Source organism: Arachis ipaensis, chromosome B8, assembly GCF_059453495.1.
Source record: "Arachis ipaensis isolate K30076 ecotype BB chromosome B8, ASM5945349v1, whole genome shotgun sequence".
Classification (NCBI taxonomy): Eukaryota; Viridiplantae; Streptophyta; class Magnoliopsida; order Fabales; family Fabaceae; genus Arachis; species Arachis ipaensis.
Window position 1 is genome coordinate 27468953 of NC_142443.1, and position 72089 is coordinate 27541041.

The 72089-nt window shown below is 35.7% G+C and overlaps 3 protein-coding genes across 3 annotated transcripts; all 3 read right to left on the minus strand.

Moving 5' to 3' along the window:
• Positions 1–7676: 7676 nt before the first annotated feature.
• LOC107613234 (putative pentatricopeptide repeat-containing protein At3g15200) lies at positions 7677–12054 on the minus strand. Its single transcript, XM_088497335.1, has 3 exons — positions 11737–12054; positions 9569–10167; positions 7677–9379 (listed from the first exon to the last, which is right to left on the minus strand). The coding sequence occupies exons 2-3, from the start codon at positions 10057–10059 to the stop codon at positions 8398–8400; spliced, it is 1473 nt and encodes a 490-aa protein (XP_088353461.1). The 5' UTR covers positions 10060–10167; positions 11737–12054; the 3' UTR covers positions 7677–8397.
• Positions 12055–41733: 29679 nt separating this feature from the next.
• Positions 41734–43658, minus strand: LOC148547519 (uncharacterized). Its single transcript, XM_088495478.1, has 3 exons — positions 43296–43658; positions 42852–42999; positions 41734–42542 (listed from the first exon to the last, which is right to left on the minus strand). Exons 1-3 carry the CDS (start codon positions 43656–43658, stop codon positions 41734–41736), a joined length of 1320 nt encoding a protein of 439 aa, XP_088351604.1.
• A 6146-nt stretch (positions 43659–49804) lies between these two features.
• LOC107614408 (MO25-like protein At2g03410) lies at positions 49805–59688 on the minus strand. Its single transcript, XM_088495479.1, has 6 exons — positions 59628–59688; positions 59055–59107; positions 52097–52224; positions 51546–51639; positions 51366–51449; positions 49805–49822 (listed from the first exon to the last, which is right to left on the minus strand). Exons 1-6 carry the CDS (start codon positions 59686–59688, stop codon positions 49805–49807), a joined length of 438 nt encoding a protein of 145 aa, XP_088351605.1.
• Between the last annotated feature and the right edge of the window lie 12401 nt (positions 59689–72089).

Genomic DNA, 72089 nt, shown 5'->3' on the forward strand with positions numbered 1-72089 from the left:
TCTTCCACTTGGTCTATACATATATATTTTCTTGAGATAATCACATCTTATAAATTTTATGCGCACATCTAAATGTTATTTTCCTGATTACTTTAATAATTTGGTTTGTCTCATATATTAGTTATGAAATTACCGTAGCTTTATCACATTAGTGTCTCAACGAAACCACGATGATCGCCATACTAAAAGACTCAACCACATAGATCAAATTTGGATTAGAAAATTCAGAAATTACATGCAAAAATGATTTCTTGCATGCCTATTTTCAACTTGTCTAATTTAAATAAAAATTCTATTTTATTCGGTGACAGACTCAGATGAAACTACAATGGCAATGCCCAGGCTCATAGCGACGGTGACTAAGTGATGAGTTTGTAGAAGAAGAAGAGAATAACTTAACAGACTCACAAAGAGAGAGAGAGGGGGGGCTAATGAGGGTTATATTTATCTGTTTCTTATGTTTATTTATATTTTTGTTTGTGAATGCTTGGTTATTTTACTTTCTTAAACGTTTCAAAAAAAAATTTTACCCGTAAAAACGATAACGCTCTAACAAGGCAACATGCTCATATATTAAATAGTAGATAAAGTTAAGAAAAGCAAGTTGGTGACACTCGACTTCTTATATGATCATGACATACCATAAGTTGGGTCATTACAAATCACATATCCTAAAATCAAATCAGAAAAGGGACTCGGCAGGAGAAAGGTGGCGACGGGCTCAACAGCGATGGTAACGGGATAAGTAGCGACGACGATATGAGCTATGAAGGAAGATGGGAGCTGTGAAGAGGGTAGGTGGCGATGGGCTCAGCAACGACGATGACAAGAGCTTTGAGGTTTTTTGTGAAGAAGCCGAGAAAAAGAAGACTCTGGGTGAGGATGACTGGGTTTCTCTTGCATGGCTATAGAGTATGAACTGAAGCTGTGAATCACTGAATCTGTGATGTGAGGCAAATTCTAATACCTAAAAAGTGTTTATATGTATATATTTGGAGTGGGTACACCCTAAACCTGACCATGCCCTGTTTTGAGCAAAATCTGTCCCGACTCGGGTCAAGTTATTACCCTCCCCAACTGGTATGGACGGGTCGGGTACCCACATATTCAGGTACTCCTGCCAAGTTTAACCACGCATTGATGCTCCATTTATTAAGTGTTTATCGCTAGCCAATGGATTGCTACACACACAAGATGAGATTCTAACTCTTAATAATTGTTTAAGCAGACAGGTGAGATGATCACTTAACAAATTCAAATTGACTAAGACAAATACTAATTTTTTTAATATTTTAATATTAAAAATCCTTAAAATTTGATTTCAATTATAATTTTATAAAATATTTATAATAATAATTACTATATATATTTTATTTAATTTTTTTTAAAAAAATTATATAATTTTATGTATTATCCCGTATAGTGTACGGAAACATACACTAGTAAAATTCAATAATTTAGTCATTTAAATATTTTGACATTATACAAATTTATATAAAAATATCTCGTCATTTAAAATAATTTAAGATAATTAATATATTACTTAAATATTTGTTAATACGTTTATAAAGACTATTTAATTAAATTACCTAACTTTATAGAATACTACAAATATTTGTTCTTCAAATATAGATTTAAGTCATTTAAAATATATCTATTTATAAATAGTAACGGATATAACTGCCATTTTAAAAATGATACAAAAATATAATTATTATTTAATTTTTTATCACTCGAATTATTGCAGTTATCTTTTTATTTTATACATAACTTCCACCCGTATTATCACAGTTATCTTTTTATTTTACACATAACTTTCACCTATGTTGTCCTTTTCTTTATCCCATCAAATATAAGTAATTTTCTCTTTTTATCTTTCTTCCACTTAATCTTATTAGTTTTACGTGTACAAAAAATAGTTTTAACAATTTCCTGTAATTAACATGTAATTTACTTATTGTGTCAACATTTACATTTTTTTTCTATCGTCTTCTATTTTTTGGTCATGTAAATTCTAATTTATTATTTTTTTCATATATTTTATGTTTTTTCTAATCATTAATTTTTTATAAAAAAAATTTTATTTAATTTATTTATTTATTTATTTTGGAGTGTTGAGTATAAATAAGATTATGGATACAAAAATCTTCTCAACATTAAAATAAAACTAATTTGAAGAGAAAGTAAAACTTTACGTCTGTTATTTAAGGTCGATTACAAGATTAAAACTTCAGAATATATTTAGTTTGAACCGTTGCAACTATCTGATCAACAAGCAGTTTGAGAAAATATATTTGAATTTGAATAGCTAACCTTAAGTATTGGGTATGTTATTTATTGAATTTTTTTCTTTTAAAGAATATGTGTGTATTTAAGTATTATGTTTTAGTTTTGTGGTAGATACAACAGCAATCTCACACCAGAATATCATGCTTCATTTTGTATCTATATTAATTCATCTAAATTTATTTGTGAAATACCTTACAAAAATTATATTTAAGTAATTTTTTATTTTATAACTATTTTATATTTTTTGATCTAAATTTTGTATTTTTATTTTTATTCTAAATTTATTTTTGTATTTTATTTTAGTTCTATTAATAAAAAAATATTAAGATTAGTTTCAATTTTTAACTTTTAAGATAAATAAAAAGATGTAACATTTTCATAAATTAGATAATTAAAAAATTATTTATTATAGAGGAAGTTAATTTACTTCTTAACTACAGAAGACAGAAGTACATATAATTTACTTTTGAATATAACCAAAATAAATATAAATTTATTTAATTTTTTAAAATTTATATTAATTATTAAAATTATGATGTAATACATGTATTCCTATAAAAAATAAAAATGATTGGATAACTATTTTTTTGTGTCTGAAAAAAATATGACTCAATATTTATAAGTCTAATTTAAACCACCATAGATAAGTAAAATAAGTATATAAAATTTAACTATTTTGTTATATGGTGTAAAAAAAATATAATATAATAAATCATACTGTTTTCATACATAACGACATAAAGTTTAATATTATCCTTTTTTAGGCCTTCTATTTTTATTGGCTTTTATGCTTATCTTTGTGCTTTATTTTATGAGCAATGTTATATGACCAGCAAAAATTATCATTTTTGGCACATAACCAAGAATAATTTGTACCTATATTTACAGGAATTTTTCACACAGGAACATTATAGTTTGCGCCTATATTTGTGTCACCCAGAATATATATTTTTTACTTCTATTAGGGGTGTTTATATGTCGGATGAAACCGAGTTTGTCCTGACTCAGACCCGCCTCAAAATATATACTAGATTTATTTTTTAGACCCTAACCCGATCCTAAACCTGATGAAATCTAAACATTTTCGAGCCACAACTATACCAAGTCCAAATCGAGTGAAAACCGGGTCTTTAAAGCTTTAACAATAATTTATAAAGAAACTTATTTATGATGCACTTATTTATAAAGAAGAAACTTTGTTACCGAAAAGTTGATATCTATATTTGAATTTGAATTTGTCCATAAATTATAATTTGATGCTTCTTTGATCTATTTTCTAATTCAACAAGTGTGATTAAAAATAAAACAATAAACTTATAATTAATATAACATAATATTAAAATTAATTTAAAACATATATATTTTTTTATTTCTCTTATGGTGCACATGAATCAGGTGAAGATAGGTTTCACCTTGACCTGGACCTGACCTGAAATAATAACTGGGTCTATTTTTGAGACCCTTATCCAATCATAGATCCAGTAAAATTATACCAAATTAGCCCCTAAAATATTTAAAATCAGACTAGATCTTCGAATCGAACCGGGCCATATGCACCCCTAACTTCTATCCTGTCCCGGATACGCAGCACCTAATTTGTGATTTTAATGGGTTTTTTTTTTTTTTTTTTTTTGTTTCTATACCGGACATGTGCACACATATTTAAAATGGAAAAGGTAAATTATTTATATATTACACATTTTGATAAATATTATATTTATTTAATTTAAATAAAAAAATTCCAATCCCATGATCAAAACTGAAAATTTAAATTTTAAAACACTAACATTTTCTTTGTAGATTAAACAAATAATAATAATCACAAATTTTTAATTCTCGAGTTAATATCCCATTTGCTTCCTGCAAGTTATCGAGCTTCATTTCCAGCATCCCTTTGTTGTTGTGCGCATCGACATACTCCATAATAATGGGTCAAGAATTTTCGCAAGAAGTTAATAGTGAACATATATCATATAACCCGTATAAGCAGGACGAAGTAAAACAGGAAGAAGTTGACGGGGAGTATATGGATGAGGACGGCATCTTGTGCCGACTCGTGAATGTGACAAATAGTGTCAAAGCCAACTCCAGGAGTTGCAAAAGGTGTTCGTTAAAATCGGCTAATGAAAAAAAAAGTTAAGGGACTGTAAATACTAAAATCGTGTGAAGCTTCGGTTGATATGGTAGTCACTGATTTATACTTGCTAATTTTGACTTGTAAATGATATAAATTTTTTAAGAGTATCATTTCCTCTTACTCATCTTATTTTATTAAAATAATTATTCTTTTATCTCTTTATTCTTATGTTATTTCAAGGCTTAATAAATTAAACCTAAATATGATTTATAAAAAAATTGTCACCATTATATAAGTTTTTAAAACTGAATTGCACACTGATTTAAAGTGAACCATCAAGCATATAAATATATTTTGTCTATTTTTTTAAGTAACTGATTATATATTGAAAATTGCTCAACATATTTGTCCTAAGGTGCACCCTTATTTTCTCAAAATTATCACTCTTATACCGTTGGGATCAACTTCTTGGATCTTAGTTTTAGTTTTAAAAAGCGGTATTATATCACATCTCTAGAATAATGAACTATTTTAATATAGTTAATCTTTCTTTTTTATTAGATAATACGAACAAAGTTCAATACATGTAATTATATAAAGGGACAAAGTATAACATCAATCATAAAACAAAGTCACACAATTATTGCACCAGAATATTACTCCGATTTTTGAGAACCAATATACACCTTCTTCTACTACTTCAATGCCTAGAACATTTCCTAATCACTTCCAATTTTAAGCAACCAACATAGTAAAAATCATTCTGTGCCAGTTAACTTCAAGTTCATAAAGCAATTATGAGTAAATTTATTTTCCAAGACCATTTTACTTGAATACTCTAGAGTTTTATATTTAAAATACAATTATCTGTTGTTGGTTCAATAATCACTACTCTTGCTTTCATCTTGCACTTGTAAAGATGCATTGATGCAAAACTTCTTTCCTGTAAACAAAAGAACAAACAAAGATGAAGTCCAATGCAGTGAACTAATATTTAGCTCATTCACCGGATAAATGGATTCAAAATAAGAGAGCACTAATGGATAAATAAATTTTGTTATATAATTTAGATTGTGAGACTCTTCTTAATACACCGGTGAATCACTTCTTTTGCTCCAATACTTCAAAACTAAAAATTCCTAAAAATCACAGCATGTCACAAATTAAACACAAAAAGGAAATAATGATGAAATAAATCAGAGGTACAAGTTCAGAAATGCAAACAAGAAACATAGTGCTACTCGATACTTTCCTACAATTAGAGAATATATGAACTGCAACCTAGCTGCTTCATGCATTTCATCATAATAGACACAAGTTTATAACAAGTAACACCAACTTACACCATCTTAAAGGTAAAATATTAACATCATTCTCGTTTTACTAACATTTAAATTTTGACAAATTTTACAAGCAACTTAGGACTCTTGCTACAATTCACACCTTGTTTTCAAGATTTATTTCAAATCAGTATTACCAAACACTTTCGAAACTTTAAACGCCAGTTAAAATGTTGCATGATAAATTTCATGTTCCGGATATAAGGGTGGATGTTTCACTGGCCAAGTGAAAACCGTGAAATGCATTCTTCATAAATTCTTACCATCTTATGTCATTGTCAGCTAAAGAGACAATTTTGAACAATTCATCAATCTTTACTGGTCAGAAACATTTGTTCATGAATACTCAAAAGTTATTGCAAAAATCCATTGAAATATTCCACTTTGGCTACAGTTGACTGGACAAGCATTGTCTATTTACATAGATCTTTACATAGATCATTACATAATAGAGATACTGAGTTAGGTACAAGTTATACCTGCATCGAGTCTCAAATTTATCGTGAAATCTTACCAGAACAAGAGCATCCAAATTCACATAATTTTCATAGAAAAGACAATAAAATAAAATAAAATAAAAATAAAACCTTCCAGGAGTAGTTCGTAGGGGCAGAGGTGCGGGAGAAGGACCGAGATCGGAGTTAGTAGTGAGGAAGAAGAACAAAGCGGCAATGTGTAAAAAGGGAAGGGAGAAGGAGGAAGCGTAAAAGGAAATTGTCTCATATGGAGAAAGGGTGAAGAATGAATGATGAACCTTGGCAGAGGCAACTGATTCATCTCTTTGAAATTTTGATTAAAAGAGGAGAATGTGTAAAAAGTAAAAAACAGAGGCAAATTTTAATTATTGATTTTTTCAAAAACAAAAAAAACGGGGTTCTACTTATAAATATTTTTATGGTGGTTAAAATGATACTCCCACATAAAAGTGGGGAGTAAGGAATCCGTGGCCAGATTTTCATTCTTCTTCTCTTGAGGGGGTGTGGGTTCAACGCTGCAAAAAAAACTATCATCACCAATCAAAACCAGTAAAATAAATAAATAAACACAACAAAACAGTGGCGGTAAAGAACACAGAAAAAAGCTTTACTTGAAATCAAAGAGAGCTAGCAGTTAAAATCTCATCTTTACCCATACGCTGTCAGATACAAAGAAACAGAGAGAGATGGCGACTGCTATAGCTATAGCACATTTTTGTCCAAAAACAGGCTTAACTCTTTCTTGTCACAAAAGAAATCCTTTCCTCTCTCATCACCTTCATTTTTCTTCTGCTTCCCTCTCCCATGCTGTGTTCTCCAGAGGTAAGTACTGTATGTAGTGTAAACTCATAAAGCTTACAACTATTTGCTGATTAACCATCACCAATAGTTGACTCTGTTTCTCAACTTTCTCTGAATCAAAATCACTCATTTGTTATTTCAGGCTATTTGTCAACTAGATGTTTAGAAGGCCAAAAATTCACCCCATTATTTGTAAGGCCAAAAGATATGCTCCAAACAACCACAAAGAGAAAGGTACAAACTATTTCTATTCCAACAAATCAAATCCAAAGTTTTATTCGAAACTTTATCAGTGATTTTCTAATAAAAGGAATAAACTTCAATATTATTGTTGGGCAGAGATTGAGTAGAAAGAGGGGAGGTGAACCTGACAAGAAGACACACAGGAGAAGGATGGGGTCCAAGAAGAAGCTGCTTTTCAAGATCATCAGGTTTGTCTCAACAGCTGGGACTAGATTCTTCTATGCCAAGAAAAAGAGCAGGAAGATTGACCTCAAGAAATATGATCTAAAGCTAAAGCACCATGTCCTATTCACAGAAGCCAGTTGATATGTAACATGGCACTTTCGTCTTTGATATTTCCCTGCTTTGGTTTTCATGCAAGAATTGTATGACTAAGCTGTAAATATACAAATTTCCATTTTTTATCACATGTGTGTAGTTCTGGTGATACTGAAGCTGCAAAACTGAGCTGAGAAATTGTAGAAATCATTCCCAATTACCAGATCTCTTCAATCAGACTAAATTGTAAATAATTTTAATTCAAGGCCTCAAAAACTAAATGCCTTCACTGTCAAAACATTTACTTACTAAAAACACAAAGAATCAAGAAAAACAAACAGAGGCCAAAGTCAACCAACATAATACACGCATCAATTTTATAAGAAACTTCCATTTCAAACTCTATCACTCTTCAAATCCTCCATTCCTTTCTTCAGCGGTACATTTTCTCATTTTCCAAGCACTGTTTGATTGAGACTAAGTTGAGATAGTTCCTCCTATTGCTTCCACCGGCTGAATTCTCTTTTTTAAACATTAGTAGAAAATCTGCCGAGGTGCTTAATTGGATGAGAAAATGTAAGCTTATCCAACTAACACAGCTATCATAAACAGATAAGGGAGCAAAATAACCCCAGCCTTCTAATTTCTGGACCCTCTAATTAACATAAAATCTCGAATCATAAAATTTGGTGTCGGGTTATCTCCTTTCCTTGCTTCTTGACAGTCTAAAGAGTTTGGCAAGATATCTCAATGTTCGAAAATTCAACCAAATCAACATCCTATGCGTCTAAGTGTATTAGCACTCAATGGCCTTCAAAGATATATTACTGTTGGCAATTTTCGACTTAGAGAACCCGAACCAATGGCAATGAAGTTATTGGAAGAATTGGATCACTAGATAACTCCAATACCATCATCCTTTTTGTTTTTCTGTTCTTTCTTTTGACTGAATGTTCATGGAACTCAATAGTTTCTCAGTTCTTGGCTCAGGCTCCATTCCCTTAGACACCATCTCCCTAAAATAGCGCAAGGCATCCTTCGTCCTCCCACTTTTGAGGTGCCCATGAATCAGGATTGTATAAGATCGCCTATCTAGTCCCCATCCATTCCTTTCCATCTCTTCCCATGTTCTTCTCACCCCATCCTGGTCATCCCATTCCATGTACAACCTCAAAACCAAGTTGTAAACATCATCATTCATGCTACACCCATTTCTCTCCATCCTCTCCAAAATCACAGGAACTTCCTTCGGCTCCTTCAAGGAACCCAGCAAGTAGCTATAAGTAACAGCATTAGGCAAACAATTCCCCTCCCTCCTTTCCATATCACTCACTAGCTCATATACCTTCTGCATTCGCCGAATCTTACACATGTGTTTGATCAAGGAGTTGTAAGTAGCCACATTAGGTTCAACACCCCTTTCGCTCATGCACTTGAAAACTTCCAATGCCTCAGGAACCCTCTTTTTGAAACAAAGAGCATCAACAATACAGTTGCATATCACAACATCGGGCTTGCAACCTTTATCCCACATGCCATGGAACAACCTCAGTGCAGTGCCAAGCTTCCCCTTCTTGGTCATTGCCTTGATAAATGTTGCATAAGTGAAAAGATCTGGCTTGCACTTAGATGCCAATATGTCTTTCCACAACCTCTTTGCCTCATGTGTGTTCCCTAAGATGCACCAACCATGGAGGATCACGTTCCAGGACTTTATATCAGGTGGAAGCTCATTCACCTTGCTGCGAAACAAAGTTTCTGCATCTTCTACATGCTTGTACCTGCACAACCACATCAAGAGGGTCCTAAATGCTTTAGAATCAATCTCCAATCCAAACTCTTTCCTCCTATAGAATATTCCAACAGCTTCCTCCACCTTATGTGCACCCACATACCTGTAATCGGAGAACACCCAAAATTAACCATTCACATATTTACATGACACCTAGTTAATTGACTTAATGCTCATAAAATGTACCAAAGTGATATTAAAGAATTCAGAAAAGCTAATAGGAATCATTGAGATCACATATCACATAAGAAAATCAAACATCGAAAGCTCTATAATAGAACATTTAATCTACCTACGAATCAATGTGGAAAAAACCAACTCATTCATGACACCCTGTCTATGGGACATTTCATCGAGCACCTGGTAGAGCTCCTCAAACCGCTTCATCTTCCCGAGAATATCCACAATCTCATTGAAAACGACGGAACTTGGCACATACCCATTTCGCTCGGGACTCGCTTTACAAGCCCAATTAAAGAACACGAGGGCGGGCCTCCAATCAGAATGATGCCGTTTAAGCACTTCGAAGACGAGTTTGTCGCTAAGCTGGAACCCACATAGGTCGAGTGCTCGCTCCACTTCGATGGCGGGCTTGTCCCTCCGGAACTTGAGGAGATTCTGAAGATAAACGATTGGCGGTGGTGGTGATGGTGGTTTCCAGTGGGGTGGGTCCGAAAGGGAATGCAGGAAGCATGTGGTTGGAGTTCGAAGGAGAGTGGCTGTGGCAGGGTAGAATAGGATTTTGAGTTCCCACCGGCAGAGTTGCCAGAACATGTACGGCATCAGCGGAATTGAATTGATGGTGAGGTCTATTATGCGAAAGGAGCTTCTAAGCCCAAATATCTGGCAGGTATTTGGAGGAGGTGTATATTGTGTAATGTTTTTATATTTCTGAAAATTTGAAACAAAAAAAAAAATATTTCAATATAAAATTTTCAGTATAAAAAATTTCAAGCATAGTTATTATAATCGACCAATAATTGACCCGATCATATGACCAAGTCACTGGGTCACTAGTTCACCTGGTCATAATTAAATAAAAATATAAAATTATAAAAATAAACTTAAAATGAAAAGTTAAAATGCACATCTTCACAAACATGTTAATAACAATCAAGTATCAATTCTTAGACATAATTAATGATGCAAAAAGAGATAATAAACTAGTCACCAGTACAAAATACTTTCTCAATTTAAATGAACAAAAGAGAGCAATAGATAACACAATCGCTAAGTTAATGATTAACAAATTCATTAAAAACGAAATTCAAATCTATTCTTACAGCAACAAATTCACCTCCTTGATAATTTCCAACAACAAATTCAACTATGATAATTTTCAGCAACAAAAAAATTTAGCTAAGTGATTATTTCAGCAAGATAGCAACAAATTCAAGGTTTAGTGATGATAATCAACAGCAAATTCAACTTAGTGATGATTTTCAGCAACAAAAAATATTTATACCAAGTGATTATTCACAAGACAGCAACAAATTCAAGGTTCAATCAGTAACAAAAATTCAACTCAGTGATGATTTTCAGCAACAAAAAAATTTAATTAAGGGATTACATATATAGTGAAAAGAAAAAAAAATTAATACTCCATCTTGAAAATGGCCTAACTAAAAATAGAGAGTACAAAAACACCTCGTTCAAAGATAAGACTTCAGAAACCATTTAGGCTATAATGATATATACTACAAAGTGAAATTACGCCAACAGACATGTTCAAAATGATCCAGCATTTATATAAATTTATTACAAATAAATCTATAAGGAATCTAAAGAAAGATAACAAATTTGTACAAGAAGATCCTTACTAAACTGAATGTCCGAGAATTAACAAGTAAATGATCCCAAAACTACACCCAAGATGAACTATCAACACCTAATGCAGCATAAAATCACAATCCAGTTCAAAACAGATCCAATTACAAGAAATACACACTTCAAACTGGTAACCAACAATTCTACACCAAAAATCCAAACGAATAGTTTGAACTTAATAGGATCGGATCAGATCTAATGATCTCAAATCAAACTACAGACAAAACAAATACAAAGTTTTGACTCAAAACCAGAATTTATAATCGGGAAAATACTATCAAAGAAAATATATGGAAGCAACAAACAGCATTTGATTTGATTTCCATTTTAGCATTCAGCAACAAACATTACAAAACAGCAACAAGTAATCCCTAATCACACTAAACCCGAAATCAATAGAGCTAACAGAGCATAATCCCTAATTACAAAACAGCAACAGCAACAAGTAATCCCTAATCCATTTTTGGCAGCAGCAAGAAAATTTCAACAAAAATTTCAGAAATTAAAAAAGAGCAGCAGAAAAAATCAATTATTTGATTTCTATTAATCCATTCACAATTTCACATTCAAAAATCAGCAAACAGAGCATAAAAGGAAGAGAAGAACCGAAGAAGTGAAAGCAGTGCCACTAACCTTCGACGGAGACACGGACGGCGACTGGCGAAATGGCGGCGAGCTGCTCCGAGCCTCGAACAGAGAAGCCAGGGAGGACGGGGACAGGGGGAAGGAGGACGCCGAGCTACAAGAGAGGGCCTGGGCTACAAGAGAGGACGCGGATGCGCCGACAGCACGGACGACGGCGGCACTGCGGCAGAACCATTTCAGAGAGAACCTAGGGTTTTGGTTGGGTGATTTTGAACTTTGCTTCAGAGTTCAGGGGATAGTGGTTCACGAATAGGGGGGTGTGTTGGGGGAAGGGGGGTGACCGGGTGAGTGAGGGGAGGGCTGAACGAGTGAACGTTGTTTTTTTTCTTTAAAAAAAAAAAAAAAATCAAATCGTCGCTGTTTAACAAGAATCGGCCCGTTACCGGTCCGATCCAACCGGACAATTTTTGGCCAATTCAACGGTTTTAGAGATTTTTGAATGAATAGCTGTTAGCAACGGGCCGAATCGTTTTCCTCGTTGGTTTCTAGTTCGACCGGTCAGTCCGATTCGATTTTTAAAACATTGCTTGTTTTCAATTTTACCCAAATGCCCAACCTTCAAGAGGAACAACATCGTTTTTCGAAGAAATAAAAATTAAGCATTATCCAATTCGGATTATAACCGATCGGATTATCAATTTTGATGATCCAAATAGGTTGAACCGATTTTTAAAAAATTCGGTATTTAAGTGATTCGAAAGATAATTTGGTCTAGTCAAATAATAAGATGATTGGATTATTTTGAATTCGTCGAATCAAATTGAGTATGATAAATTTAATTAGTTTATATGGACAATCAAATTTTAATGATTTTTTTTATAGAAAAAAAAGATTTAATACTTCATTTTGTATGGGGAGGGTTCACAATACTTATAACTAAATGCTAGCATGAGGATAAGGCTTAATTAGGGTGTGTTTGGGGTTCACGTTGAAGAGAGAAGCCCGTTTGAGTGTTTTGAACGTCCCATTTTTATGTTTGGAAATTTGTTGGAACTCTGACCCAGAAGCGCTTTTACCTTTGAACGTACGTTCACATGAAGCTAAAATTTCTAGTTTCTGCGTTCACGTTGAGAAAGTTGATTACCGTTGAAGGAATTAAGTGAAAAATTTATTCCTTTTCTACCAACCCTACCTTCCATTCTCTTCTATAAAAAGGATGTAAATAACCATAACTTTCACAGTAATTCTTTGTTCATTTGTTGTGTATGTTCTTTGTTTTGAATTTTTTTTTTTATCAAAATTTTCAGATCTGTTTCAATCACTGCCAAGGTAAAAAATTTAATTTTTTTTATTATTTTTAGTACTCTCTTTCATATTTTGATTTTTATATTTTGATTGTATTTTTTTATTTATACGATAAATATTTTTTATATTATTTTTTTAGTATTTTGATGTTATTTTTTTAGTGTTCTATTATATTTTTATTGTACTTTTTTATTCATATAACAACTATTGTTGATATAAATTCTCCTGAAATGAGATCTACAACGTGATTATCCTCTTTCTATTATTATATAAATCGTTCTAGGCTGTGTAGGATTAAATAAAACGTAAACTATTTCATACTTTTATTTGTAATATTTTAATTTAAAATATATCTATTTAAATATTAACTTAAAAAATAAAAATATAATTTTTATAATTTCAATTATTAATTTTATTAAGAAGATTAAATTAAATTAAAAAAAATACTAACAAATTATAATAAAAAGAGTACTAAATTTTAATATATAAATTTAAGTTTTTTTCTTTAAAAAAATGTCAAAAGGTGTTAAAAAATATAATTTTAAATAATATGAATTCATATTGTTTTGAATAACATAAATTTAAGTTTTTATGAAATTTATAGTATTCATTGTTCATATAATTTTTTTTAATCATTTTTATTGATACATATTTTTTATAAAATTTTGTTTGTCATTTTATAAAAACTTAAATTTATGTTATTCAAAACCACATAAATTTATATTAGGGCAAATCATAATAATAAGTCCAGAGGAGCAAAATTTTACACGAATCAGCCAAACCGAAAACTGTTTCATGAATCCACCAATGCACGTTTATATGTAGTTCGAATCAGCTAAATTCAAACTTCATTTCTACATCATTCGAATCAGCTGGAATCGAATTATACACAAACACAAGCACACACTAATTCAAATCTACCTAATTCGAATTACACACAGTAATTCGAATCAGGGTGATTCGAACTACACCCACGCACGCATTTTTAAGTAATTCGAATTTGACTGATTCGAATTATTCATGGTATAATTCGAATTATACTGTTAAAAAATTAATAATTTATTAAAAAAATTAATAATTTAAAAATTAAAAAATATATATTTTATCCATACATTAAAAAAAAGCTAACAAAATATTTAATTACGAGACTTCTTTAAAATATTAATGAGCTATCAATTCGAATTCCATACAATACTCTTTTGAATTATGTAGAAATGGAGTTCGAATTTAGCTGGTTCGAACTACATATAAATGTGCATTGGTGGATTCATAAAGCAGATTTTAATTTGGCGGATTTGTGTAAAAATTTTCTCACTTTAGCTTATTTGAATTTTTTGCCCTTTATATTATGCAAAATTATATTTTTTAACACCTTTTGACATTTTTTTTAAGAAAACTTAAATTTATGTATTAAAATTTAGTACTCTTTTTATTATAATTTGTTAGTATTTTTTTTATTTAGTTTGGTTTTTTTAATAGAATTAATAATTAAAATTTATATGAAGTCAAATAAAAAATGACAAAAAAATTTCTATAAAAAATATGCATTAATAGAAATGATTTAAAAAATTATATAAACAACGAATACTAAAAAATTCATAAAAACTTAAATTTATGTTACTTAAAACAACATAAATTTATATTATGCAAAATTAATATTTTTTAACATCTTTTACATTTTTTTTAAAGAAAAAACTTAAATTTATGTATTAAAATTTAGTATTCTTTTATTATAATTTGTTAGTATTTTTTAATTTAATTTAATCTTCTCAATAAAATCAATAATTGAAATTATAAAAAGTATATTTTTATTTTTAAGTTAAAATTTAAATAGATATAATTTAAATTAAAATATTATAAATAAAATACCCTATTATACAACTATCACTCTATAGTAAGAGTGTTAATTAAGCTATTAAGAAGCCTAATTTCTAACGTCTTATGCTAAATTACATACACCCTAGATCATTAAACACACCATCGCACAATGTCTTCATTCAAAATTATTCTAAATTGCATACTAAGCATATACTATATGATCCAACACACATGTTAAACTTACCAGCCTAGAACGATTTACGTTCTCCTTTTAACTCTAAAGACCTGGCACGATTTACCCTTTGTTTTCCTTACCAGATCATGTATTAATCGTTCCAAACTAAAATGGTTTACATTTTATTTAATCCTACACAGCCTAGGACGATTTATATAATAATAGGAAGAGGGTAATCATGTTGCAGATCTTATTTCAAGGGAATTCAGTAAATTTGAGTTCTATAAAATTTATTTAAGTAAAAAACCCTTATATAAATTCTTTTTTCTATTCTTTATTGTACTATATTTATGTTGTGTATAAAATTTTTTGTTTTTTTATTTTATTTTATTCATATGAATTTTATATACTTCTTATTGTAATTTTTTTTGTTCATATGATACATGTTGTTGGTTGTAGTTATTATATACTATGTTTGATATGAAATTTTATTATTTTTTTTATTTTTATTGTATTTTTTACTGTATTTTATTTTAGTTTTTATTATATACTAATTATAAGTAACAAAAGAGTCATAAATAATAAAAATGTATATTCCAAAATGATATAAAGTAAAGAGTAATAACATACTAAAAAGATTATAGAACATTTTCTTTTTGTTTGACATTATAGAATGTATAATACGTACTCTCTTTTATAATTTTATTTTTTATTGTATTTTTTTTCAAAGATAGATATTATTTTATTATTGTAAAATAATAATGTTTATTTATATGATAAATATTTTTATTATAAAATGAATTACTAAGATCTATTCAAATATCTAAAGTAAAATGCCAATGAGTAATAGCTCGAATGGCATAGTCTCCCCGTACTCAATTAAGAGGTTGCGGGTTTGAGTCTCATATCTTTGGTAAAATATATATATATATAAAGTAAAATGATAGGATAATATAAAAAATTATTTAAATTGATGTCTTTTTTAGTAATTTTTCTTCTAAAAGTGATTTTGAGTAGCATAATCCAAACAATATTTATTTTATTAATTCTATGCAAACTCTCGTTTACAAACTATAATCCAAACACACACTTAGTAGTCAGACCGAGCTTAGAAATATAGAGATAATATTAAAAAAGATTGTCTCATTGTCTTTTTTACTTTCCTTTCACTTTGAAAAAATATAAAACTAATATACAAAAGTTGCGTTCTAAACTATAGTATCTTATATCTGTCTTCAATTTTAAACAATTTTTTTTCTCTATGTATATGTTTCTCATAACTAAAAATAAAAACAAGTACAAAATACCAAATTGATAAATAGACCATCATTGAGTAACTTATAGAAATTTTTTTATCCTATATATCATTGTTCAATGTATGGTATATTATAATTATGTTATATAAATATAAAACTTAATTATTTATATACAAATATACAATATATATTAAAAAAATAATGAATATTAAAAATATAAAAAATAATATATAAAAGTATATAATAACTAAATTTTAGTGTATATATATTATTTTTAGTATACTTATTTGATTGATAAAAGATAAAATTGTATGTGTAGGACAAAGTAAAAGACATTTATAATAAGTCAACGAACTATAACTCAAATGACATAGTCTTTTCATACTCATCTAAAAGTCACAAATTCGAATCAGGACAGAAAATACTTCAAGAGGTAATTTATTTTTACAACTTTTTTGATTAGGCAAAAGTAATTTATATGTCTCCTAACTTCTTTTCTATTTTCAAAAATTTTTTTTGTAATAAATGATTTATATTTGCCATCAATCATTTGAAAATTTAAATTGTCTATCCTCATTATAAACGGTGTTAGTTATATCTACAGAAAAGTCCTATTTAGCATATAAATTTGCTAAAATAACATGGATGACACCTTTTATGTTTTCAAATCTTCTCTTTAATGTAAGAAACCATGTTTGCCAGGCATTTGCGAAAAGGATAAATGTTTGTAAAGTATTGAAGACTAGGCTTCAATGTGTTATTCGTCTGGATCTGGGCCAATACTAAGCATCTTTCTCTTTTTCGTTAAAAAATATTTTGTTATGAACCCATGATACTATCACATTTTTGACAAAGACCAATGCTACGGTGATGAAAAAATTATTCTTCTGAAGCGATGTGGAGGAATCATCTGACTTACGCGTGTGGCATTGTTCTCCATATGGAGACATTGGCTGTTCGGAGGCAAATGATGCGCAGTTAATATCGTAGAAAGAGATTATGATGATTATGATGTTGAACTTTTTTGTGCATAACTAGTATAAGATTTTTGGTATATTGTGTAGTGGACTTTTTGTTCGTTTATTACACTGTTAGTGTCACAGAGTTAAAATTTTGGTTAGTTGGAGAAAATAAAAAGGTTTTTGGTGAACATAATTGTTAATTATTGAAAGAAGTATATATATATATATATGGTAGTAATTGTTAATTTAGTAAGAAAAATTATAAATAAAATTTAGAATGTTGTTTCACATTCAATAATAACTACAATTTTAATAAGTTAAAGGTTCAATAGAGGTAATTTTATATGTAATTATTTTTAGTTTTTTATTTAAAACATAATATATTTTTTTATTATTTTGGTGTAGAGTTTAAGGTTATTAATTAAGATTTTTTATTTAAGATTAATTTATATAATTTAGACTTTGTAGCTTAGTATTTTAGGTTTAGGATTAGGATTATTGTATATGATTTAGGATTTGGAAATTAGAATTTAGAATTTAAAATTTATAAATTATGGTATTTATGGAGTTTAGAGTTTATTAGATTATGATCTAGTATTTATGGTGTTAGGGTTTAGGTTTTAATTTAAGAAGTTGAGGATTTTAGATTTAAAGTTAAGAGTTTAATAAATGTTATTGAATGTTTAGGATTTAGGATTTAAGATTCAAAGAAATTAGTGTTGAGAGAGTTTAGAATTTATATTTTAGGATTGAAGTTTGAAGATGAGAGAGGGAGTTTATTGTTTAAGTTCAAAATTTAAAAATTGATAAGATTTAAAATTTTAAATAATTAAAAATGTATGACCTTAATTTAAAAAAGAATTGTTTCAATTAAAATATAAATAGGTGTTCATTAAACCAACTAAAAATGATTATAAAGTATCTAAAGAAAATATAAAAATATATTTAATTTATTACATTAATTGGTTTCATTAATATATAATTGGATAAAGTTTGCATTAATTAAATTAAACGAATTTATAGTCAGTATTGTGCAGTTGATGTTGTTAAAAATGGTGGGAGTGAAATATTTTTAATTGTGACTATAGTCTCCGTTGGGTATAAATTATTTTTATAATTTAGTTTAATTATTATTTTTTCATGTCTTCCATAAATTATTTTTTATAATATTAATGTACAATTTGTAAATACTAGAAATCGATTAATGATTTTATTAAATATCAAGGTTACGAAAATAATAAAAAATAATAGAAATAAAATACAATAAAAAAATATAAAATAAATTAAACCTTTTAAACCCTACGAATTTCGATAATCATCGTGTTTGTGGTGCAGAGGCGGACTAGACAGAATTTGATTATGAAGTTGTTATTAAAAAATAGGTGTAAATGGTTGCAAAACTTTCCCATTCGTTCACTACAGGTTTAAAGTAAGACCTGTCTAGAGATTCCAAATTTGCCTACGAAAACTGCCATCATGGGAAGTAGCTGATGTCCTCAAAGAAGTCTGTTCTCTTAATCCATGTCGAAGAGGCACCCGACCTCCCTATACGAAGTATAAGAACGACCGAAAAAGTACATCAAAGTGGAGAAGAGTGGCTGGCTAAGAGAGCCTATCCCAAGACACGTGTTCGTGGTATTCTGGACGGAGAAAGCAATTTTTTGTGCAAAGCAGTTGCGCCGGTATTGTGTCAGACGTCATGTGAGTTAATTATGTTTACTTAATCTTCAATTCTAATATATGATTTACTTCTATCTAATTTATTTATACTTGTAGTTATCAATTCTCTCATTCTTAAATTAATTATATTTTTATTTAACAATAGTTATAAACTCACTTATTTTTTTGTCTTCATAATTACATTACATTACATGTAGTAGTGTTATTTTTCAATAAATACTTGTAGTATATAATAGTGTAATGGATATAAACTAATTAAGAAATTATTAAAATTTAAAAATAATAGTTATTTTATTATAAAAACAAAATAAAAATATGTATGATAGCGTAAAAATAACAACATACTTATTATTCTTGGACCATATTATTTCAGAGTTGGTTGATATTCTTAAAATATTATTGAAAAATATATTTTAAATTTTAATTTTAAATTTTTTATTAATTTTATTTTTTATTTTTCTAGCCATTAGTATAAATCATATACTGAAATATAAATACACGTTGAAAATAAATTAAACCACACATATATTTATACACAAATACATTAGTGGCTGATTTCTAATTTCAATGTAAAAAAATTATTTATTTATAAGAATATGCTCCCAATATATGAAGAAATATTTGCTTAGACAAAAAATAAATAAATAAAGAGGGATGCAGCATTAAGAGAAAATAAGAAATATCTACAGACTTATTACTGTGGGTGACGAGGACACAGTTGGACAACTGAAGCACGCAATAGTTATTATTATTATTATTATTATTATTATTATTATTATTATTATTATTATTATTATTATACTGGGACTAAGCCCAAAGAGGAATAAGACAGCATCCCAATTCATTTATGTTGAATAAATAACCCAACTGCAAAAAATTTTATTGGGCTTGAAATAAAAATAACCCAATCATTTAATCACAATAATTAACACAACATAATACTTATCTTATTAATCTATTTTACCTGTTATAGTCTGCTGTTTCTGCTTCTGGTCAAAGTTACATGTCTACCAACTAATTTCTCCACATTGCTTCAGCATATAAGAAAAATTGTTTCTTTCATCACCGTAGCACTGCCCTTTGACAAAAGAAAGGAATAGACATATGAGTATGATTCATGAATGTCATGACCCAAAAATGTAGAAAAAATGGTCTTTATGTATTGGGTTTTGGGTGGACTAACTACATGTCCTTCAACTACGAATAACACATCATTAATATTATCTTACCAAAATATTTCTAATTTTGTCTGATTTTAAAATTTTCTAATTCCCACCCATTGATATAATAATAAATGTATACATATTTTAATGATAAAAAATATTATTTGTACACTAAAATCAGTCACTAAAATCAGTCACTAATGTATTTGTATATAAATACATGTGTGATTTAATTTATTTTCAATATATATTTATATTCTACCATATATTTTATACTCTTTAATGATTGTGTCACTAATTTTCGAAAAATATTCTTGCTTTTGGTTGAGTAATAAATTATGTATAATGTAAATTATTTTATTAAAATAATAACGTGGTCCATGTAATTAATAAAACTAACTCTAATTATAGTACTTTAAATATGATAGTTATTAGTTATTACTCAATAGGAAAATAGAATTTAGTTATTAAAGGAATTGGAACGTATAGATTAATCCTGGACTATAATTGCTGTTTAGATCTAAAACAGTGTCTTTATATTCTTCAATGTGCTATAAATTTAGTTTCAGTTTTGAATTTGGATAATGTAGATTTTAATTTTAAGATTAAACATAGTACTTTTTTTTTATTGTATAAACTTTTTTACTATTATAATTTTGGTTCTTTAGTAGATGATTTATAATGTTTCAATCTTAATGTAACTTTACTTAATCCCTATTTAATCTTAAGCATGGTACTAATAGTAAATGTGATGCACATATTGAAATTTATGCTTTCTTGTTGCATAAAAGATTGGGTCATATATCCAAAAAAAAAAATAAGGTTAATGAAAAATGAGATTTTACCTAAATTGAATTTTTTTTAATTGGGATGTATGTGGATTGCATTAAAGAAAAGCAAACCAAAATTATTTCAAAGAATCCAGCTACAAGAAGCAGTCAACTACTTGAATTGATACACACCGATATTTATGGTCCGTTTGATAATACATTTTGGGATGATGAAAGGTATTTTTATCACTTTTATTGACGATTTTTTTCAATATTTTTATTTATATCTTTGTATATCAATCTGTGAATGTTCTTGAAATATTCATGAATGAGGTAAAGAGGCAATTACATAGAAAAATAAAAGTTGTGAGGTCCGATAGAGGTAGTGAATATTATGAAAATTTATTGAAAATGGACCATGTCAAGATCCATTTGCAAAGCTTCTTTAAAGTCAAGGCATATGTGTACAATATACAGTACCCGACACACTATAGCAAAATGGTGAAGCTGAAAGGCGGAATCATACTCTTATGAAAATGGTTAGGAGCATGATAAATTATAGCAATGTACATTTATCCTTATGAATGTATGCTTTAAAATTCAATGCGTATTTGCTGAATAGGGTTCGTAGTAAAGCGATTCTTAAGACACCTTATGAACTATGGATAGGAATAAAACCCAGTTTAAGGCATCTTCATGTTTGGGACTGCCCAACAGAAGCAGAAGCATATAATCCACATGAAAAGAAGCTTGATGCAAGAACTATTAGTGGTTACTTCATCGGCTATCTGGATAAATCAAAGAGGTATATTTTATTGTCTTGATCATAGTATGAGAATAATTGAATTTGAAAATGACATTTTAATAGGAGTGAGAAATCACGAAAGGTGGATATTCAAGAGAACCATGTAATAACTCCTACACATGATAGTTCTTCTCAAGTTGTTGTTCCTGTTGTTGTGTCACGACCACATAACATGCCAAGGCAACAATGTCATATTCGAAACCCACTAGATGAGCATATAAATGTTGAGCTTAACAATGATGTACAAGTCCAAAATGAACAAGTGCTAGATGAACCACAAAAAATATTAAGAATGTCAGTAAGGCAGAAAAAACCAGCAATTTCTGATGATTTTGTGGTTTATTCACTTGAGGAAGAGTGTGACCTAAGCATCGATAAAGATCTAGTATCTTTTAAGCAAGCCATAGAATTTCACTATTCTGAAAATTAGTTTAATGCTATGAAAGATGAGTTGAAACCAATGGATGACAATAAACTTTGGGATCTAGTCGATTGCCTAAAGGTTCAAAACAAATTAGTTGTAAATGGGTATTCAAGATCAAATGTGACTCACAAGGCAATATTGAAAAGTATAAGGCTAGACTTGTTGCTGTAACCCCCTAATATTCAAATTTTTATACTCAAGTCATTAGTTAATGATAATAAGGTGGTATGACTCTCAAGGTGGATTTACAATACATATATATAATTGAAAGAAAGTATTAAAACGAGAAGCCTGAAAAGGAGTATAATAAAATCACGATCGAAAACACTCATGTATCGGTGAAAACGAAAGGTAAAGCACGTTCGGAAAACGATAAGCAATAAAACATTACGGAAGAATAAGATAAAGACACACACACACATATATATATATATATATATATATATATATATATATATCATAAGTAAACTAGCCACTAGTCGCGACCTACGAAGTTTAGGCCGGCTAGGGTACAGAAATAAAATAAGTTTGACAACAGTATCTTTTCTATCTCTCCCAAAAAATACATCAAGGCCTCTATAGGCAAGCTCCAAAATAGATAATTACATAGATATAAATTTTTCAAAATAAATATGGAGAGATTCTAAACAAAATAGAAACAGAGTCCAATAATCTTTGCCATCTCTCAGATGAACCACAGCTCACTGCTGAGCTCCAGGACCTATATCTGAAAAATAAGAGATATATACAGAATGACAACCCCTGACCCATGGGTTCCCAGTATGGTAAAAGTGCCAAATAGATACAGCATAAGGCAACACGAACTTACTAAGTAATCTTAAACTTCTTACCTCATCATATCCATCCTAAATTCTCACTAATCCATAAGTAGGCAACTATCATAAGAGAATTCTATTCTAATTCACTTTCCTCTTTATTTCCACAACACTCTAACTTCAACCAAAACAACCCTCAGGTAATTCGACTTAGTCATTCTATATCAACACATAAAACCTCCACCCGGAGCAAGTGGAATCACTCCAATGCATCTACCCAGGGAGCTTAAATAATCTTATTCAATATTTATCTTTATTATTCAATTTTTTCATCATTTCCTCTCAACAAGGACAACCCTCAGCGTCAACTGACACTAGCATGAAGGACATTTCAGTTATGCAAACACAAGCAAGACAAACAAATAACACACAAGTAAATTCAAGTAAAGCAATTAGTACATAGTCATATATTATAAACAGGTAAACAGCCATGACAAGTAGCAAACCCAAACAATTCAATCAAATGAAGATGATGCATGTCTGTCCTACTAGCCATGAGCTCATATATCAGTTATACAGCCGAAATTCGACACATCCAGTGACTAACCCGGACATTGTCCTCTCTGCTGTTTACTCGCTATATAGCATAGCCTCGCAGGGTAAGTGCCTTGTACACCTCGCAGAGTGAGTGCCCTGTACACCTCGCAGAACCTCTCAGAGTTAAATGCTCTATACACCTCACAGAGTTAAAAGCTCTGTACACCTCACAAGCACACAAGCTTGTATCTCTCGCAGGGTTAGTATCCTGTCATATCATTGTTCAACCATTCACAATTTCACCATTACTTTCCTTATCTCACAGGCAAAACAGCCTGTATCTTTCGTAGGGTTAGTACCCTATCAAATCATCATATAACTAGGGGTGGCAAGCGGGGAAGCCCGCCCCGCCCCGCCTATTGAGGCGGTCCTAAAATCTCACCCCACCCCGCCTAACTGCAGGCTGGCAGGCTGGCGGGCTAAGCCTGCCAAATTTCCTCTTTTTTTTTAACTATTAACTATTAAATAATATATATAATTTCACAATCATTTTAATAAATTTATAATTTCTAAAGGCATAAAAAATTATAATTTTTATATTCAAAAACATTAAAGTCTTTGTAATTATAAATATCTAATAAACATAATTATAAACCAAATTTTCATCCAAAACATAATTATAAATATTGTCTCCAAAGCAAAATTAACATAATCCAAAATACTCAATTTTCATCTTCATTCTCTTGTAATTTGGGTTGGAAGAAGTTAGATTTTGGCCAAAAAAATACTAAGTCTGGCGGAAAAGTCTGTCCCGCCCCGCCAAAGCCTGTCAAAACCCGCGCTTTAAGCGGTGCGGGTTAAGCGGACTTTTCTATTTGGCGGTCCCAATTTTTCAGCCCAACCCGCCTTTTTTGGCGGGTTACGTGGGCTGGCCCGACGGATTTAGGCCCATTTGCATTCACAATTTCACCATCACTTTCCTTATCTTGCAGGTAGAACAACCTAGGCTTGTATCTCTCGCAGGGTGAGTGCCCTGTCATATCAGCGTACAACCATTCACAATTTCACCATCACTTTCCTTATCTCACACGCAGAACAGCCTGTATCTCTCGTAGGGTGAGTGCCCTGTGCACCTCGCAGGTAGAAAAGCCTGTATCTCTTTCTAAACTCATTATTCGTCTCGCAGGGTGAGTGTTCTATACACTTCGTAGGCAGAAAAGCCTGTATCTCTTTATTTATAACCACAACAAGAGAGGAAAAATTCTCAATCCTAACTCGTCTATTTATCCTGGATATAGTGCCCGTCACACTTCTCAATCATCATCTCATCAGAATCTTCACTCATGTATACAACATATTACTCGGAAGGAATCCTTAACCTCCCTAATCCGTCATCATTCGCCAATTATCAAGAACTTAAACCCATCGTTCATTTTGCAATCTCATTAACAATATCATCTTCAATCTCTTCTCAATTCAAATTCACTCTTAATTAAACTCATTCATCATCATCGTTCGTCATCATAATCAATCATTACTCATCATTACATTCATCCTCACCACGCATCACTTCACGTCTTATTCATTTTCCTCAATTTCACTAACTCAACTCTTTAGATTTGGTCCCTAACTCTTCTATCCTTAATTACACTGGTTCTATACTCTTATCGGGGTTTATAAAGGTTTAAAAGGCTAAAAGAATGGTTAAAAACTAAAAAATTCAAGTTTTTTGAAACTAGGTGGTCATGCGCACGCATGCCTCATACGTACGCATTAATCCAGAATTTTGACAAAGTTGCATACGCATGCACCTGCTCGCGTACACATGAGTGCAATTTTCGCCAAAGTCGTGTACGCATGCATATCAGAAACCAGAAAAGCTGATATGCTGCAGGAATGCAATGTTTTTACCAAAACTTTAAATGTGCATAATCTTTTCATTTTAAATCGTTTTTAACCATTCTCGAACCGTTGAAAAGATCGATAACTGAATTTCATAAAAATCTAACTTTAAAAAGTTTTCAACTTCGAGGACCGAGTTATGGCCCGCTAAAGTTGGCCAAAAATAAGTTTTAACCAAAAACACACCTTTACCAATTCTTCCAATTGTTTACAAGCCAACTTTGTTTTAACACATCAAGAGGACCCCAAACCAACTCAATTCACATATTCACACTCAACCAAATTCAAACCTACTTCATTTACTTATTTCAACTCAAATTTTATCCACTTCACATCTTAATCCCCAATTCCCAATATCCTATCAATCATTCCTACTTTTCACACATTCATTATCAAAACTCCATTCAATCTCATACATCATCACACAATTCACTATCTAACACCAATTCCAACAACACATCAACTATGCATCATTACACTATTCTCATCCAAATCATTAATTACCACAACATATCATCTACACATACTAAATCTATCCAAATATACAATTCAAACTTAATTCTAGGGACATCTACCCTAGGATTTTATGCTACATTATACGGTATTTAAATGAAACTAAAATCGTACCTCAATGACGTCAAAACCAAACTTTCAAACTTGAAGTCCACCAAGTCCAAGTCTCAAGTTCACCTCCGCCAAGCTCAAACACCACCAATGTTCAATTTAATGTCCCAAGTACTCAATCTACACTAATTTCACATAATATACACAATACTCAACTCTAGGGTTTCATAAAACTTCATAAAGAAATAAAAAAAGTGGCTCTTACCTTTACCGACTGAAATTGGTGATGATATCTAGCTAGGACTCTAGCTAGAGCTCCCCCTAAACACAAGAATCACCAAGTTCCATGAACACACAAGCCAAAAACGTGATTTTTCACACCAAAATCAAAACTGGAGATTGGTGAGGGAGAGGCTTACCAAATTTCTTAGATGGAATTGAAGAGCTCAATGAGAGCTTCGCGTCGCAAACAGCTCGTCGACCGGAGTTCCGGATCAAAAGTTATGGAGTTATGAAGATCAAAGGGCTAGGGTTTCTCTACTCTTCCCTATCTTCAATTCAGCGTGACACTCATAAATAAGGGGGTTTTGTTGCTGAATTGCACACAAGTGTATGGCTTATATAGTGTGGGCTTGGAGCCAGTTCACTCGATTTAACCTGTTGGCCCAATTTTGGACCAAAACCTTTAAGATTGGTGTTTTAATTTGCATTTAATTTTTTTTTACTTTCACAAATCATAAATTCTAATTTCTTAACCCTCTTCACATAATTAATTTTCTTAGTCATAGTACCGGACAATCTAAGCTAGTACTGCCATTTAAATTTCTAATATGCATCCTTACACATTTTTCCGTAGAAAAGTATTTTTTCACTCAAAAAAATCCTCCAAATTCAATTATTACGTCTAAATTTTCAAATTATGATTCTAATTTTTCACCCCGTCGGCCCATATTTAATTAATTTTTTATTTAATTTTTGTTTAGTCAGAGTTTTACAGTTGCCAAAGGTCACACTCAAAAGGATAATATTGACTACAAAAAAAACTTTTCACCAATTTGAAAGGAGGATTCCTTAAGAATTGTTATGGCTTTGGTGGTTCATTATGATTTAAAACTTCATCAAATGGATATAAAGACCGTTTTTCTCAATGGTTACTTAGAAGAATAGGTTTATATGGACCAGCTAACCTCAAGGGTTTTTAACCACAAAAAAATTTTGGTGTGCAAATTAAACAGGTCAATATATGGACTAAAACAAATTTTTAGACAGTGGTTTATCAAATGTAATGATACCACCTTAACATATAATTTTATAGAGAACATTGTTGATAGGTGTATCTACATGAAAATCAGTAGGAGCAAGTTTATTATATTGGTTCTATATGTTGATGATATGTTTCTTGTTGCTAATGATGTTAGTTTGTTATATGATTTAAAGAATTTTTTCTCTAATAAGTTTGAAATGAAAGATATAGGTGTGCATCCTATGTAATAGAAATATAAATATTCCATTATAGATCACAAGGTATATTAAGATTGTCACAAAAAGGATATATCAAAAATGTGTTAGAAAGGTTTAAAATGGAAGGTTGTTATGCAAGAATAGTTCCAATTTAAAAGGGAGATAAATTTAGTTAAATGCAATGTCCCAAGAATGAATCGGAACGAAAAGCAATGGAGTCAATTTCTTATGCTTTAGTGGTTGAAAGTTTGATGTATATTCAGACGTGTACTAGATCAGATATAAGTTTTGCTGTTGGGATGTTGAGTTGATATTAAAGTAATCCTAGAATAGATTACTGAAAGGCCACAAAGAAAGTTCTTAGGTATTTAAAAGGTACCAAGAAACACATGCTCACTTATAAAACTCAGATGACCTTGAAGTGGTTGGCAACTCAAATTCATATTTTGCTAGATGCATAGACTCGAAAAAGTCAACTTTTGATTATATTTTTATGTTAGCTGGAGTTATTTCATGAAAAAGTGTAAAAGAATCTATCATTACTACTTTTACGATGAAGATAGAATTTGTGGCATGCTTTGAAGTCACAGTTCAAGCATTATGGTTGTGGAATTTTATCTTAAGGCATAGTATTATTGAAAGTATAACTAAGCCACTAACACTTTATTGTGATAATTCTGCAGTTGTTTTCTTTTCAAAGAATAACAAGTACTCTAAGGGTACAAAATACATGGATTTGAAAGTACTTGACAATTAAGAAGGAAGTGCAGAAACGAAAAGTGTCTATTGAGCATATTGGTACTGATATGATGATAGCGGTTCCATTAACTAAGGGATTGTCACCCAAATTTTTTCTGGTCATGTAATACGGATGGGCATATATAATTGATAAGCCTTTGTTACTATAAAAGTATAATCACTACAAGAAAACATCGATTTTGCTATGCTTTTAAAGCGTGGCCAAATGTTGAAAAAATGTAGCGATAACTTTTGGCTACGCTTTTTGAGCTACTGACACGCTTTTGAAAGGGTAACATCTGCAAACTTGTCAGTTGCTTTATCGCCACATTTATTTTTTGCCACGCTTTTATAGATTGCCACGCTTTTATAGATTGCCACACTTAAAAGCGTAACCATATGTATACCTTGTAGCCACGCTTTAAAAGCGTGCCAATAATGGAAGATATGCCTATGCTTTTCAAGCGTGCCAATTAGGTTGGTTTTGGCTACGCTTCAAAAGCGTGGCTTGCTAGCTAGAACCTTTTGCCACATATTCAAAGTATGGCCTATTTCTTTGTCAAATTAAAAAAAAGGGATTATAAGAAAGTATAAAAAGAAATTGATTTTTTATTGATTTACATGAATTATTTACATGCTATAATTATAATTAAAAAATTATAATTCTATAACAAAACTAATAATTTAATTCCTAGTGACTCTCTCATACTTTAAATTTTGTAATTCTGCATAATTATCTTCTTACATTTTGTTTCAATCTCCCCAGCTTCCATATAAACTTGTTTGATCCAAGATCTTACGAACTTTTGGGCTATGATACTTTTTAGTAGTATTTACAAATATTAAGAAATAATCAAATGTGAAAAAGGCAAATGGGTGCACCAAAAGGAAAAAAGAATTACTGATGCTGAAGCATAAAAAATACAAAGTTCATTGATGTTGAAACATAGAAGAAAATTGCCAATTAAATTTTGGGCAATTAAGCTAACATAGTTCCAATTAGCTACTTTATATGAAGGGTATGCATGTATAGTAGCTAAAAATAATAAGATCCATTTGAATAATATTAAGGCATTTTATGATCTTAGAAAGAGGCTAATGTAAAATGTTAACGAGAAAAGATTTCTTAATTAGTGACCATAACTTAAAAAAAGAGCTTATAATAATACAAAAATCATCCGACTAAAATTCAAGCACACCAAATTATGTAACTTTAATAGGTAATAGCTAGTAGGTGCCACAAGCGGTGCTGATCAAGCAAAATAAATTTGAACCTAAATTTTCATATTTTTTTGCATGAATAACAAGGGAACACCAAAAATAAACATCTAAAGATTCTATCATAAGAAACAACAGTCAAAATAGTACCTACCGAATGGTAATCTATAGATTCAGCTACTGAATGCCTTTCAGACTCTGGTGCAACAATGGCTTCTTCAAATTTAACTTTCATAACTGCCTTTTCACATTCCTTTAATTTCTTTGTTGCATCGGGATTATTTGGACACATTTTCTTGACCTATTAAATATAAGCATATTACATCAAACACATCTAGATATTGACACAAAGTACATGCTAAAGACAAATAAAAAGAAGATAATAAGCTACTTTGAAAAAACATAAAAGCCAAAAAAATAGAATGACTCAAAAGATCTCTAGTATAGAATTTGATTAAAGGAGTTATAGAAACTAAAAATTATGCTCAAGGCCAAATGATTGTAGGCTTCTTCAACCATATAAAAGTAGGCTTAAAATATCTCATACCAAAATAGGGAGGTAGTCTGCATATTAACACAGTACATTTTACAGACTAACAAAAAAGAGGTAGTCAAAGTTACACCAAGAGACGGGAAAAAGCCAAAAAAAAGGTAGATATCATAAAACTTGAAGTTACAATCACAGAATACAATATTAAGGGACAAAGAATTGTCAACTTCAGCAAGATGCAACAGTTGGTTCAAAAACTCAGTTGTCAACCAATCAGTTACAATCCCATCTTGACAATCGCTTTGAAAAAAAGAGTCAGAACTCAAATGAACCTTTTCAAACCCAGGAAGAATGTCAACAACAAAATCATTTATCTATTACACAATGTCAACAGTAGGAGCAAGTATAGCACGTTCTTGAAAACATGAAGCATTACCGTGGTTATCATGAATATCTGAATATATAGCTGAAACAATATCCTAAATAGGATTATCAGTTGGCGGAATAAGTAAATCACTTGGAATATCAACAATAATTTTATCCTCCTTTTGTATCCCATAAGAACCTTCACCAATCTTTAAGATCCAATCAGAGAATTCTTTTACTTCATCTAAATTTGATACAAAAGAATTCTTTTACAGCCGAAGATTCTTTGTCAACCACATTAATTGAAGCCATAACTATTTCAGCACGAGTTTCTTTAGGAATAACTGGTAACACTTGCCTAAAATCACCACCAAGCACAATAACTTTTCCACCAAAGGGAATATCATGAGCCAAAGGCACATTCGAACTCATTAAATCACAAAAATTTCTACCAAGTGCTTCAAGTACAAACTTATTCGTCATGCGTGCCTCATCCCATATTATTAGAGAATCCCGACAAATAAGTTCTTTTCGTTGTCTATATTTTTTAATATTACACACAGATTCCTCATTTAACTCAATTGGGACGCAAAATAATGAGTGTGCAGTCTTTCCACTAGGTACCAATAGAGATGCAATATCACTAGAAGCAACATTTAAAACAATTTCTGAAGAAGACGAGAAGATAATTTCCATGAAAAAAGTTTTTCAATTTCACCAAATCCATAAACAAAAAAGAACCAAACTCTTTTATTTGTATCTGTGTCAATTATTCTCTGGTAGATGAGTTTTTGTTTTTCTATCAATTTTTTCAAATTTGCAGCATGTTCATCCCGAAGTTGATGTACATCATAACCCAACTCATTCATAATCATAGAATTTGAAACATGAGAAGCCAAATCTTGATTAGGAAAAAGCATTTGGCAAAAATCTTTCAAGCTTCTGCCGTTCATTTCCAATAATTTTTCAACTTCAATTAAACAAAGAATTTCAAGTTCTTCTTCTGTGATCATGAGCTCTAAGAAATAAGTGAAAAGAAGTTTTAATTCATCACAAATAAAAACTAAAAATATCATGATATAACCATTTACACAGAAACTTAATCAATAATAAATACTCAAACAAAAGTTTGAAAAGTACCTAGCAATTGCAACTCGCATCTTCTACAATACAAAATGCCATCAGCTAATAGTCTCTAAGTATCTTTCCAAACCAATTCAGGTTTATTCATTGAATTAGACGCAAATAAGGAGTTAGTTTCCCTCCTTTAGTGCGGACAGAGCAACCTTTCTTTTATGCCTACAACTATTTCTTTTCCCAGCTGAATATTACCATTTTTTTTACTGCCTTCGAAACCGAGCTCTTGTGAAACTGTAATGTGGCCCCTTCGCAACTTCATCCGAACTCTTGGGCCTTTATAAAGATTTTTCAGTTGTTGTGTCGAGAACTAGGTGTTCATCCTTCCCAGTCTCTTTTCCTTTACCTGTTTGTTTTGACCAAACCTGGAGTGGCTAAGAAGAAAGCTTATTGGATCTCTTTCCGAGCTACCCAGGGAAAGAAAGTGTTCTTAATGTTTGATGAATCTTTTTGTGACTTTAAAAATTACTATTTTACCGAGATGTTGAGGGCGTTTGCCCTTTCTTTTTGGATGAGAATGATGAGCCGACCTTTCCTTTATGGTGGCAAAAAGATCCTGTAGACCTAAAATACTCTTGGGAGAGTTTAGATGAGGTAGAAAAGGCTTTTGTGAGTGTTTTGGAGGAGCATTAGGGGGAACCTCCTCACCTGGATACTAAGAAGTTTTTAGGAGATATTTCCCTTCTTCGTGCTGAGCTAGGTAGCGTCCGACCTCTTTCTTTACATATAGTTTTCTATTCTTATTTGTGAATTTATCCTCTTCTAACTGTGTAATCATTTTTCTGGCTTCTTTTCAGAGATGGTTAAATCTTCGGATTCTATGAAGTCCTTTCGGAAGGCCAAGAAAGCGATGGTGGCCCACAATCTGTCACATAAGACGTTGGGGGATGGGTCTTTGGTAGAGCTGCCTCTGAAGAAGCTGGCGGCTGAGTCTCAGGGTCCGAGGAAGATTATCTCGACCCCGAGACTTTGGATAGTTCCGTCTGACCCGTCTCAGACGACCTCTGGTGCTGCCTCCTCTCCTACTGCTGCTGGTCCCCCTCCCAAGAAGCAAAAGACTATTGGTACTTATGATCTTGATGACAAAGAATTTGATGGTGTGGCATTTGCCACAGAATTGATTGCTCCTCATGGTAAAGTCCCTCTGGACGACGTTTCAATCCTTCACCACCTCGATTTTATAACGAGCAATAGTATTTGGATAGCCAATTTGGGAGCATCCTTATCCCGAGTTGTCTGGGAGTCTCCGGTTTGAGCTACCAGAGCTTTTATGGAGGATGCTAGATCTGAGTATGATAGGATTAAGTATTTGAAAGACAAACTAGATGCCAAGGTGGCTAAATTGGAGCTTGATGTTGAGAAGGAGAAGTCTCGAGCTACTGCAGCGGAGGCGACTGCAAATCTGGCCGAGGAGACGGCCAAAAAGTATAAGGAGAGCTATACCTGCACATATGGCGAGCTCTTGGAGACTAAGGAAAGACTTCATTCTACTCAAGACGATTATGCCGAGCTTCAAGGTCATATCGTAAGTAGCGTGACCGAGATGTATGAAAATCTAAAGGCCCAAGTCTGGGTTCTTGCTCCTGAGATATGGTGGAGGATGGCAAGATCGTGCCTGCCCCAGATGATGAAGATGAAGGTCCTCCTCTTGTGCCACCACCTAAGGCTTCCTCAGCTTCCACTATCGCAGCTCCTTCTGGCGAGGTGGTCCCACCTAATCCCGAGCCTGACGTGGAGATTTTGAACGAGCCAGATGGAGTTGTCAATGCCACCCCCATCTCGACCATGCCTCCTTCTCCTAAGGGTGCTGCTGCTGATGCGACTTCAGATCCTTAATGATTTCTTATTATAGCTTTTTTTTTGTATTTGGTATAGTCTGACCTGTGGACTTTGTTGAACTTTTTTGCAAGTTTCTATGGCTGAATCTTTCACATTTAGTTGCTTCCTAGCAACTTTATTTAAAAAACAACACTTTAAACTCTTGGGCTGCCGTTTAGGCATCCTTTGAGTCTTTAATGCTTTAATTCGTGTTGAATTAACTCTGCTTGTGACGATATGCTTTTTTCAACCTTTGACACCCCTTGAGGTGGGGTTTGCCTTGGTTTCCCTTGTGGTGGCTACCTCATTTGTATCATCTTTGCGACTTGTCATCCAAGCTCTTTAGTCAAATTCTAAACAACTTTTTAGGTAGTGTTCTCGTGTGAAACTTTTTAGTATGTTTGGATGACTTTTTAGGCCTTTGCCTTTTGAGTAATATCTCCTTTCAGGAGTTTTGTACCCTTTTTGGCTAGGCGTTTCAACCCTTAGGCTTTCTAACTTTTTGGACTCTTACCTATTCTCTTTTTGTATTTGTCTCTTTAGGTCGTCCCTTTTTGGAGTTGACCTGTATGCCTTTACTGTCCTGGCTTTCAGTCGTATTCCAATCAACTTTTTAGGTAGTGTTCCTATGGGGAACCTTTTCTTTATAGCTTGTTTGGATGACTTTTTAGCCTTCTTCCGACTTGTGCTTTTGCTTTTTAAGTAATGTCTTTTTTCGAGACTTTGTACCTTTCAGCTAAGCACTTGGCTTTTTGGTCTCTTTTCAGTGATCCTTTCATTGTTCCGACTTCTCTGTCGGGCCTTCTTAAGTTATTTTTAGTAATCCCATTTTTAGTTAGACATCGTCAGGTCACTTTTTATGGGTTACTCTTTATAACTTCTTGCATTAAATTGCTTCTATCGCTTCACCTTGCCGACCTCTTTGTAATCGGGCGATAAATTTTTGCGTTTTATGAGCTTAGATTAATGCGTCTTGGTAGAAAACTTTTTAGGGAATTAATAACTTTCATTCGAGTAATAATGAGATAAAAACATAAATAAAAGTGTGTACATATGAGTGCTTACCCTTCTAGGTTGGGCAGTTTTTTAGATCTCGGCCTGGCGCCTCATTAAAAAACCTTTTTTAGGAAAAAGAGTGCGCCTTGACCTAAGGTCTTTAATATTTTCTAGCTATAGTACCTTCTTAGGTTACAGCCATGCCATGACCTTGGTAGCTCTCGCCCTTCGAGGTCGGACACCTTATAGTAGCCTTTTCCTAGTACTTCTGTAACTCGGTATGGCCCTTTCCAGTTAGCTGCTAGCTTTCCTTCTCCTAACCGACCTGCTCCGATATTATTTCGGATTAAGATGAGATCGTTGGTGGCGAAGCTTCGCTGGATTACCTTTCAATTATACCTTAAAGCCATTTGACGCTTTAGGGCTTCCTCTTTGATCCGAATTCTTTCTCGGACTTTTGGAACTAGGTCGAGCTCTTCCCTTTGAGCTTGGGAGTTGGTGTCTTCGTTATAGAGGATCACTCTAGGGGATCCTTCTTCTATTTCCACGGGAATCATTGCCTCCATTCCGTAAGCATGTCGGAATGGTGATTCTCCGGTGGTTGAGTGTGGTGTTGTCCGGTATGCCCATAGGACTTGCGGGAGCTCTTCGACCCAAGCTCCCTTGGCATCCTGTAGTCTTCACTTTAACCCGACTAGTATGACTTTGTTGGTGGCTTCCGCCTATCTATTGGCTTACGGGTGCTCTACAGAGGTAAACTGGTGCTTGATTTTTCAATCGGCTACCAGGTTTCTGAAGCCTGTGTCAGTGAACTGAGTGCCATTGTCTGTGGTAATGGAGTATGGGACCCCAAACTTTGTGACAATATTTCTGTAAAAGAACTTCCGACTTCTTTGGGCGGTGGCAGTGGCTAAAGGTTCAGCCTCGATCCACTTTGTGAAATAGTTTATTCCTACAATGAGGAACTTGACTTGCCCTGATCCCTGAGGGAAAGGTCCGAGGAGGTGGAGCCCCCACTTTGCGAATGGCCAGGGTGAAGTGACACAAATGAGTTCTTCGGGTGGTGCGATGTGAAAGTTGGCATTCTTCTGACATGGAGGGCATGTTTTGACGAACTTTGTTGCTTCCTTTTGTAACGTCGGCCAGTAAAAACCAACTCGAAGTACCTTTTTGGAAAGAGCTTGCACCTCGAAGTGGTTACCGCACATGTCACTGTGGACTTCCTCAAGAACTTCCCTCGTAGCGAAGGTCGGGACGCATTTTAGGAGGGGTGTAGAGATTCCTCTCCTATATAGGACGTCGTGCACTATGGTGTAGTACTGCGCTTCTCGTACTAGCCTTTTTGCCTCTTTTTTGTATGCGGGAAGTGTTTCATACTTGAGATAGCTGACTCTGGGAGTCATCCACCCTTGGTCCTGGTCTGATATGCTTAAGACCTTTCTTTCTTCCAAGGTTGACGGGCTTTGTAGTGTTTCTTGGATGAGGCTTCTATTGTTGCCCCCAGGTTTGGTGCTGGCTAGTTTCAAAAGTGCATCAGCTCGTGTATTTTGTTCCCGAGGTATATGTCGGATCTTATATCCCATGAATTTTCCGAGTTGTTCTCTAGTCTTGTCTAGGTATTTCTTCATGGTAGGATCCTTAGCCTGGTAGCTCCCTTCTATTTGCGAGGTAACTACCTGTGAGTCGCTGAAAATGGTAAGTTTGAGCGCCGACCTCCCTAGGCAGCTTCAAACCTGCCAGTAGGGCTTCGTACTCGACTTGGTTATTTGATGCGGGAAACTCGAACATTAAGGAGAGCTCAAGTTGAGTTCCTTGATTACTTTCTAGGATTACTCCGGCTCCACTCCTGGCTTTATTTGATGAACCGTCAACGTAGAGGTTCCAGCCGGTGGGGGTGTCTGAGGTGTCGGTGTATTCTACAACGAAGTCGGCCAGATATTGGGACTTGATGGCTGTCCGAGCTTCATACTTGAGATCGAACTCAGACAACTCGACTGCTCATTGTAGAATTCTTGCAGCTAAGTCTGTTTTCTGTGGAATACTTTTTATGGGTTGAATGGTCCGTACTCTGATAGTGTGGGCTTGAAAATATAGCCAGAGTCGTCGAGAAGTGAGTATAAGGGCGTAGGTGAACTTTTCTATTTTTTGGTAGTTTAGTTCAGCCCCTTGTAGAGCCTTACTGATGAAGTAGATGAGCTGTTGTCCCTTTTCGTCTTCTCTGATTAGTGCTGAAGCTATTGCCGGACTTCCTACGACGAGGTATAGGATTAGCTCTTCACCTTCCCTGGGTTAGGTTAGGATGGGTGGTTGCCCCAGGAATGTCTTGAAGTCTTGGAATGCTTTTTCACATTCTGGGGACCATTCAAACCTCTTTCCTTTCCTTAGTGTTGCGTAGAAAGGGAGGGATCTTAATGCCAATCCAGCTAGGAATCTAGACAGAGCCGCCAGCCTTCTGTTGAGCTGCTGGACCTTCTTAACACAGGTCGAGCTTTTCATGCTAAGTATGGCCTGGCATTTATCCGGGTTAGCTTCAATCCCTGTTTGAGTGAGCATGAAGCCTAGGAATTTGCCAGCTTCTGCTGCGAAGGTGCACTTTGTGGGCTTAAGTCTCATCCCAAGCTTTCTTATGGTGTTGAACACTTCAGTGAGGTCGAATAACAATGTTTCCTCTCTTTGTGTCTTTATCAGCATGTCGTCTACATAAACCTCCATTAAATTTCCGATGTGATTGGCAAACACTTTGTTTATCAATCTTTGATATGTAGCCCATGTGTTCTTGAGGCCGAAGGGCATGACTTCGTAGCAGTAGTTTGCTCTTGGGGTTAGGAATAAAGTTTTCTCCTGGTCGGGTTGATACATCGGGATTTGGTTATATCCCGAGTAAGCATCCATGAAGGAGAGGTACTTGTATCCCGATGAAGCGTCGACTAGTGTATCTATATTCGAGAGTGGATAAGGATCCTTTGGGCAGGCTTTGTTGAGGTCGGTATAGTTAGTGCACATCCGCCACTTCCCATTTGACTTTTTGACCAATACTACATTGGCTAACCATAATGGATATTTCACCTTCCTTATGAAGCCTGCCTCCAACAAGGCATGTACCTGCTCCTCTACGGCTTGCGACCTCTCCGGACCAAGCTTCCTATGCTTCTGTTGTACTGGTCGAGACCCAGGATATACGGCTAACTTATGACACATTAGTCCGAGATCAATACCGGACATGTCGGCGGCCTTCCATGAAAAGAGGTCGGAATTGTCCTTTAGGAGCTTTGTTAGCAGCTCCTTTATTCATTTAGATTTGCCCATATGTTTGTTGTTTTGTCTTGAGTGTCTCCAATTTGAACTTCTTTGGTTTCACTTTCTGGCTGAGGGCGGAGTTCTTCGCTAGCTCGAATTCCCCCGAGTTCTATAGTATTGGTTTCCTTTCCTCTGGGGTCGCCTTTAAGGTTCAGACTTTCATTGTAACAGCATCGCGCGAGTTTTTGGTCCCCCTTTATGGTAGCGATCCCTTCTGTAGTTGGGAACTTCATGCATAGATGTGGAGTGGAGACCACCGCGGCGAGTTGATTTAACGTTGTCTGACGTATGAGGGCATTGTATGCGGAGTTCACATTGACTACGATGTAGTCTATGCTCAACGTTCTAGATCGTGTTCCTTTTCCCAATGTTGTGTGCAGTAGGATGTACCCAAGGGGTTGGATTGGGGTGTCTCCGAGTCCGTACAAGCTATTTGGATAAGCTCTGAGCTCTCTCTCTCTTATAGGCCGACTTTATCAAAGGTGGGTTTGAACAGGATATCTGCGGAGCTTCCTTGGTCTACCAATGTTCGGTGGAGATTGGCGTTGGCGAGTACGATGGTGATGACCACCGGGTCATCTTGTCCCGGGATGATGCCTGCGGTGTCCTCTTGAGTAAAGGTAATAGTGGGGAGGTTGGGTGACCTGTCCCCTCCTCCGACATGATACACTTCCTTGAGGTGTCTCTTACGGGATGATTTAGAGATCTCTCCTCCTGCGAATCCTTCATTTATTATGTGAACATGTCTCTCAGGGGTGTGAGGGGGACGTTCTGTGAATCCTCCTTCTTCTCTTTTTTTGTTCATATGCTCTATTGGCTAAGACCCGATTTAATCTCCCTTCTCGTGCCAATTGTTCTATGACATTCTTTAGGTCGTAGCACTCGTTGGTAGAATGCCCGTAGATTCGGTGGTATTCGCAATACTCTGTTCGACTTCCTCCTCTCTTGTGTATAATCGAGCGAGGCGGTGGGATCTTCTCAGTGTTGCATATCTCCCGGTGAACGTCTACGAGAGACACTCAAAGAGGGGTGTAGTTGTGGTACTTTCTGGGCTTCTCAGTAGGTTGGTCTTCTTTCTTCCTGGACTCTTTATCCTTGTCCCGAGGTGGGTAGGAGAATCCAGTCTTGGAGGTTTCTCCTAATTGGGAGTTCTCTTCCATATTAATGTATTTTTCCGCCCATTCTTGAACCTCGTTGAGAGATGTTTGATACTTTTTGGATATGGAGTGACTAAAGGGTCCTTCTCGTAGGCCATTAATGAGACCCATGATGGCTACTTCTGTTGAAAGATTTCGTATGTCTAGACATGCTTTGTTGAATCTTTCCATGTAACTCCGGAGGCTTTCCCGATCTCCTTGCTTAATCCCTAGCAGGCTTGGAGCGTGTTTGGCTTTGTCTTTATGGATGGAGAATCTAGCTAAGAATTTCTTGGCGAGGTCATCGAAGCTTGTTACCGACCTGGGCGACAAGCTGTCGAACCACTTTATTGCCGTCTTGGTTAAAGTGGTCGGGAAGGCTTTACAACGGATTGCATCTAAGGCATCCATAAGATACATCCGACTTCTAAAATTGCTGAGACGATGGTTTGGATCAGACGTACCGTTGTACAGGGTCATGTCGGGGGCTTTGAAGTCTTCTGGAACTTTAGCTTTCATGATCTCCTTTGTGAACGGGTCTTGGTCCTTGTGGGGGCTATCTTCGCGGCTGGATCGAGTGGTCCTAGTTTTGAGGTCATCTTCGAGCTTTAGGAGCTTGTCCTCCAGCTCTCGACGCTATCTTGTTTCTCTCCGGAGGTCTCTCTCGGCCTCCCGCTGCCGTTTGGCTTCCTGTTTGAACTGTTGAAGGCGATCCTGTTGTTCACAGATTGCATCTAAGATCTCTGTGTTTGGGGTTTGCTTGTCTCCCTTGGACTGAGGTGTTTCCTTTGATGCAGCATCCATGTTCTTATGCGGCGTTCTCTCCTCCAAACTGGAGTTATGATCGTTGTCTGGATTGTCTGCCATGATGGTGGGATGACTTCCAGATTCCCCGGCAACGGCGCCAATGTTTCGAGGGTTACCTCAAACTGAAGGTCGATCTCGGACGAGATCTTCGAGTGTGATCGGAGCTGTTGGATCCGACTTGCTGAATCTTGAGATACTGCTGATCCTGGGTCACTAGTGGGTGGTGGTACCTGTAAGAGACTCTGATGCTTAAGTTAGCATGGGCTTTAAGCAGGTTTTTTTTGTGTAGAATCAGAGAGTGAGTTATACCTGGGTGCTCCAGTGTATTTATAGTAGTGTTGAGTGACCTTCTTTGAGATAAGTTAGTTATCTTATCTTATCTTTTGTGGGTGAGATCACTTATCTTTTGGTCAGCCACCTTCGGGTGGGCTGTAATCCTCTGCTTTGGGCTTGCTTGGGCCTCTATGGTGATTTGACCGAGCTCTTTAGGAAGAGGTCGATGATGAGCCAACCTTATAAGAGGTCAGTCGTTCTGGTCTTTGTCCAACCCGGATCGCATAGCTCGACCCAGGGTATGAATACTACTCCTCTTTGCAGGTACCAGTTTTCTAAAAGTACATCAAAGTGTCTTCGATTAGATGGGATTTGGGAATAAAAAGAAATTAAAATATTTAATTCAAGATAAAAGACAACAAAATAAAGTTTTCGAAAAGAAAAGGTTAACTGGAATTGAAGAAATTGCGTTGAAATTAAACAAAGCAATGAAATTCCTTCAACTGAGTCAAAGGGCTTTAGCATGAAAAGTAAAAGTACTGGAATGTAAATTGAACACAGAAATTAAAGGTTGCTTAAATGATAAATTTACTTGAAAAATAGAGTTTACAGAAAATGTAAATGGAAGAATAAAAACATGGAACGAACCCTACAGAAATTGAAGTCGAATGCAAACTCATAAATTCTCTGGGGATATGAGTGTGCTTGAGTGTATTTCTAAAACAAAGTTCCAACCCTAATTCCTTAAGACTTCCTAGTATTTATAATCTACTTTTGGTAACTGACAATTAATTACAATTAACTACAATTTTACAATTCTGAATGCTTTCTCCTTGGTAATCGTTCTCGCCTTTTGATTGTACACATTCCCCATGATTTCCTCGGTGATGAAAGCCTTTAACTTCTCCACTACCATAATTATTAGAATCAATTATTCGAATAAACTATTTCGATTAACCAATTCGAATATCCTATTTGATTGACTTGCTCGATTTATCGAAAAGCCTCAAAATCAAATCCGTGTCGAAAACCTCTGTCTGATGCTTACACGTGTGTCTTTTCGAAAACTGCTTATGTTTTCGACCGCTTTATCAATTCGAACAATTCACCTTCATCGAAAATATTTTCCGATCAACAAATTGCTCCCTTGGATTAATGTGTTTGTCTTCGATTCCTTTATTGGAAGATAAAACACTTGATCCAAATTCAAACTCCAATTTTTTTTAAATCAGTAATAACTATCATTTAACTTCCCATTAATACTGACCCACTCGACATGTTTTCTGAGACTCACGCTTCTTCTTCCTTTCACTTCAACTTCAAAGCGAAGTTATCCTTTTTCACATTCTTTCTACAGTAACGGCTACAGTAACACTTTAAATTCACCAATCTCACCCTTATTCAAACTTTTCCTGAACCCATTATTCTCTGCATCCCTCTTACATTACAGAATCTCTAACTTTTCATTTTTCGTTCCTTCATTTTATAATGGCCACTTCCTCTTCTCATGCTACTGTTCAAGACAAAGGAAAAGGTCCTGTGGTAGTACCACCGGCTCCACCAGCTCTTCGCATATTAAATCAAGTCAATGATGAAGTCATTGACGACCCTCGACTGCAAGCTAATGATTCAAGAATCTTAATCCCCTTCACAATAGGCACAAATACCCATTGTTTCCTCGGATCGATTGAATCCCTAGAGAGGGCAAACAAGAAACTTTCTTTCTTCCCTAGTGCTGAAGGAGAAGATCTATTGATTAATCAAGCTTTCAACATCTCCCACTTCATTAATAAAAAATCCTTCAGGAATAACCCAAAGATTAATCCTCGAGGATACGGCTTCTCAACCTGTATCAGTACTTAATGTTTGAGGAATTCTAAATCGATGTATAATATGTTCCTCGATAAAATCTATTATCTCACTTTGACTTACTTCTATAAGGGGAATCGCTTCGACCCATTTTGTGAAATAATCAATTGCTACCAAGATAAACTTGTGTTTTTTCATGAAGGAGGATGAATTAACCCAATTAAATCCAAAGCCCAACCTCTAAATGGCCATGGTTTTATTATCGAATGTAATTCGGATGCTGGGATTTGTTGAATCGAGCCATGTTTCTGGCATTCTAGGCATGCTTTTGCATAATCGATGCAATCTTTTATCATGGATGGCTAGTATACATGATTGCGATATAACACCCACCTCATTTTCTTTCCAATCTGATGGGCACCACATATCCCATTGTGAACTTCACCCAAAGAAATATTTTGGCCATTTTGACCTAAACATCTCAATAAACTCCCATCGACACCTTTCTTATATAACTCATCAACTATTAAAACAAAATTCATTGCTCGTAATTTCATTTTTCTATCGACTGGAATATTGGGATCTTTCAAATACTGAGCAATAGGCTTCCTCCAATTAATATCTTCCCATTCATCGATGCACAAAACTTCTCTTTCACTTGCAGGTACTAAAATCTGATGAATACTGGCCAAATTTTTAAGAGTTCCTGGACCGATTTTATACTTTGAAGTAATTTGGGCTAATTCATTAGCCATTTCATTTTGAATCCTTGGAATATGAACCAAAGAAATTTTTTGAAAAGAAGTTAACAACTCCCAAGCAGTTGTCAAATACTTCTGTAACCTCTCATTATTACATTTAAATTCTTTCGATAACTGCTTCAAAACCAACTTGGAATCCCCTAATATCTGAACTTCCGAAACTCCCTTATTAATTAAGATTTCGAGGCCCAAAATCAAAGCTTCGTACTCTGTCTCATTATTCGAACAAGGATATTTTATTTCGAATAAAAATTTCGACGGAATTTCCTCTGGTGAAACAATTAAAATTCCAACTCCTATGCCATCTTTATGTTTTGACCCATCAAAATATAACTTCCAATAACCGATTTTCACTTCGATTACATTTGCACCCTGGTCATTCAGATCTTTTGAATTATCCACAAGAAAATCTGCAATGACCTATCCTTTTACAGCCTTAGCTGGGATATATTGTAGATCAAACTCTGTTAATGCTAGCATCCACTTTCCCAATCGCCCGCGTAACATTAGGAAACTAAGCATATATTTGATTAAGTCAGTTTGCGCAATAACTTTTACCAATTTAGCCACCATATAACACTTTAATTTTATACAAGCATGATACAAAGACAAACATAATTTCTCTATCGGGGAATACCTTGTTTCGATATCAGTTAGAACTCGACTTAAGTAATAAACAGCTCGTTCATGCCCGTTTTCATCATCTTGGGCTAACATACATCCAATGGTGCTCTCAGACGCTGCAATATATAATTTTAGAGACTCATGTGGACGAACATTTGCCATAATTGGAACCTTAGACAAATAATTCTTAATCGAATCGAACGCTAATTGATGCGCCTTTGTCCATTCAAACTGTGAATCGTTCTTTAATTTTACCAAAGGGGCAAACACCCGAGTTTTATCCGAAAGATTCGAAATAAATCTTCGAAGATAATTTACCTTGCCCAAGAAAGATTGTACCTCTTTCTTCGATTTGGGTGCGGATAATGCCAGTATTGCACCTGCTTTATTTTATCAATTGCAATTCCTTTTTTATGAACAACAAAACCTAAGAAATTTCCAGCCGATACACCAAAAGCACATTTCAAAGGATTCATTTTTAATCCTTTCTTTCTCATGGTGATAAATGCTTTTCTCAAGTGGTCGATATGTTGACTTACCGAAATCGATTTGACCATGACATCATCGATATAAACTTTCATAAACTTTCCAATAAACTCATGGAAAATAGCATTCATTGCCCGCTGATATGTTGCACCAGCATTTTTCAAACCAAAAGGCATAACCACCCACTCATAAGTACCTAATGCCCCAGGACAACGAAAAGCAATTTTAGACACATCATCCTCCGCAATAAAGATCTGGTTATATCCTGAATAACTGTCCATCAAACTAAGGATTTCATTTCCCACTGCATAATCGATTAACATATCTGCAATTGGCATAAAATACTCATCTTTTGGAGTAGCATTATTCAAATCTCGAAAATCAATGCATACTCTTAACTTCCCATTTTTCTTCATCACTGGGACTATATTCGAGACCCACTCAACATATCATGCAGTACAAATAAACTTCGCTTTAACCAAGCGTTCTATTTCTTCTTTAATTTTCTCATTAATCTCTGGAGCAAAACGCCTTGGAGTTTGCTTCACAGGTCTAGCATTTGGTTTTAATGATAATCGATGTTCTACAAGTGAAAAATCGAGACCAGGCATCTCATGATAATCCCAAGCAAAATAGTCTTTAAACTCATGTAAAAGATTATAAAGTTCAATTCGAAAAGGATCAACGAGATCTTTACATATATATGTAATTCGAACATCATCAAGAGTCCTCAGATTTACTTCCTCTAAAGGATCTTGAGATTCGAACCCTTTATAATGATCATCATCTTTTACCGAATATTTCTCGAAACCCAATGGTTCTAGATCATAGATGCAATCAAAAGTGGGATCAATAATATCATGAGAAATAGAATACACTGAATTATTTATTTCATTAATATTACTTTGATTCTCAATGCAATGCGCTTCTGCTATAAACTCAGCCATTGAACTCGAAACATGACTTTCATTACCGAGAGGCCTTCAGAGGACAACTAGCAACCTTCACAATTATAAGAATTTAGTGTCCGATCAATATTCAGAGGCTTCAATTTAGAATTGTACATCCTGAAATCAATGTGTAGTTGTTCGACATAAAGGTTTGAATCTGCCTTGATGACTTCAGATTTACCATCTTTTATCCATAGAAAAACACTCTGATGCACAGTAGAAGGAACTGCACCTACACCATGGATCCAATCTCGCCCCAGCAAAGCATTATAACTTGCTCTCGATGGAACCACCACAAACACAGTGTTGCGCTCAAACGAGCCAACCTTCACAGTCAGAGTAACCAGCGCTCTGACCGGAATCGAAGTCCCACTGAAATCTGTCACAGCAATATTTGTAGGGACTAAATCATTAGGATGCTTACCCGCCTTAATTGACATCCTTTCAGGCAAAAGACTGATCGCTGCACCACCATCGATCAAGACTTTGTTTACCTTTATCCCACTCAAAGTATTGGTGACACTTAATTTCCAGTATGATCATCACGTATGGGAATTGGGTCGTTACAATTTGGTATCAGAGTAGTTCGTTCCTATTAAAGCCTGGGAATATGGACTGAATCATGCTTCATTGCATTCTTTGAGTTGTGTCTCATGCATATAGGATATCCTTGTGATATAAATTGCATGACTGTTGCTGTGTTTTCATTCTAGAGACTATTCACACTTTGCCTTAAATGTTAAGACTGATAACCTTAATATTGAATGTTGGGTGTGAACAAGATCTTGATGGCGGCACGGGGACAAGGACGTGGTAGGCGTGATGTGAACTCTGTAGAGGAACCGACGAGGGGTGCGGATGCCTTTATAGCTACGATGAATACCATGGCTAAGGCTGTACGTGAAACGGCAATGCAATGGTGAGCGTGGTGGAGACGGTAATGATAATGAAGGCGCTGGAAACCACGATAATCCTATGACACTGGCAACCTTTCTGAAAGTGAATCTGCCCAAGTTTAAGGGGACGCTTGTTGCAACTGAAGCTGATAATTAGTTCTGTGGTATCAAGAAGTCATTGTGAGTGCAACATGTACCAAAAAGACAACATGTGGAGTTTGTGACCTATATGTTAGAGGAAAAAGCTGAACATTGGTGGCATGAAGTGCAACACTTGTTAAGACAAGAGCTGGAAGAGATTGAATGGGGTACTTTTAAGGAAGAATTTTACAAAAAGTATTTTCCTAGATCTGTTCGTGATGCTAAAGAAATGGAACTAATGCAGTTGAAACAGGGAAATATGTTAGTGATAGATTATACTCAGAAATTTAAGGATTTGTGTCAATTCTCTAAGATCTATCAGGGAAACCCAAATGATTTTGAAGTATGGAAGCGTTTGAAGTATAAAGCAAGACTTCGCGATGAGCTTATGCATTCATTAGTCCCACTGGAGATACGGAATTTCGCAGAGCTTGTCAATAAGAATCAGCTGATGGAAGACTGTGAACATAAGATGGCAGCGTCAAGGATGGGTCATCTGAGCTTACCACCAAGGAACTTTAATTATTTCCATAGGCATGCGGTACAGTGGAAGGTTGATTTTAAGGCACCGGGAGTACCTATACAAGGAAACCAACAAGTTATAGGACAAGACAAAACACCGGTAAGCAACCTCAGCAGAGTTAGGAGAGCCCAACGTCTAGGCAATGTGGAAGAAATCACACCGGTAGGCCTTGTTATTTTGGAATGAAAGTCTGTTACAACTGTGGTGAATCGGGGCATATAGCAAGCAATTGTCCAGAAAAGTCGGTACAAGGAGTAGCTAAATTGCAACAGCCAGGAAGAGTATTTACAATGATTGCTGAAGATGCTCGTACTCAGACTCCCTGACCCAAGGTCAATATTGTGCAAGGTTCTGAAAACCGGACCGGACCGGCCAGTTTGACCGGGTAACCGGAAACCGGTCATCTGACCGGTCCGGTTGATGCTAGAAACCAATTTGCAAAAAATTGGGAAAAAAACCAAACGAACCGGTGGTTAACCGGTGAACCGTTTGAACCGTCCGAGTTTTTGAGCATCCCGGTTTGCTACACTATATATTAAAAAAAAAAAAGGCAGATCTCAGTTCTCTCTCACACACGAAGGAAACCCTATCAGAGCGGCCACCTTCAAGCTCCAGTTCGCGTGCCAGCCCCCGCCACTGTCGCCGCCGACAGTGACAGCCCTCTCGAAGGTTTGCTCAGCCCTCTCGAAGGTCAAGCCAATCGTCTTCGGCCCTGATTTGCTGCTTTTAGTGATTTTGTTAAGTTTGGTTCGCTTGTGGCTTTCACCGGCGCACCTCAACTCAGTCCTGGACTTCTTTCATCGGCGTCATCGCCGTCGCTCATGCACGTTTGCTTCTCGTCGGCGTTTTTCCGCTTCGTCTCTGTTCTCTCTCTCTCTTCTCGTAGCTCAGTCACTGTCACCGTTGGTAAGCCTCCATCCCTCCACTGCTTCTTCAATTTTATTTTTGGGAGTTAATTACTATTTTTCTGGATTTAATTAGGTTGATTGTTGATTTTTTTCTGGGTTAATTAGTTGTTTTCTGAGTTAATTTTCTTCGCTGTTCATTCATTGTTGTTAACAGAGCTAGACTGTTGGTGTTTTGTTCTGATCTCTGCTCTCTGCCACTATGAGTTCTTGGGTTTTTGAATTATTTTTTATATTTTGTTAATTCACTATATGAATTGTTTGTTGGGAGATTGTTAGTTCAATTGTCTTGTTAAATATATGAATCGATGGCTTGATGCAGAGTTCTTCTGCTTTTCAATTTTTTTTATTTTGTTAATTATATGAATTAATCTTTCTGTAATTCTGAATTTGCTTAATATAAATTTGATATAAGTTCAATTTTGGATTCTGGATTTTGAATGCTATATAGAATTGATACAATTTTGGGACTCTGGATTTTGAATGCTACATTGACTTTTGCTGAATATAATTCTGGATTTTGAATGCTGTATGAATTGATATAATCCAAGGCAAATATTTTCTCAGTTCGTTCTTTTCTTATACAGAGCCAGACAATGCATATGATGTATCAAGTTGTTGCTAGAGAATTGAATTAAAATTCAGTTTCTGTTCAAAGTTTTGCTTCTGCTGCTTTTTGTTCTGTTATTTTAAATCCTTATATTTCATGTAGGCCTAGAAAAGTTCAGGTACGTGGGGCAACACATTGTTGCTCATTTGTGTCAGCAGCATCAAAATGGTCCTTTAATAATCGATTTTCTGTTCATCAAGAACCAATTTTATGTTTTTGAGGTCTAATTTTATGGAGAAATGTAACAGATTGATAGTGAAGAGACAATTTAATGTCCCATATATCTTTGGAACTAATTTGACCAATTTAGTAATATATAAATTGATGATCAATTTGATGTCAAATGCATATTCGACGGACCAAATAAACTTTAATTTTTGAAGGGCTTACTCATGTTTTGAGCTGAACTCCTTTTGTTTATTTATTTATTCTTTTTAAATGTATTACCTTGATGTTATTTACTATGAGGAATTTGTTATCTTTAATTTTAAGGGTTAATGATGCTTGCTGTAGAAAAGTTTCATTTTGATTATTTCGGCTGCAAACTTTATACATACAAGTGCATAAAATTCTAACATCCTTACCAAACATAAGTTTATTAATTAAACCGGTTCAACTACGGTTCAACCTCGGTTGAACCATTGAACCATTGAACCAGTCACTTGACCGGTTCAATGACCGGTCCGATTCTCGCAACCTTGGTATTGTGTCAAGACTCACTTCTTAACTGCACTTTACGATTCCGGTGCTGCTATACGTAAGTTGAGACGAGATAAGGAAACACAACACACCTGAGAACTAGAAGATAAGATAAGGACTGATTACTCGTACCTGTTTACAGGTAAAGGAAAATTTGAGGATAAAATTTTCTTTTAGGGAGATAGGATGTAACAACTCTAATTTTTGCACTAACACGAGTTTTTCTTAAAATAATATTTTAAAGCGATTAGTTTTATTTTGACGAGTCGACTTCGAACCCCGAAGTAAAATAAATGGTAATATAATTTAATTATTATGTTGTTTATTTATTTTACTTGCCCTAATTATAATGGAGCCTAGATAATAATGTTGTTATTATTATTAAATTTGAGTTTTGCCGATATAAGTACTTATCGGTATTTCTTGATGAGTTTAGAGTTACTAAAGTTTTATCAAATATCTTTTAATTTCTAAGTTATTAATGTCATTTATATTAGTAACTCATATACATTCAACCTTATATATATTATTAATATTATTATTATTATTCTTATTATTATTATTACTATTAATATAAATATTACGTTATTATTATTACTAGTGTTATTACTACTACTACTACTATTATATATATAACCAAATGACATAAGGAAGAAAAGAACCATAAGAAAGAAAAGAAACGTGGGTCATACTAAAGCAAGCTACATAATTATTTTCATTACATTACTCATCACATATAGCTTTAGTTGATTGCATGCTCGATGAGGAAGAGAGAAAGACTGTCAGAGAGAGAGAGAACCATAACCCCCACCAAACTTCCGGCTTCGATTTCTTACGATCCGTAACTCTAATAAAAAATCTAATTCAGTAAAAGTGTTCGTATTCTCCTCCTTTACGTGTTGACGTCACTTTTGATCGGTGGAAGTTGATGGTGATGTAGTTCCCTTACTTCTTGAGTTCGGCCAACTGGAGTTCTATGAGACATAGACGATTCCGGACGTTTTTCTCTTTGATGGCTCGGTCAGAAGGCTTATCCGTAGCTTTGCATATTTTGATTTCGTACGAACACTACAAAAAAAAGCCTAAGGTCACGGTAAAAAACCGTGACCATAGCTAGTGAAAAGGGTGACCATAGATCTATGGTCACGGTTTTGGACCTATGGTCACGGTTTTTTACCGTGGCCTATTCTGGCGTGGCCATAGGTCTATGGTCACGATTTTTTTATCTATGGTCACGGTTTCTATGGTCACGGTTACAATTTTCAAATTCTGACACTTTAGGCCACGATTTTTAACCGTGACCATAGCCCTATCTATGGTCACAGTTTTTGCCGTGACCATAGCATTATCTATGGTCACCCCTTATTAAAACCGTGACCATAGCCTTATCTATGGTCACCCCTCATTAAAACCGTGACCATAGCCTCTATGGTCACCCTTCCTTAAAACCGTGACCATAGCCTTATCTACCGTGACCATAGGTTATCTATGGTCACCCTATTTTAAAATGTATTTTAAAATGGTGACTATAGGCTGCTTTATTCTATGAGATTTAATTTTTTTTTAAAGTATAATCACATCATAAAAGATGATAATCTAAAAATAAGAAATTCAAGAAATATAAATCATAAAAATTTCATTATAAGCTAGATATGTTTAATTTTTAATCTAAACAACACAAATCAAAATAGAGTATAATTTATCCAATTACATATAATACAGAGTATAGTCTCTTTTCAAAAAAGTAGCTAAAACACATCAAAATATTGCATTTAGATAACGAAGGTCATTGTAAGCCCCATCCCATGTCATATTTGATTTGGAACATATTTGCTTCATCACATCATGTCTTCCTTCTAGCAAAAGAAATACACATGTTAGAACAGAGCAAAAATGCTTTTGATGATGTAGTACATATACAACAAAATAAGGCTATAAGATAAACTATATTTAGTTTCTTGCTTTTAGAACTTTGCAAGTTATACTTGCTGCAGTAACTCATTGAATTTCTTCATTGATCAAAATAAATAAAAAATAGAAAAGAACTAATTTGCATTGTTGATACAGGGGGAACATAAAAAACACGCATGACCAGTGAGACATCCACATACATCACAAATTGAAAGGCCAAGCAATTGTTTTCACTATGAAAAGCCTAGTCTTGTCTTGAGTATGTGTTTGTTTCAGTTTTACAGCCGGTTTCCATATATCAGTATACATGATTCACAATCCTAAAACCTTAACTAGCCTCAAGATGAGACGGGGTCTGGGGTCATCATAACAATAGTAGAATATTAGTCAACTGTAGTTTTTAATACATTGCTATTGACTATTTCTACAATTCCTCATTGATTAGCTATTGCACTTAATTTAATCTTTAGTAAAATATACAATAAGGTGATACAATATCCTAATGACTGTTCCAACAAACTGCAACCTACTAACAATGATCATGCAAAAGCCAGAGTTGTTCAGAAGATATTAAAAACTTCAGGCACCAAAAATTAGAGAATGCATTACAAGCTTGCCAGAGGAACAGAATATCAAATGAAATGCATTATGATGACAATGGAGAAGTCTCAGCAATAAACAACATATCAAGAAGAGATAGGGGAGTTGTAAAGATGGATAATTTTTTGTTGATGTGTGACTTAAAAAAAAGAAGAAAAATAAAAACAAAGACAAATGAATGAAAGAAAACAGCAGGGCAGGGATGTTAAATTATTTAACCATTATTTACTATCAATTTTACGTAAAAATAGACACGAACATATAGGTCTTTGTCATGAGCTAATAAATACAATAATCCTTTAATCAGAATTATTCTCAAATTGAGCCTCTATATATAGGTAACAAGTATCGCTTGAATTTATATGTAGGCATGGAGTTTATCAGCTTTTTAATGGTTGGGCAGATGGCACTGAATATGTAACTCAGTGTGGAATTGTCCCAAGAAACAATTATACCTATACATAATAAAATGAGCACATAATAAAATGAGTTTAGTTTCTATGCATTAGCATTCAATTAACAGCTGTCATTAGACAAAAGAAACCACTTTAATCTACGTACCAGCATCCAATTGGATTAGTGCATACTGCATACAAATTAAACTATAACATAATAGATCATTCAAATGCATTTAAAACAATAATAAAAAAGAATAAAAGCAAAAAGATTTATTGAATACCTAAGGCATGAAAAAATGAGAATGCTTCAAGTGAGGTGTATTTAACAATCCCCTTACGAATAACTAATCCAATGATTAAGCTATTTTAAGAGATAAGATTTGATCTCCTAAGTGTAAATATTAAACCAACATGCATAAGATGTTCTCAAGGTAACTTGTGCTGATTTGATATGTTTGAATCAAATAAATATCTCTAACAGGAAGCAAACCTCATCATAGTGAGCTGTCAAAAATTGATATACTACATTTCCATGCTTAGTGAGAAGATCCTGCAAAGAGTATTCATAGAGATGCTGTATATAAAGAAGTGGCATCCATAACTATATAATCGGCAAGAAAAGTGATGGGAATTAAAGGTAGAGAGAGAGAGAAAAATATTAAGATATGACCTTAAAGGTAAAAAATGCATCAGATGCAACATCAAAGGTAGGCAACTCTACGAATTTAAAGAACAACACAAAGCTTGCAGATTCCAATATGTACCTGGAAAATAAACCATAAAAAAGAGTTAGAACAGCGTAACTCTCTTGCTTCTTGGCTTTTTGGATGCGCTGCATCACAAGAACCAGTCTCAAAGTGTAAATTGATAGGGAAAATCTTTATTGACTTTACATATGAAATATTCAAACTGAGTTGGACCAATGCTGTTTCAACAATAACACCCCTGCTTCTCCCATATTAAATACATCAGCAACAGCAACTAAGTTGAATCCAATTCCAAACTCATAATCCAAATTAAATTGAATTTAGAATCACATCAGCATTCAACAAATTAAATAATAATTCAATTCGAAACCCAGAACACAAACTCAAAATCTTAAAATTCTCAAAATCTTAAAAATAAATTGATAAGAAGTAACGCTTCTGCTGGTGAGCTCGCGGTGACAGGAAGCTTGCGGTGAGACAGAAAAAGTGAGGTGAAATGAAACCAAATATGTACCTAGAGGGCAAACTTGACGGGTCTTGAGCAATCTGCTTGTGCAATGGAAGTGAAAAGCATGGTTGCAAACTCCTGCATAAGTTATCAGCCAAATCAAGCAACAGTTTCAGTAATCCTGAACGGCCAAGCTAGACAGTGACAACAAGAGAAGAACATGAAACTAGAGAAAGGGCCAGTGAATACCCTTTATAATCCTGACTAAAGTACAACATATATCCAATTTCTCAAACAGAAACAAACCAAATGTTCTATCTACCTCTTGAAGAAATTACCTATGCACTATGTCCTATGCTAAACAAAAAGAATTAGGAACCATGACATTATTAAGTATCAATTAGTTAAGCAATCAAAAACATTCTAGTAATGCCAAAATCTTTACGGAGCAAAAGTTATGGCTCTATAAATACATACTTTGACACAACAAATTAAATCATGATCTATTATTTCCCTTGCTTTAAATGAAAAATATTGGCTCCATATTCATTAAGTTAAAAGAATAGCTACAAGTACAGAACAACATATCCTAAATAGAACAAGTTAGACCTTAGGGTTTGGAGTTGATTAAAAAGCCCCTAAAATTTCAGCCAACAATACTAACTCAGACACCCTATTTAACACTAAGTTCTAACCAATAATAAGCTTCACCTTGGCATGAACACCTTAGGAGCTCGGCGACGGTGGAGTTTCTGCCTTCGACAATGGTGGGGGACAAGGGAAACGGCGTTGTGAATAGAGACTTAGTTAAGCTCGGCGATGGTGGGGTTTCTACCTTCGATGACAGTCGGGGTGGGGGGAATAGAAACGTCACAATGAAGAGAGACTGAGTTGAGCTCGGCGATGGTAGGGTTTCTACCTTCCACGACGATTGGGGGTGTGGGGAACAGAAACGGTGCAGTGAAGAGAGATTGAGTTGAGCTCGGCGATGGTGGGGGTTGGGAGTAGGGGTGTGCATGGTTCAGTTTTTCCATAAACTGAACTGAAACTGCACTAAACCATTTTAAATGGTTTAGAAATTGAACCAAACTGCTTTGTCATATAAGAAACTGGTTTTAAACCAGTTTATAATACAATGCACCAGTTTAAACCAGTTCATAAAAATAAAACTGGTTTTAATTAAAAAAACCAGTTTAAACTGGTTTATGCCTAAAACTAGTTTTCACACCCTCTCTCTCTCCCTCTCTTCCTTTCCTCTCTCTTTCTCTCTCTCTCTCTCTCCCCTTTTCTCTCCCTTCCCCCCTCTCTCTCTCCTAGCCTCCCCTTTCTCTCTCTCCCCCTTTTCCCATTCTCTCTCTCTCCTCTCTCTCTCTCCTACCCCCCTCTCTCTCTCCCTCCTCTTTCTCTCCCCTTCCCCTTTCTCTCTCCCCCTCTTTCTCCCCCTTCCTCTCTCTCTCTCCCCCCTTTCCCACTCTCTCTCCCTTCTCTCTCCCTCTCTTCCCTTCCTCTCTCTCTCTCTCCCCTTTTCTCTCTCTTCCCCTCTCTCTCTCCTACCCTCCCCTCTCTCTCCCCCCTCCCCCCCTCTCTCTCTCTCTCTCTCCACCCACTCTCTCTCCCTTCTCTCTCTCCCCATTTTCCCATTCTCTCTCCCTTCTCCTCTCTCTCTCTCCTCTCTCTCTCCTACCCCCTCTCTCTCTCTCCCTCCTCTCTCTCTCTCTCTCTCTCTCTCTCCCTCTCTCCCCCCTTTCCCACTCTCTCTCCCTTCTCCTCTCTCTCCCCCTTCCTTTCTCTCTCTCTCTATCCCCCTCTCTCTCTCTCCCTCTCTCTCTCTCCCCTTTCTCTCTCTCTCCCTTCCATTTTCTCTCTCCTCCCTTTCTCTTTCTCTCTCTCTCTCTCCCTTCTACTTTCTCTCTCCCCTCTCTCTCTAAATCAAAAGTTGAAAGAATCATAAAATATTCACATACTAATAAACTAAAGCATGGTCTTACTTTTTGTTCAATGACAACATTCAAAATATGATATAATATGATACTAACCTAAATGAAGTTAAAATAAACTAATTCAAATCTAACAGACTAACACAATATTGGCCCATTACAATATTCTAATCATCTTCAAGAGAAACAAGCGTGCCAACATTTGTTGAAGAATTTCTCCCTACATAAAAAAAAATCTCATTAATTATAGAAAACTAACAATTAGTAACAAACAAGCAATAAGAAAAAAATATATATTACCTTGTTCAGCTTTTTCAATCTCTTCAAAATTTTCAATTAGTCCAAATGGGTCATCTATTACCCAATCTTGAGTGCATACAAGAGCTTCCACCATATATGGTGTCAAGGAGCTCCGATAAGTAGGGGTGTGCAAAAAAACTGGTTTCACTGAACTGAATTGAAACTGAACTGAAACCATAGTTTTTATGAAAACCAGTTTATTAAAAACCAGTTTTTATGGTTCAGTTTAGTTTTAAACCAAATTAAAACTGGTTTTATTTAAACTCTAAAATTAGTTTTTACATACTCTTTCTCTCTCTCCTTTCACTTTCTCTCTCCCCTTCTTCTCTCTCTCCACTTTCTCCCCCCTCTTTCCCTTCTCTCTCCTCTTTCTCCCCACTCTCTCCCTTCTCTCTCTCTTTCCCCCTCCTCTCTATCTCTCTCCTCTTTGTCTCCCTCCTCTCTCTCTCTCTCTCTCCATCCTCTCTCTCTCCTCTCTCCTCTCTCTCCATCCTCTTTCTCTCCTCTCTCCTCTCTCTCTCTCTCTCTTTCCTCTTTTTTCCTCTCCTCTCTCTCTCTCCCTCCCATCTCTCTCTCTCTCTCTCTCTCTCTCTCTCTCCTTTGCCTCTCTCTCTCTCCCTCTCCCTTCCCGTCTCTCTTCCTCTCTCTCTCTCCTCTTTTTTCCCCCTCTCTCCCTTCTCTCTCCCTTTCCCCCCTCTCTCTCCTCTTTGTCTCCCTCCTCTCTCTCTCTCTCTCTCCATTCTCTCTCTCTTTATCTCTCTCTCTCTCCGTCTCTCTTCCTATCTCTCTATTTCCCTTCTCTCTCTCCTTTCCCTCTCTCTCTCCCTCTCCCTTCCCGTCTCTCTTCCTCTCTCCTCCTCTTTCTCCCTCTCCTCTCTCTCCCTCTCTCTTCCCCTTTCTTTCTCTCTCTCTCCTCTCCATCCCCTCTCTCCCCCTCCCATCTCTCTTCGTCTTTCTCTCTCTCTCTCTCTCTCTCCTTTCCCTCCTCTCCCACTCTTTCCCAATTCATTCCTCACTCTCTCTCTCTCGTCCCTTCTCTCTTCTTCTTCTTCTCTCTCTCTTCCTCCTTTTCCTCGCTCTACCCTTTTTTTTCTCTCTCTCTCTCCTCTCCCTCCTCTCTCTCTCCCCCTCTTTCTTCCCCTCTCTCTCTCTCTCTCCTTCTCCTCTTTCTTACCCTCCTCTCTCTCTCTCTTTTTCCTCTCGCTCTCTCTCCATGTCTTTCCTTTTTCTCCCCTCTCCCTTGCTCTCCCTCCCTTCCCCCTTCTCTCTCTCTCTCTCTCTCCCATTTTGTTTCTCTCTCTCTCTTCCTCTTCTCTCTCTCTCTCTCTCTCTCTCTCTCTCCCTCTTTTCCCTCTCCCATTTTCTTTCTCTCTCTCCTCTCCCTCCTTTCTCTCTCTCCCTCCCTTCTCTCTTCCTCTTTCTCTCTCTCTCCCTCCTTTTTTTCCTTTTCTCTCTTTCTCTCTCCTATTTCTCTCTCCCCCTTCCCTTATTTCTCTCTCCTCTTCTCTCTCTTTCTTCGCCATCCTCTCTCTCTTTCTCCTCTTTCTTTCCTTCCCTTCCTTTCTCTCTTTTCTCTTTCTCTCTCAACCTTCTCTCACTCTATATTCCTCTTCTCTCTCTCTCCCTCTTTTCTCCAAAATAAGAGAGAGAAGGTTGAGAGAGAAAGAGAAGAGAGGGAAAAGAGAGAGAGAGAGAGAGAAAGAGAAAGAGAGAAGGAAGGAAGAGAGAGAGAAGAGAGAAAGAGAGAGAAGGTTGAGAGAGAAAGAGAAAAGAGAGAAAGGAAGGGAAGGAAAGAAAGAGGAGAAAGAGAGAGAGGAGGGCGAAGAAAGAGAGAGAAGAGGAGAGAGAAAGAGAGAAAAAGGAAAAAAAGGAGAGAGAGAGAGAGAGGGAGAGAGAGAGAGAGAAAGAAAATGGGAGAGGGAAAAGAGGGAGAGAGAGAGAGAAAAACAAAATGGGAGAGAGAGAGAAAAGAGGAAGAGAGAGAAACAAAATGGGAGAGAGAGAGAGAGAAGGGGGAAGGGAGGGAGAGCAAGGGAGAGGGGAGAAAAAGGAAAGACATGGAGAGATAGTGAGAGGAAAAAGAGAGAGAGGAGGGTAAGAAAAAGGAGAAGGAGAGAGAGAGGAAGAAAGAGGGGGAGAGAGAGAGGAGGGAGAGGAGAGAGAGAGAGAAAAAAGGGGAAAGCGAGGAAAAGGAGGGAGAGAGAGAGAAGAAGAAGAAGAAGAAGAAGAAGAAGAAGAAGAGAGAAGGGACGAGAGAGAGAAGAAGGAATTGGGAAAGAGTGGGAGAGGAGGGAAAGGAGAGAGAGAGAGAGAGAGAGAGAGAGAGAGAGAGAGAAAGACGAAGAGAGATGGGATGGGGAGAGAGGGGAGGGAGAGGAGAGAGAGAAAGAAAGGGGAAGAGAGAGGGAGAAAGAGGAGGAGAGAGAGAGAGAGAGAGGAAGAGAGACGGGAAGGGAGATGGAGAGAGAGAGGGGAAAAGGAGAGAGAGAGTTAGGAAGAGAGACGGAGAGAGAGAGAGAGAGAGAGAGAGAGAGAGAGAGGGAGACAAAGAGGAGAGAGAGAGGGGAGAAAGAGAGAGAGAAGGGAGAGAGGGGGAAAAAGAGGAGAGAGAGAGGAAGAGAGACGGGAAGGGAGAGGGAGAGAGAGAGAGAGAGAGAGAGAGAGAGAGAGAGACGAAGAGAGATGGGAGGGAGAGGAGAGGAAAAAAGAGGAAAGAGAGAGAGAGAGGATGGAGAGAGAGAGAGGAGAGAGAGGAGGGAGACAAAGAGGAGAGAGATAGAGAGGAGGGAGAGGAGAGGAAAAAAGAGGAAAGAGAGAGAGAGAGAGAGAGAGAGAGAGGAGAGAGGAGAGAGAGGAGGGAGACAAAGAGGAGAGAGATAGAGAGGAGGGGGAAAGAGAGAGAGAAGGGAGAGAGGGGGGAGAAAGAGGAGAGAGAAGGGAAAGAGGGGGGAGAAAGTGGAGAGAGAGAGGAAAGGGAGAGAGAAAGTGAAAGGAGAGAGAGAAAGAGTATGTAAAAACTAATTTTAGAGTTTAAATAAAACCAGTTTTAATTTGGTTTAAAACTAAACTGAACCATAAAAACTGGTTTTTAATAAACTGGTTTTCATAAAAACTATGGTTTCAGTTCAGTTTTTTATTTAAAAAAACTGGTTTATTTAAAACAGTTTCAATTCAGTTCAGTAAAACCAGTTTTTTTGCATACCCCTAGTTGGGAGGAAGGGAAACAGCGATGGTGGAAACTAGGAGGAAGGGAAACTCTGCAATGAGGCGAGGCTGAGTTGAGCTCGATGATGGTGGGGGCTGGGAGGAAGGGAAACGGTGCAGTGAAGAGAGAAAGGGAAACGGCGCAGGAAAGAGGTAGAAGAAGAAGAAGCTCGAAATGGCTAGGGTTCTTTTTTTCCCAAGTTACAAGGGAATAATGGGGATTTTGGGAGGGAGGGGGAAACAACTGCGTTAGGGGGGGGATAATTAAAAAATTAAAGAAAAAATGAAATTAAAAATAAAAAAATAAAAAAAAACCGTGACCATAGACCACCTTAGGCCACCCTAATAACCGTGACCATAGATACTCTATGGTCACCCTTTTTTAAAAAACCGTGACCATAGGCTGTTTTAGGTCACCTCCTAAAACCGTGACCATAGATACCTTTAGGTCACCCTCTAAAACCGTGACCATAGACCCTTTTAGGTCACCCTTTCAAAAAATCGTGACCATAGACCCTTTTTGGTCACTGTAAAAAACCGTGACTATAGACCCCTTTAGGTCACCCTTTTTTGAAAAACCATGACCATAGACCCTCTATGGTCACGTTTTTTTACCGTGACCAAAAAAACTGTGGCCATAGACCCGAAACGTTGTAGTGGCAGGTAGGGTTTTGGTAAATTCTCACCGGTTAAATTAGTATTTGATAAGTGAATTGATGTCGTGATTACTTGTTGATTGAATTTGACTGGATTTATATTGAATTTTGTGATATGTTGATATTTGTGATAAGTTTGAGGTTCAGAGGATTTAATTGCAGCCAGAAACTGAGTTATTCTTATGAATGTGATTTTTGGATTACGATGGGATAATTTGAAAATGTTGGAATTTGTCTGGTTTGATTTATTGGAAATGATTTTGAAAAGAGTGTGGAAAATAGTTTGGATGGAACCCGAGAAGGATGGCGGAGTCCGGGTTTTAGGGGAGATGCCGCCGAAATTTTGTTATAAACCTTAAGAATTTATTTGAAATTTTATTTAGAAGAAAAAGATTGGATTTGAGAAATTGTATTATTTGATTTTCAATTTATTCAGAAAATAGTTATATGTTGGATTTAATTTATTTAAGAAAAATATATATTTTGAGTTTGATTTATTTGGAAAATAATTATTTTACAATTTTAAATTATTTAAGAAAAGTATTATGTTTAAGTTTGATTTAAAAATGAAAAGGGCTTATGTTTTGAATTTGACTCAAGAATTTTATTTGAGGACTTTTAGTGAACCTTAAAAGTAATTGAATTTTTATTGAATGATTTCATTTTGTAATATCTTGGAAATAGTTAAAGAATTAGTTTTAAGGATGAAAGGAAGATTGGTTTTGGTTTTAAAAGAAAAAGAGAAGATAAATCGGCACGTGTGATTATGAAATGATTAAAAGGTCACGAGAGGGTGACAGAAAGTAAATAGTTATAGTGTTGATGCGAACATGTTAAGCCGTGGGTTTATGATTGTACGGAGATGCCCGTATATATGGAATGGCATCCAGGAGAAAGGGGCTCATGCTTCAGTTGGAGAATCAGCACCTGCAAGTTCTTGCAGAAGTCATGTTCGACATACTTCAGCTGGAGAATAGTGCCTGCAAGAAGTAGTAGCTTACAGAGGTTATGTCGCTGGAATTCCTTATCTGACTTGCGAGTCGGATTGCGTTAGGTGCGGGTCGAAACCGACAAATGAGCTCATTACCTGCAATAGGGCCAGACATGCATCATCCTTGTTGTGCATTTACATTTTACTTGATGCGGTGAAATTATTTGTGATTGTCTTCCTGTGTTTATGCATTCCTTACTATTACTCTGAATGGTGGAATTAGATACTTCTCTGTGACACATGTATATTACGTTGTGAACTACTTGAACTGTGGTAATCCTATCTCAACTAACTACCCCCGACCCTACTAAGAACCCCCAGTTGTTACCCCTTTTCTTCCTCCTCTTCAGATGGAGACTGGAGTCCTGTTCTACGAGATGGACCCTCCCTATATATATGAGGATATTGTATAGCATAGGTTTTATGTAGTAGGTGCGGAGATTAGGACCCGTATGTACATTCTACGTGACCACCCCTTCCGTCATCCGATTAACACTCCACAGTTTAACCCCGATATGCCCTACGAGTTCCTGCTGCAGTGGCTCCACCCGGATGCTCCATTTCACCCATTCCATGATGGGCCAATGACTTATTAGCATCCCTATTAGCCTGCGGATCAGGTGGATCCTGAGCCCGAACCCATGGAGGAGCATATACCAGAGCATGTACCGGAGGAGGATATCCCTGTAGAGTATATCTCAGTATCTTCATCCAAGCCATCTTCTGAGGATCGGCTTTCTGCCTCTATTAGTGGACCGAGGAGTGTTGGTCAGACCAGTAGCATGAGTGCCAGTGCCCCTCCGGAGATTATCGAGATATCCGATGATGAGGACGAGGATCTTGAGGAGTGTTCTGACATGATTGTGATCTCCTCTGACGATGATAGCTGATGCCTGGGAGCTGAGGATGTGCCCTTTTGGTAGTTTTTGGGTTAGGATAGCTTTTGTGTTAGTTTCTCACTTTTGGTTAGATTCACTGAGAGCGTAGGGTGTACATAGTTGACTAGGCTAGTTTCGGGCGCCATCTTAGGGGTTTTCTATATGGATCAGGACCTGGAGTGTTGATTTGTACATAGTAGTAAGATGTGAAGGGTTGTATGCTATATATATATGACAGTAGCTTTATATGTATGTATGATCTATGCTATATGTTATGTTTATATATAATGTTGGCCTTGTGTATGTTTCATTTGATTCCTGATAAACCACTATTTTATGGTTTATCTTGTGCTCAATTGAGTGGTTTTTATCAAGTCTTTGCACACTTATTCATACTAATCGCATGTTTTATATTTTCCTTCCTAATCTTGTGCTATGATTGAAAACATGTTTTCTGAACCTTTAAATTACCAAATATTAATTTTCCTTTATACCATTCGATGCCTTGATATGTGTGTTAAGTGTTTTCAGAGATTACAGGACAGGAATGGCTCAGAGGATGGAAAGGAAGCATGCAAAAGTGGAAGGAATACAAGAAGTTGAAGGAACTGCAAAGTTGTCAGCCTGACCCTCTCGCACTAAAACGGTCATAACTTGAGCTACAGAGATTCAAATGAGGCGGTTCTAGTTGTGTTGGAAAGCTAACGTCCGGGGCTTCGATTTGATATATAATTTGTCATAGTGGCCGTACATCTAGGCAACGCGAATGCGTGCTCCACGCGGACGCATCGCAGTGATGAAAAACCAGCGTGGCAGATTTCTTCTCCAGTGATTTTTGGGCTGTTTTCGACCCAGTTTTCGGCCCAGAAAACACAGATTAGAGGCTATAAAGCGGGGGAATCCATTCATTCAACAATTCATACAACTTTCATATACATAATTTTAGGTTTTTAGATGTAGCTTAGAGAGAGAGAGAGGCTCTCTCCTCTCTCTTAGGTTTTAGGATTAGGATTTCTTCTTCTCAATTTCCAGGTTCAATGTTCTTTTAATTTAAGATTCTTATATTATGCATTTATTCCATAATATTTTTCTATTTAAATCTATTATTTGTTTAATTGTTTCCAATTGAATTTTAATTACCATGTCCCCTTTTTTACTTCTTTTATGATTTATGAAAATGGCATTCATATTAACTAAGTAGACTCCCAACTTGATTTTGGAGTTGATTATTATTTGGAGACCCTTGAGTTGGAATACTCAAGAATTAATTGGTAATTAGAAGTTGTTGGCTAGCACTCTAGTCACTACGCTAATCCTTCCCAAGGGAGAGGATTAGGACTTGTGAACAGAAGTTGGCTCCCAACTTAATTTTCCTTTATTTAATAAAGGATAACCAAGTAGAAACAACAACCTATTACTGTTAATCTTGAGAATTCCAACAAGGAAAGAACTTCCGATTAATCTTCTCCGAGTCAAGGCTTTTAATTTAATTACATAAAATCTCTTATTTATTTTTATTGCTTTAATTTATAATTATATCTGTGCCCATTGCCCAAACTCCAAAACCCCCAATTTACAAGACTCATAACCAATAATAAGAACACCTCCCTGCAATTCCTTGAGAGACAACCCGAGGTTTAAATACTTCGGTTATCAATTTATTTAGGGGTTTGTTACTTGTGACAACCAAAACTTCTGCACGAAAGGATTCTCTGTTGGTTTAGAAGCTATACTTACAACGGGAATTTGTTTGCGAAATTCTAAATCAGTAGAAATCCGTTCGTCAAAATGGCGCCGTTGCCGGGGAATTGCAAACGTGTGCCTTATTATTGGTTATTGTAAATATTTTATTTTGCTTGTTAATTTGCTTTTATTTTTGTTTTTAATTTTTATTTGTTACTATGAATTCTCACCCCCATTGCTTTGAGTTTGGTTCCAATGTTGTTGCAAGGAATGGAAATTATAACAGGAACATGCATCAAGGTCAAAACAATCAGAGATGGAAGGAGCCACGAGGATCTGATCAACCCTTTAGGCAACAACCCCCTCCAAGATACCATGGACCACGACCATTCAACAATGCATGTCAAGACAATAGTTATGATGGACCCTTCCGTGACAACCAACCTCCACCAAATTACTATGGTCAAGAGCCGTTCCAGGGAGCATACCAAGATGATGAATATAGTGAACCCCCTTGTAGTTACCAACAAGGCCCACCATATGCTTATGAACCACCTCCTCAACACAACTATGGACCACCATACTCACAAGCCCCCTACTACCAAACACCATCACATGATTCTAATTCTTATCCACCATATCAACCACCCTATGAGCCATATGAGCCATACATAGATCCACCTTAATTCCAACCCAGTTACTCCCAAGGACCACCACCTCCATATACACCACATCCATATCCATCAATCCAAGAGCCTTATGATCCTACTTATGATATCCGAGCAGAACAAGAGTCAAGAGATCGTCTCAAGGAAACAATGGATCAATTTCAAGCAACCCTGCGTCAGTTGGATCGAGCGGTAAACCGAATGGCACCCGAAGCTTTCATGGCTAAAGAATCTCAACTTGAGAACAAGGAATTAAAGTGTGTTGTGCAACAAGTGGAAAAGAGGGAGAGTGATGAACCTCCCTTTTATCATGAACCTTTCCTCCCAAATAACGAGCCCTCACATCCACCTCAACCTTCAATGCATGATACTATTGATGTTCTTCTTCAAGGGTAAAGAGAGATGAAACGGGACGTACTAAAATTCACGACTGCCTTTACCGAGGTAATAAATCGATTAGCTTCCCAACATCTGACCACTCAAGGTACTCCTATGGCTACATGTGAAAAATCAAAAGAAGAGCGTAGCATGAAAGAGACACTAGAAACTCCGATGGACAATAAGAAACATGGCTCTGTATTGGAACAAGTGGAGGAAGCCATAATAGTTGCAGAGGAAGAAGTGGTTGAAGATTTAGGAGATGCTAAACCTCCATGGAAATCTAGAATTATAGAGTACTCCTCCAATAAGATCAAAATTGATGTCAAGAAGGCCAGTGCACAACCTCCATGGCATATTCCTTATGAAGACTTGGATGGGATAGATGAAGAAGTAAGTTCCCTTAGTGACGAAAATCATGCATCAAGTCCTCCTAGTGATAAATCTACATCCGCAAACAAACTCCTTGAGTATGAAGACTCTTCTCTGATTGAGTCTGCAAATGATGTGGAAGTAAAAGCCCTTCGAAAAGGATGGACGGGAGTTGAGTACGCTTTGTCAAGAACGTTGGAGACTTCTCCACCTAGGTTGTCATCTACTCCTTCACTTGAGTGGGTAAAACTTATCTCTGTTCGTCTTCCTATCCCACTTGAGTACGGTATTCTTGAAACGGACGGCTAACTTAGGAACCTTTGTGGCATTAAGCGTAAGAGAAGAATGTTTAGTGGTTGGAGTTGCAAATCAAGGCTTATCAAGGTTGATACTTCAAGAGAAAGATGTAAGGGCTCAACTGGTGATAGTTTGGTTAGATCTAAAAAAAGAGTTTGGTACTCCGTAGAGAATTCAGAGTGCTTGCCACCCAGATGAAACCATGATGATCAACTTGAAGACGGGTACAGAAACAAGATTTGGGATCCAGGCATATATGAGGATCAAATTTGGGAGCTCAAAACTTGTGACAAACTCCATCAAAGCTTGAGAAATTTACTTGGAATTGATAGAGCTTATTGGAAGTCCAAGCATTGGTGGAAGTTTCAGGATGAGTTCAAGCACAAGCCGCCATGACAAGGAGCTCACCAAATGTCCAACTTAAGGACTTTAACTAAAAGTGCTAGGTGGGAGACAACCCACTATGGTATGATCGTTCCTTTTCTAATTTTAATTTTATTTCGTTTTGTTTGTTTTAAAGTTTTGTTTTATTCTATTGAACCTGGAATTATTCATAACCTCCATATCAGCATTTGCATTCTGCATTCTGCATATTGCATACTGCATCAAAAAAAAGAAAGAATGCACGCGACGCGTAAATGTCGCTGACGCATCCGCGTCATAGGTGCATTGGGAAGAAAACAAACTTGAACAGAAAGTCACACAAAAGCGTGGCTGGAGGCGTGCTGAAAGAGCGGAAGATTGATGGTTTAGAAGTTATAGTAAACTCTCGTTGCAAGTATAGTTACTAAACCAAGCAATCAACCTTTCTTACAAACGTTTTGGTTGTCACAAGTAACAAACTCCTTTAAAATTAATAACCGAAGTATTTAAACCTCGGGTCGTCTTCTCAAGGAATTGCAGGGAGGTATGTTCTTATTATTGGTTATGAGTTTTGTAAATTGGGGTTTTGAATGTATAAGATAAAAAGCGAGAATAGTAAATGGCAAGAAAGTAAATTATATTAATTTAAATAAATAATAAAACTCTTGGCAAGGTATCAGCACTGGAAGTCCTATCCTTATCAATTGTGATGAGAATTGGATTTTAATCCCACTTTGTTAACCTCTAACTATGAAGGTAAATCAAGTGGATTAATTAGCTTAATCCTCAGGTCCTAGTCAATTCCTATGGAAAGACTAGAGTTATTGGAGTAACTCCCAATTTCAACCACTGCTTTATTTGACAGCTCAAGTGTTACCAATTACTTAACCAAAGCCAAAAGGAAGAATTCTAAATTAAATTAAAAGCATTCATGTAAATAAAGCAAAGCAAAATTAAATCTGAAAATACCTCGAATTGCATTAATAAAAGAAATCAAATCTAACATGAATATTCATAAATAAAAGGAACATTGAACCTGTGATTGAAGTTGTAAGTTGAAATAATAAAGTTGAAATCCTAATTCTAATCCTAATCCTAAGAGAGAGGAGAGAACCTCTCTCTCTAAAAACTACATCTAATCCTAAAATTGTGAATATGAAAGCTTGTTTATGAATGGATGCATTCCCCCACTTTATAGCCTCTAATCTGTGTGTTCTGGGCTGAAAACTGGGTCAAAAGCAGCCCAGAAATAGCCCCCTGCAATTTCTGTTACGTTCAGGTCGCGGGCAAGTGACGCGGATTGAAGTTCGCAGATGCAATGTGGGCGCGTCATTCACGCGTTCGCGTTGCCTAACTTCGGGGCAGCTATGGCAAATTATATATCAAATCGAAGCCCCGGATGTTAGCTTTCTAACGCAACTGGAACCGCGTCGTTTGGACCTTTGTAGCTAAAGTTATAGCCGTTTGAGTGCGAAGAGGTCAGGCTGGACAGCTTAGCAATTTCTCCAACTTCTTGTATTCCTTCCACTTTTGCATGCTTCCTTTCCATTCTCTGAGCCATTCCTGCCCTGTAATCTTTGAAATCACTTAACACACATATCAAGGCATCTAATGGTAATAAGAGAGGATTAAACATAGGGAACTTAAGGCCAAAGAAGCATGTTTTCAATCAAAGCACATAATTAGAAAGGCAAATGTAAAATCATGCAAATAGTATGAATAAGTGGGTAAAGAGTTGATAAAAACCACTCAATGAGCACAAGATAAACCATGAAATAGTGGTTTATCAACCTCCCCACACTTAAACATTAGCATGTCCTCATGCTAAGTTCAAGAGAAGCTATAAAGATGAAGAGGAATGGTAAAATATATGAAATGCAACCTATCTATATGAAGGCAACTACATGCAAAATGTTTTTATCTACTTGGTTTAAAAATAAATAAGTTCTCCAAGACAAACATAAATCAGATTTCACTAATTCAAATTATACAATAAAAGACAAGTAAACTTGTAAGAAGATAGCTCATGAAAGCAGGGAACATAGAATTGAGCACTGAACCCTTACTGGTAGTGTATATCACTCTAACTCTCAAGTGTCTAAGGTCAATCACTCTACTCTTCTCTAGTCATGCTTTCTAAAATTTGTTCTTCACCTAACCAATCAACAATATTTAATATACCAATGCAAACATCATGAGGTCTTTTCAAGGTTGTAATGGGGCTAAGGTAAGGGTAAGGGTATATGTATATGGCTAAGTGAGCTTTATAAATTGAATCTTTAATTAACCTAAGCTTTCACCTAACATACATATACTCTATATAACTCTAGAATCATGCCTAGCTACCCATAGTCTTCACTTTTGCATTACATACTCATGTATCAATTTTTCTTTAATTTTATCACATATGCATTGATCTTTTATTAACTTAACATTGGGGTAATTTTGTCCCCTTATTTATTTATTTATATTATATATTTTTCTCTTTTTCTTTTTCTCTTTTTTTTAGAGAGACATAAAAACTAGAATAACATATCAATGCATATGAAATTTTTAATTTTCTGTTTTACATGAGTAGGTACCCAAATTTTCCAATATTCAAAATTAGAAACATGATACATTCCCTTATTAACCCAAATTCCCACAATTTCCCCACACTTAATTATTGCACAATCCCTATCTTAAGCTAACCAAAGATTCAATTGGGATATTTAATTATTTTTCTGTTTAAGGCTAATGATGTGGTAAAATACAGAACAAATGGGGATTAAAAGGCTCAAAGTGGCTGACAATGGTGATTTAAAGGGTAGGCTTATTTGGGATAAGTGAGCTAAAATCAAACAATGGACTCAATCATATGCAAGCATGTAAATACACTTAATAATGGATATATAGATTGGAACAAAATATAGATTACAATCATAGAGAAGGAAACACACAGGAATAAAATATTTATGGTTAAATAATGTAACCATATAAATAAGCTCAAATCTCACAGGTTGTGTATTCTTTAGCTCAAAAATCATGTTCCAAATACAACTTTCAAACAAGTTTTAACAAAATTTTTTTTCAATTTAAATTAGTGAAATTTTTCAAAAATAGAGTCCTAAAAAGGAATTTATTACTTTAACCAAGTAGTAACTAAATGCACAAAATCAAATAAACATGCAATCAAATATGCAGATGCAACAATGAACAAATAAAGAAAATAAGATTATTGGTGTTGAAGAGAAGGTAACTAACCCCTGGAAGTCAGTGTCGACCTCCCCACACTTAAAGATTGCACCATCCTCGGTGCATGCTAAGATGTGCAAGTGGACGGGTTGTGGTTCCTCAGCTGGGGCTCTTTTTGTTCCTTTCCTTGCCGGTGGTTTGGGAGTAGCTTTCTCTTTACCTTTCTTGGTGGCCATCTTGAAAAGGGAAGAAGAAAGTAACTTAAATTCAAAGGGATAGAGCAAGGAAGAGAATAGGAGAGGTGGTAATTAATGCACATTAAAAGATAAATGATGTTGACACATGGTCATGACTACATGTGAAAAATCATAAACGGGAATATAGCAGTGCATATGAAGACAATTAAATGCAAGGTGTTTATTGGCATGCACGCAAAGGCATGAGTAGCATAGAGCAAGCATTTAATGTCCAATTTAGATTACCAAGTCATTCATACTAACAATCTGTTTGTAATGACAATTATATTGAATTAATAAAATATAAAAAGGATTTTGTGAAAAGCAAGCATTTAGAGTAGTAGGATAAAAGATATTGCAAAACAGTGCACAATGCCATACGGGCATTTTCACAAACACATAGCATGCATGATAAATAAGCTAATAAAAATAATAAGTTGAACATGCAAGCAACCCTTAAAAAAAAGTAATATATAAGTGTTAAACAAATCTTTAGTAATCCACAAAAATATAAAAAATAATGACCCAAATAAATTTCTAACACCAATGAAAATAATGCAATGAATGAAAGTATGCAAATAAATTAAATGAAATAGAATGGAAGTGAAGAGGGATGAAGAAGAAGAAGAAAGTAAGAAAAGGACGAAGAAAGAATAAGAAAAGATAGAAAAATTAGGATTAGAGAAGAAAAGATAAGAAAATTGGCACTAATCTGGATAGGTTGTGCGACGCTGGCGACGCGGTCGCGTGGGTGACGCGGTCACGTGGTGCGCAATAAGTTCAGGCGACGCGGACGCGTGGGGCACGCGGATGCGTGGCCTGAATTGTGCAATTGGCGTGAGTGCAGCCTCACATTCGCGCAACTCTCTGTTTGAAACTCATTTTGCCAAATCTTAGGGTGACGCAGTCGCATGGTTGACGCGATCGCGTGAATGGCTATTCTTTGAAAAATGACGCGGACGCGTGGAGCACGCATTCGCGTGAGAGGGCTTGGGCTTCCAGCACAAGTCCAGCCCAATTCCAGCTCAACTTTCGGCCATACACCCTTGTTACGTCGATTTACAGGGCCACGCGGTCGCGTGGATTAATTTGTGCCAAGGGCACGCCTCCAGCCACGCTTTCGCATGACTCTCTGTTCACTTTCCTTTTCTTCCAAATGCACTGGTGACACGGACGCGTCGGCGACGCTGTCGCGTCGCGTGCAAAAATTATTTTTTTGCATGAAAAAAAAGCAGAATACAATGCTAATATGAATGTTATGCAAAACTTCAGGTTCAATACAATAAAATAAAATAAAACTCGAAAACAAATAAAACTAAATAAAAATGAAAAAGGGACGATCATACCATGGTGGGTTGTCTCCCACCCAGCACTTTTAGTTAAAGTCCTTAAGTTGGACATTTGATGAGCTTCCTATTATGGTGGCTTATGCTTGAACTCATCCAGGAATCTCCACCAATGTTTGTGATTCTAATATCCTCCGGGATCCCAAACTAGGCACGTAAAGCTTTTGAGCAGCTTCAATCAGATTCTTAGGCTCCCGGGGTGTTGGATGTCAGAACAGATTCCAGGATCCCAAACCTTGCTATTGCACCCGTCTTCTTGTTGATCATCATGATTCCATCCGGGTGGCAAGCAATCTGAATTCTCACTAAAGCGGCCAACCAACTTCCTAGACCCATTCAGTTGAGCTTTACACCAACCTTTGCATTTAAACTTAAAGCTTCCAAGCATAATGAACCTTGCAGGACAATTCTTACCACTGACCATCTTCCTCTTACTCTTAATGCCACAAAGAGCTCTAAGTTGACCATCCGTCTCCAGTAGCCCATATTCAAGTGGAATTAGAAAGCTAAGGGATATGAATTTTACCTACTTGAATGTTGTGAAGGATGATGGCAACTTAGGGGGAGGGGTCTCTAATAACTTTGGCAAGGTGATTTCAAGCTCAATTCCCTTGTGCTCTTCTTTGACAATTTCCACCTCTTTGCAAGCTTCTTCAATATCAACCTCTTCCTCTTGGTAGCTTTCTTCCAATTTGATCTCTTCTTCATTGTTCACCAAGGGCATGGGAGGTTGTGCCTCTTCTTCTTTAATTTCCATGTCAAGTCTAATGGGAGAGGATTCAATTGTAGATAAGAATTCATCAATGATTGAATCCATCTCTTGATCATCCCCTTCAAAGTCTTCCATCATGATATGCCTTGGAGGTTGTACACCCTCCTCAACATCAAATTCAAACTCCTTAGAAGGGGGCTCTATGACTTGAGGTTCCATGGAGGTTCTGCATTTCCTAAGTCTTCAACCAATTCTTCTGCTTTGATAATTACAGCTTCCTCCACTTGTTCCAGTACAAAGTCATGCTACGTACTGTCTACTGGAGTTTCTAGTATCTCATTCATGTTGCGTTCTTCATTAGATTGCCCACATGAAGCCATGGGGGTTCCTTGAGTGTCCGAACGTCGGGAAGCTAATTGATTTATCGCTTGATTCAATTGGTGAAGGGTTGCATGAAATCTTTCCACTGTTTCCTTGAGACGATCCTTTGATTCTAGTTGTGCTCGGCTATCATAAGTAGGATCATAGTGCTCTTGGATTGATGGATATGGAGATGGTGAATATTGAGGTGGTGGTTGGTGTGGTGGATAAGGATTAGGGTTATATGGTGGTGTTTGGTAGTAAGGGGCTTGTGAGTATGGTGGTCCAGAGTTGTGTTGAAGATGTGGGTCATAGGTATATGATGGGGGTCCACCATATCTATTGTTTTGGCATGCATTGTAGGATGGTCTTTGTCTGTGGTATTGTGGAAGGTGTTGCTGCCGGAAGGGTTGATCAGATCCTCGTGGCTCCTTCCATCTCTGATTGTTTTGACCTTGATGTATGTTCCTGTTGTAATTTCCATTCATTGCAACAACATTGGAACCAAACTCAAAGCGAGAGAGGTGAGAACTCATAATAGTAAATAAAAATTAAAAACGAAAATAAAAACAAATTTTAAATTAAAAGGTTATTGAAATTTGAAATTTAAAATTTGAAAATTTTGAAATTTGAATTTTGAAATTTGATTTTTGAAATAAGATAAGATAAGATAAAAAAAATTTAAAATAAAAATCTGAAAAAATTTTTTTATAACTGAATAAAAACCAATAACCTCTTAATTTACGAAAAAGCAAAAATAAAAATAAAAATAAAAACAAATAAACAAGCAAAAAACAAATATTTACAATAACCAATAATAAGGCACACGTTTGCAATTCCCCGGCAACGGCGCCATTTTGAAAGAGCGGAAGATTGATGGTTTAGAAGTTATCGTAAACTCTCGTTGCAAGTATAGTTACTAAACCAAGCACTCAACCTTTCTTACAAACATTTTGATTGTCACAAGTAACAAACCCCTTTAAAATTGATAACCGAAGTATTTAAACCTCAGGTCGTCTTCTCAAGGAATTGCAGGGAGGTATGTTCTTATTATTGGTTATGAGTTTTGAAAATTGGGGTTTTGAATGTATAAGATAAAAAGCGAGAATAGTAAATGGCAAGAAAGTAAATTGTATTAATTTAAATAAATAATAAAACTCTTGGCAAGGTATCAGCACTGGAAGTCCTATCCTTATCAATTGTGATGAGAATTGGATTTTAATCCCACTTTGTTAACCTCTAACTATGAAGGTAAATCAAGTGGATTAATTAGCTTAATCCTCAGGTCCTAGTCAATTCCTATGGAAAGACTAGAGTTATTGGAGTAACTCCCAATTTCAACCACTACTTTATTTGACAGCTCAAGCGTTACCAATTACTTAACCAAAGCCAAAAGGAAGAATTCTAAATTAAATTAAAAGCATTCATGTAAATAAAGTAAAGCAAAATTAAATCTGAAAATACCTTAAATTGCATTAATAAAAGAAATCAAATCTAACATGAATATTCATAAATAAAAGGAACATTGAACCTGTGATTGAAGTTGTAAGTTGAAATAATAAAGTTGAAATCCTAATTCTAATCCTAATCCTAAGAGAGAGGAGAGAACCTCTCTCTCTAAAAACTACATCTAATCCTAAAATTGTGAATATGAAAGCTTGTTTATGAATGGATGCATTCCCCCACTTTATAGCCTCTAATCTGTGTGTTCTGGGCTGAAAACTGGGTCAAAAGCAGCCCAGAAATCGCCCCCTGCGATTTCTGTTACGTTCAGGTCGCGGGCAAGTGACGCGGAGGCGTCGTCCACGCGTCCGCGCGGATTGAAGTTCGCAGATGCGACGCGGGCGCGTCATTCACGCGTTCGCGTCACCTAACTTCGGGGCAGCTATGGCAAATTATATATCAAATCGAAGCCCCGGACGTTATCTTTCCAACGCAACTAGAACCGCATTGTTTGGACCTTTTTAGCTAAAGTTATAGCCGTTTGAGTGCGAAGAGGTCAGGCTGGACAGCTTAGCAATTTCTCCAACTTCTTGTATTCCTTCCACTTTTGCATGCTTCCTTTCCATCCTCTGAGCCATTCCTTCCCTGTAATCTCTGAAATCACTTAACACACATATCAAGGCATCTAATGGTAATAAGAGAGGATTAAACATAGGGAACTTAAGGCCAAAGAAGCTTGTTTTCAATCAAAACACATAATTAGGAAGGCAAATGTAAAACCATACAAATAGTATGAATAAGTGGGTAAAAAGTTGATAAAAACCACTCAATTGAGCACAAGATAAACCATTAAAATAGTGGTTTATCACGTGCCTTAGGCACAAACACGCCCACGCGACTGCGTTGCTGACGCGTTCGCGTCGTTTGCGAAATAGCCTCCCCACGCGTCCGCGTCACCCACGCAAACGCGTGACCCTGTGAAATCGACGTAAATAGGTGTATGGCAGTAAGTTATGATGGAGTGGGGCTGGAACCATGCTAGAAGCATAAGCCCTACCACG

What these genes read in the sequence shown, in the direction of transcription:
- LOC107614408 (XM_088495479.1), bottom strand. Translation starts at nt 59,688, where the DNA reads ATGGGTGAAATGGAGCATCCGGGTGGAGCCACTGCAGCAGGAACTCGT. An exon ending in ACTTCTGCAAGAACTTGCAG is followed by an intron (nt 52,225 to 59,054) that starts GTGCTGATTCTC and finishes GTCACTGTCTAG; the next exon opens with CTTGGCCGTTCAGGATTACT. An exon ending in ATGCATTTTTTACCTTTAAG is followed by an intron (nt 51,450 to 51,545) that starts GTCATATCTTAA and finishes CTTTATATACAG; the next exon opens with CATCTCTATGAATACTCTTT.
- LOC107613234 (XM_088497335.1), bottom strand. Translation starts at nt 10,059, where the DNA reads ATGCCGTACATGTTCTGGCAACTCTGCCGGTGGGAACTCAAAATCCTA. An exon ending in TTTTCCACATTGATTCGTAG is followed by an intron (nt 9,380 to 9,568) that starts GTAGATTAAATG and finishes CTCCGATTACAG; the next exon opens with GTATGTGGGTGCACATAAGG.
- LOC148547519 (XM_088495478.1), bottom strand. Translation starts at nt 43,658, where the DNA reads ATGAAGAAAAATGGGAAGTTAAGAGTATGCATTGATTTTCGAGATTTG. An exon ending in TCATGGTCAAATCGATTTCG is followed by an intron (nt 43,000 to 43,295) that starts GTAAGTCAACAT and finishes GTAAAATTAAAG; the next exon opens with AACGATTCACAGTTTGAATG. An exon ending in GTCTGAGAGCACCATTGGAT is followed by an intron (nt 42,543 to 42,851) that starts GTATGTTAGCCC and finishes AGGTCATTGCAG; the next exon opens with ATTTTCTTGTGGATAATTCA.